General features: G+C 43.7%; 3 protein-coding genes and 1 long non-coding RNA gene across 7 annotated transcripts; 3 read left to right on the top strand and 1 right to left on the bottom strand.

Moving 5' to 3' along the window:
* Positions 1-1,697: 1,697 nt before the first annotated feature.
* KRT222 (keratin 222) lies at positions 1,698-9,509 on the top strand. 2 transcript variants are annotated; one of them, XM_076357017.1, is made up of 6 exons: positions 1,698-1,849; positions 3,965-4,093; positions 5,400-5,620; positions 6,688-6,764; positions 6,949-7,054; positions 8,422-9,509. In XM_076357017.1, exons 1-6 carry the CDS (start codon positions 1,754-1,756, stop codon positions 8,633-8,635), a joined length of 843 nt encoding a protein of 280 aa, XP_076213132.1. In that variant the 5' UTR covers positions 1,698-1,753; the 3' UTR covers positions 8,636-9,509. The 2 variants fall into 2 exon arrangements, with proteins under 2 accessions (XP_076213132.1, XP_076213133.1); XM_076357018.1 differs by having other exon boundaries at positions 1,790-1,931.
* Positions 9,510-14,504: 4,995 nt separating this feature from the next.
* On the top strand, positions 14,505-30,667 carry SMARCE1 (SWI/SNF related BAF chromatin remodeling complex subunit E1). Of its 3 annotated transcripts, XM_076357021.1 has the most exons (12): positions 14,505-14,598; positions 15,733-15,783; positions 16,297-16,340; positions 17,857-17,945; positions 19,460-19,564; positions 21,905-21,985; positions 23,107-23,238; positions 24,816-24,987; positions 27,553-27,725; positions 28,739-28,840; positions 29,398-29,608; positions 30,442-30,667. In XM_076357021.1, exons 4-12 carry the CDS (start codon positions 17,943-17,945, stop codon positions 30,651-30,653), a joined length of 1,191 nt encoding a protein of 396 aa, XP_076213136.1. In that variant the 5' UTR covers positions 14,505-14,598; positions 15,733-15,783; positions 16,297-16,340; positions 17,857-17,942; the 3' UTR covers positions 30,654-30,667. The 3 variants fall into 3 exon arrangements, with proteins under 3 accessions (XP_076213136.1, XP_076213134.1, XP_076213137.1); XM_076357019.1 differs by lacking the exon at positions 17,857-17,945; XM_076357022.1 differs by lacking the exons at positions 17,857-17,945; positions 19,460-19,564.
* A 7,068-nt stretch (positions 30,668-37,735) lies between these two features.
* On the bottom strand, positions 37,736-51,123 carry LOC143169384 (uncharacterized). Its single transcript, XR_012996888.1, has 4 exons — positions 51,054-51,123; positions 41,827-41,942; positions 41,526-41,675; positions 37,736-37,979 (listed from the first exon to the last, which is right to left on the bottom strand). It is a non-coding gene; the product is annotated as an uncharacterized LOC143169384 (long non-coding RNA).
* CCR7 (C-C motif chemokine receptor 7) lies at positions 45,800-55,171 on the top strand. The gene is made up of 3 exons (XM_076356715.1): positions 45,800-45,879; positions 52,273-52,322; positions 54,107-55,171. The coding sequence occupies exons 1-3, from the start codon at positions 45,870-45,872 to the stop codon at positions 55,169-55,171; spliced, it is 1,125 nt and encodes a 374-aa protein (XP_076212830.1). The 5' UTR covers positions 45,800-45,869.
* Positions 55,172-70,839: the final 15,668 nt, after the last annotated feature.

Genomic DNA, 70,839 nt, shown 5'->3' on the forward strand with positions numbered 1-70,839 from the left:
CAAATCCAATATCTCTGCAGACCTCTATATTGTACTTCAAACACATATTTCTGGATTAATTTCTGGATGCTAGACAGCCTTGACTTTGCCTGATGTAAACAGAAGACATTCTGGGTCCCAGAGAACTGAAAGCAAACTGTAAACAATCGGTATTGCAATGCAAAGAAAAAGGAAGATTTTAAATTACATTTCAAATTCTTATTTGCTTAAATACATAGGCTCTTCCTATTAACATTTATACTGTCCTAAGGTATAGAATCATATGTTTGTTTGATGGATTCCTAATGTTTTTATTATGTGACTGTTCTCATACCATCAGTGAAAAACATTGTCAATATTTTGGTTTTAGAACTACATAAAACCAGGATAATTAAGACACTTGTAGAAAAGATAGTGGACAACAAAACATTCTCATCTCAGTCCAGGTCAGCTGAAAAACAGCCAGCTAAGAAAAAATCAGAACACAGGAGCCTTTTACATGTGCCAGCGGACAGAGCCAAGAACAAGGAAGCCTTATGCACACAAGGAGACTTTTAAGTGGTATAATACTTTGACTTCAAAAAAGACAAGTGTCTTGTAAAAGTTTACTGCTTTTTTTCCTCATTTTACTGATTTGGAGCCTAAAAATGCATTCTATCTAGTGAATTTTTATTTTTTACTGAAATCTGTTCTTTTTATACTAAATAACTGGTATTGTGCATTACTGAAAAAACTTTGAAAAATAGGTAAGAGCCGTTCTTAGCAGACAAGATCATTGGGATCATACAGTAGCTACAGTGAGCCAGGAAATGAAGAGTTATTTGCAGAAAACACAGCACAGCAAACAACCTAAACTTTCTACCTCCCTGGTAGCTGTCAGGAAAGGTATAAGAATCTTACATAATCTGCATATTCTGTGAACTGAACACACTGACACACAGCAGAGGTACTGTAAACACCTTCAGAGACAAACCAGACACTTCTTCTGACAGCAGTTAGCTATGTTTGAAGCGTTAATTCACCAGAACTTTGCACTCTGCAGAAGAGGAGCCAAACCCCTTGCCACAAGGTGCACAAGCATTCTTTACCACTAGTAGGGCTGGTTTCTCTCCCTCTTTTTGTGTTCCTGCCCATAAAACCACTGAAATGTTGGGTGAGAGGATGTCCAGGAGCCCAGATCTTTTTCAAAATGGGACAGTCCTCAACAGTAGATCAGGTCAGCCACCTGAGGCTTCGCCTCACTGAGTCTTAAAAACCTTCAAGGATGGAAATTCTGTAACATCCCTAAATAACCTGCTCCAGTGCTGCCCAACTGCCTGGTGAAGGCACATTCCAGCAGCACTGCCACCAATACAGGTGTACTGCTGGGAAGTTGTTCCCTTCCCTTCTCCTCTGCGATTGCCCTCTCATGCTGTGCAGCTGTAATTTTGTCCTTTGCTTTGTATCTCTTAACCACACATTTTTGAGGTTATAAAAAACCACAGTTATCGTGTAAGAAAAACATAAAGACATCGTATATATTCATTTCAGCACATAATTTAGGAATCATTATTTCAAACTCTGCAAAAGTGACAGATCTTTGCTTTATTAAACTTGCTTTTAGAAACGATTGGAAGCCTTTGACCTTCCAGTGCTTCCTCAAAAATTAAGCTCTGCAGCTTTAAAATCTGCCTGTACTTTCTCTCTCCTCTCGCTGCAGGCAGTGAAGGCTCTGCAGCAGCCGGCTCATCCTATCAATAAGGTTCGGTTAGCCAAGGTGGAGGATGGGAGGAGAATGGAACTGTCCCAGCTCCTCAATGAGATCAGGGCAAAGTATGAAACGCTCATCACCAGAAATCAGATAAAGACCATCATCTCAGCAAGGACCCAGGTAATGACTTCATACAGACATACACCTTCCAGAGTAAGGAGACAATCCCTGTCTATACAATTCCTCCCTCAGCCTCTATGAGGTACAGTATTTCCTTTTCAATGCAGCGTATTATTGGGGAAGGGATTTTGATTTTACTGCAGTAAGATGTGAACTAGAAGATACGGAAACAGATTTTGTTTAGGGTATGAAATTCACACTAAACGAATACTGTGTAATTCATCTGGATGTTTTTCTGTACCTGCAACAGTGATATTGTTGTGATTTAAAAAATGATGACATATGCTGTAACATGGTAACCTCTAGCTCCATTTAGTTATCCCAGAGGAAAAGAGAATCTTGAAAATCTAAGGCAATGTAAAGAATCCATTTATATACAGAAAGCTTTACCATTTTTAGCACCTGTATTAAACAGGTGTATTAAACTGTACCTTTTCAGGAACTATTTTATACTGTTCACAGTAAAACTGTGTCATACTCTTCAGCAAATATAATTTGTTCTTTCATACAGATTGATTACAATGCTACTATTACAGATTTACATACAAAACATCTCTAAAACCCAACTGAACTTTGAAATAAAATGGCAAAACAATTTTCAGCCATCAAACGTCAAGAAACTCAGGGTGAAAATTAGGTATTATGTCACTCTGTTGTACTTCTTAGGTATTGCAGAAATTCTGGAGGTTTTTTTTAACCACAGGCCAGACTACTGCTGCAATCTGGTTGATCTACACAGTAATCCAATGACACACATCAGCTATAAACTAGACAGTTAAGCCAAGTTTATATCTGTGTTTGGCACAAAGCAGCCAATGTGTACTGATACAATCTTGTCACATAAATTCTGCAGTACCCAGGCAAAAAAGGATAACAAAGAATATTGAGTGTTTGCTTGTGGATTAGCCAAACCTAGATTTTTCACCAAAACGATGGCATGGTAAAATTACAATAGGTCAGTATGTTATGGGGGAAAAAAAGAAACTTATTTTACTTGCTTCTTAAGACCTGAATTAAAGAGTTTCTTTCCTTAGAGTTGATGGCATCATAAGAACCTACATAAAGTAGTAAAATATGCAAAAGAGTATCTATTGTTTCAAGTGCTTATGGCATCTTCACCACTTGCAGTAAAACTCAGAATCATAAAGGAAAAATAACTTTCATAAGCAAAACAATCATTCTGGGAGTTAAATGCGTTAACGTATTCTCTAAATCAAAGATGAGCCCAAATCTAAAATGACCCCACACATGCTCAGGCTTGGCTTAAAAAAATCTACTTTTAATAGGATTAAAAAAAAGCGAAAAACCACATTTTCTTGCTAACACAATACAGTGCTTGTTTGACTGTTTACTTTTTTTCTAAGAATAAGCTTCAGCCTTAAGAATGGCAAATTATCTCAAATAATATTTTGGATCAGGATTAAGCTTAGAACAGGCACTTCACTTCTGAATTGTCACATTTAACATGGGTGACAGCATATAGTCAGAGAACACGCCAATTTTTTCCTTCCTGTGACAGGTAAATCTTAAATAACCTGTCCTTAGAAGACAAGGAAAAGTTGTAGATTTGGATAAAGTTGCTATTCATATTTAAATGAATGCAGGTACTTGCTCTCAAATGAGAATCTGAAACCTGGTCAATGACTAGATCAGGCAAAAACATAATTACAGCAATTGTCAACTGTGCTATATTCATGCAACTGCTCAAAAGCGCTCCCTCTCTATAAAGCTGTTCTTAGAAATGAAAAATACATTAAAAACAAAGAACCTTATTCAAACCTGGAAGCTTGAACTGACTGCAATTCCTCTAATTTCCATGAAGTTAAGCCCATTTACTCCAGAGGTGAATAAGGTCTAAATACAACTGGTTAATTTGTATGGGAATTCCTCTACAACAAATATGTTAGGGATAAAGATGCGGCCAACTACTTCCGTCAAACACAGCAGGATAAGGGCTTCCTGTCTACACGGTACATAAAATATTAACTCATCACTGTTAGCTTTAAGAAATTTATGACTCTCAAAAAATTCCAACTAGAGATTTTTGTGTGTCTATTTTATTTTCATTATTTGACTATTTTTAAAATATTCTTATCTTTTTTACATCCCCTGTAGCTAGAGGAAGCTACAATTAAAAGAATGGACAAAGATGCAGAAGCATTAAAGGCAGCGAGAGCAGAACTCTGTGAAGCAAGACGGCAGTGGCACCATATGCAGATCGAAATTGAATCTCTCCACGCTGTGGTAAGCATCATAAAATGAAACTTGAAATCTCCTGGAAAAAATAAACCTTTCTCTTGATGTAAAATATTCCACAATTCAGTTTATGTAACAATCACATCCACTATACAGCGGAAATACAACACACACAGAAATGCATAGCTTTGCGGTGGACTTTCAGCTTGTCACACAAAGTACTAATCAACAAGCAACAACCCAGTCATTTGCTCACGTTTAAGAGTATAGTATGTTTTGATTCAGGATCTGCCATTCAATATACACGTGTTCTCATGTTTTCACACCTGCCAAACATATATTTGCATGATACTACCTCATCAGGTTCCCGGTCATTCTGCCTAATCAATTCACATCAGGTTTATAACTTTTTTGAATGTGTGGACCAAATTTATCAGGTCATTCACGATAAACTATGTCAGCAATTTACTGAATTCAGTAATATAGACAGGCCACAAGAGCACGCAGACCACTTGGTTTTCATACAGTACTGAGCTGGATATCGCTTTAACCACAGAGATAAAATCAGAGATCTGTAAAATCAATGGCAGTGGATTGCTGGTACAACAGAAGGCTACATTTTTTTATCCTATATTAAATTATTAAAGATTTTACTGGAAAATTTCTCAGCAGAAGTATTATATATAAAAAAAGTATAAAGACATATATAAAGTATATATATAAAAAAGTATAAAGATACGGACCTGTTAGAGCAGGTCCAGAAGAGGGCCACGAAAATGATCAGGGGGATGGAACACCTCTCCTATGAAGAAAGGCTGGGAGAGTTGGGGTTGTTCAGCCTAGAGAAGAGAAGGCTTCGGGGAGACCTTATTGCAGCCTGTCAGTACTTAAAGGGGGCTTAGAAAAAAGATGGCGGCAAACTTTTCAGCAGGGCCTGTTGCGACAGGACAAGGGGGAACGGCTTTAAACTAAAGGGGGGTAGATTTAGACTAGGTATAAGGAAGAAATTTTTTACGCTGAGGGTGGTGAAGCACTGGCACAGTTGCCCAGAGAGGTGGTGGATGCCCCATCCCTGGAAACATTCCAGGTCAGGTTGGACGGGGCTCGGAGCAACCTGGTCTAGTTGAAGATGTCCCTGCCCATGGCAGGGGGGTTGGACTAGATGAGCTTTAGAGGTCCCTTCCAACCCAAACTATTCTATGATTCTATGATTATCTTGAAAGCTTTACTCCTGCTCCTAAAGAATATTCTTAAAAGAACTGATGTAAAAATACACAGATTGCTAATGAAAAGTACATATAACATCTTTACACATATACTTTCCAAATCTTAAAATATGAGTTAAATTTCACAGGAAAAGGGTTTGGAACGTTCATTGCGTGACACAGAGCAGCAGTACCACATGCAACTACAAAATTTAGAAGCTGAGATTGAATGCTTAGAGAAAGAGCTACTGGAAGTGAGAAGAGGTATTGAGAAACAGCTCCAAGAGCATGAAATTCTCCTGAACACGAGGATGAAACTGGAGGAGGAGATAGCAACATATCGCAGTCTGCTTGAGCAAGAAGAGAACAGGTACTTGTCAATTAGAGAAAAAGTACTCAAATTTATCTTCCATTTCTGAACTTCTCATTGAAATAATCATCAAAATTGTAAATACATGAATGAATCATTAAAAAATTATAGTATAGAATCCTTAGAAATGGTTTCACTGTAACTTAACTTCACTGATTCCGCACTTTCTGGAGCTGAGTATCTCCACAATGCATTGCAGATAATAGCACGCTTACTGCATCCTCGCTCGAGGCACTGCATGTTGATGTAGACTTTGTATCCCATTAGCTGCATGACGTGGGCTCTGTCTCAGACCATCGATGAAGCAAGTCCACACGCGTGAAGTTCTGAGAGACGAGTTCACATCTCATCACTTGACAGATGGCCATTTGCATGTGGACTTCACACTACTCAGTATCATTCAAAGTGTGTTAAGGCACACATTTGGGAGGGTCTACGCATTAGGATGCTCTTTAAGAACATGCCTTCTAGTGACATTTTGCTTTGGTTGTAACTCTTCATGTCTGCCCTTTCCCTGCTACACAAACACCAGTATTGTGAAACGCAAACATGAGAGAGGCAGCTACACAAATGTAAACAAGGAGGAGAAGGAAAAGGCAAAACATCACATCTTGCACTCAGCACTGGTATCTTCACAAAACCAGGCCTGTGATGCTGAAATCTTTCAGTGGAACATTGCCTCCCTCAGTCCTTTCTACAGACAATGGAGAGTTTCAGTCCAGGAACCTCACACGTTTGCCTAAGAAGATTCCAGACAGGGGAGTCAGTTTCAGATTTAATGCTTTTAACTCTGTGAAAATACACACAATTCAGTATTAATAAAATTAAGTAACTCTTCCTGGCACACAACAAACTGACTAAAAACTGTCAGTGAAATTGCACAGGTATTTTCAGTAACTTTCTTCAGTTCTATACTCAGAATGAGAAATCCTAACAAATAGTTACTACAATCAAACAGAACTTCTCATGCTTCTTATATTTTTTAATTTTTCATAGCTGTTCATAAGACAAGTTTTGGATTAAAGTAATTCAGTATGATTAGATTATAATAATTTTTATTTTTGCAGGTTTCATTGCTCTATACCTGACCAGAAGGATGACAAAAAGCCTACCACTAGCAAGATTGCCTTTACACTGCCTTCAGGCAAGTTTTTCAACACTTTCCCCTTAGGGGATTATGGCTCTAAATGAGGTTCCTAACTACTGACAAATTACTGGATATTACAAAAGGATCTTCTTCCAGTGCAGCAGGAGGAAAAACACTTCTAGGTCCTGTGTCCTGACCTTACTCTTCTGCACGCCTAGTATATCTGTATTTTCTTTTACAGATGGTGTAAAGAAGCATGAAACTGAGAAAGTGGAACTGATGACAAAACAAGCAATCCTAGATGGAAATATTATGAAGGAAAGCGCTGAAGCTCATGGCACTGTACAGTAAGATAAACATGAATTTAACAAAATAACAGTTGAAAGTAAATGGTGGGCATTATGTTTCAGTAGCTTTGAGTTTTCTTTTATTTAGTATCTGTTATATCATGCCCATACAGCCAAGACACTCCAGAATAAGTGATAGTTCTTGAAGGTATATTGAATGGCATGTTTTAACAATACATTAAATTTTAAAGTTCTTTTTATCAGCATTTACTTCATAAGCTAACAATAGCATGATGATGCTTTTGATTTGTAATTTCTATTTCTGTTAAGAATGAAACTATGAATAATTCATCTAGTTAAGGTTGAAAGCAAAAGAGCCCATACCATGTTTGTGAAGTCCCTCTGGGGCATATTTATGCAGATAAATTCAGGCTTGGCTGCTCTAACTTGCTATTTGGAAACTCCTACGTTTCACCAATTACCAAACAGGGAACAGAGAGCTTGGCTCCTAAGTGGGCATGTGAAAGTCTGTTAGTATGTATTATTCACCTTAAATTACTTTAATAGTATTGGATTGCCTCATTTTTTTTTCCTGCTGCTCTTTAAGCTCTTTTGTAGACTAGCATTTAACATTACATTTAAAACAGACTGTAGTGTACAATGTCACTAACACTTAACTGTAATCAGCTGTTGAAAACATGTAGAAATTTGGATTAAAAATTAATGCCATCATGTGGTCCACCATACACACTCCATACCTGAAGCTTGTTTTCATACCTGAGCTTGGTTCATCTTACACAGTCAGTCAGATTTGCACGGGGCTACTCGGCTGGCTACAGTTTACTCTACCCGAGTAAGGCCCCCAGAGTCAGACTTTTAGATCTGGATCCTGACACATACTTAGAGGATTAAATCCATAGGATTTGGGTGCCTAAACTTTATTGCATCAGCTGGGTTTTCAATTCTCCATATTTTACTTCTGCCCTTTTTTCTTTTTTAATTTAAAGTAGATCTACATTCTGAGGTTTGGATCTGAACTAGATTTTTCTCCTCCCTATTTTGAAGGCTTTCAGATGCAGGAATTCTGTCCTGCCCGCTATAGTATGGAGGTTTCTTGCAAAGTTTTTGAGCTCGGATTCCAAACTTTCTCCTTGGAAACAAACTGCCTGATGTGTTTGGATCAGTGGTTTTGTATCCATGTCTACTTAAAAGTACAAAAACAAGAACATGATGAACCCTCACCCTTTATTTAGCTTTTCTGGAGAATGAACCTGTGAAAAAAAAGAAAAATTCTAGTGTCTCAGTACCCATCTAAAATAACTTGACACTTTATTATGCAATTTCTCTCTACATTTTAAAAGCAGTCCTGAAGACAGATAATTCATATTGCCTAAAGGATCATAAATACATTTGCTTTATTGTTTCAGGACAGAAAAAGTGGATGAAGTCATTAAAGAATGGGAAGGTTCTTTCTTTAAGGACAACCCTCGCTTAAGGAAAAAATCAGTTTCATTGCGCTTTGATCTCCACCTAGCAGCAACAGATGAAGGATGTTTACACACTAAAAAGAAAACTCTTCCTGACATTGAAGTCAGGCTGGTAATGAGGAGATCTTGCAGTATTCCTTCTATCAAACCTTAACCTACAGCAAATTAACCCAAAGTTCACCTCCAATGGGCTCTGGAAATAAGTAGATGGACTTACACGGCCTGCTATCTTGCTACAACTACAAAATCTTACTAAGTACTTTGATTAATACAATAAAAACATACAAGTCTCTTTTAAAAGAAAGGGAGACGACCAAGGGAGTTAAGATTCCAAGAAACCTAACTTCTACTAGTTTTATACTCTGGGTGCAGCCCTTTAATTTTCTCATTATTGTTGTTGTTTTGTAGAATTTCACCAAATATTACAAAAATTAAACTGTAACTTTATACTTTGACACATTCTGCCTTTGTAAAAGAGAACTCGTTTTCTCTTTCTGGAAATGAGAACTGCGTATTTCATTCTCTTAATTATTCAATATTGCATACACACAATGACTGATGAATCCTTGTAATAATTTGTATCACAACTGTCATACTTCTTGAAATATTTTAAAATAACACTTTCTAACAGCAAAAATTACATACAAAGATGCTCTTAATACACATAAACTATTAACAAAGAATTTTCTTTTAAAAGTGGCTGGTATTTTTAAATTAATTTTTTTAGGCAACAACAGAGCAAAAATGTCCTTCCCTTACATAATTATACAAATGTTTTTAGAATTGTTGTTACAAACCAGTAATATTTTAGCCATATCATTCCACTGATTTTGAAGCAGTAATTTCCACTGAAAATCAATCATTCTCTTATTTGTCCACACATATCTGTACTACAGCTTTCCTAGCCATAGCAAGTAAAATTATACCCTTTACTTGTTCAAATGTAAGGAGTCAATCAACCATTTTAATGCTGGTATTTAATTAATTTTGTGTACTATAACAATGTGAATTAAAATATTGTCAACAAATTCCTCTTCTGACAAATCTTATAAGTAAGTTATGCTCTTGATCTCGTACACATAACAAGTCACTATTATGCCAGGGTACAACTATTACAGCTTCAAATTAAATGGACAAAATAAGGGCTACATATTCAAAGTAAAATTCTACCATACCCGTTAAGTATCTCCCACTACTACTCAAAGTAGCTATGGGCAAATACAAAGTACAGTATATGATCGTGCACCAGTACACAGAAAAAACAGAAATACAAACTCAGACATACTTCTTTATAACATTATGAGACAAATTTCAAACAAAAATTCAAACAAAATTGTATTAAGATAAGACTGATTGTTTATGAGGATTTTCAAGCGGCATGGATGTCACAAACTCTCACCGAAATCACTGGGATTGCAGGGGCTCAGAATCTAGAAAAACCACATACCGTATTTGCCAGATTCACAGCAACATGTGAAAGATTAATAAGGCAAATGCTGACACTTAAATTACTTACGGCATGTGTTACAAAAACTGATACTACAAATTCTTTCAGTGTTAAGTTATGCTTCTATCTTTTGTTAATGGTAAGAACAACGCATTCATATTGCCCACAGTTCTGTATCTACTGTATGAAGCTGGCTAATTATCATTAACCTTAATACTGATCTGGTGTTATTAATACTTGAGTATTTGGCATCCTGAATGTATTAGCCTGCTCTAGTATTTTCACTATGCAGCTTTTTTTTGTGCTTATACTCTGTAAATTTTACAATACTTGAATTTAAACTAAGTTTTAATTGCTTTAAGGCACTTTAAACAGGGATATGAATTTACCAAAGTAAATGATAGTACTACAATAAAAAAAGTATTAAAATTGAGTTTGCCCATGCATATTTTGTGAGTTTTAATGTGTATACCTTAAAAGGAAAGAAGTAACAGAGAAATACAAAATAAAAGTTGTAGATAAGAAAATCTGTAGCACTGCAACCAAGTGTTTTCTAAGCTCTCCTCTACAATTAGAAAGACACAAATTCCCTAAGAATCTTTATCATAACATGTAAGGTGAGTGTCCTCCTGCTACAAAAATTACTCTTTTTCTGGTAAATCCAGTAACCCTGACTAGATCTAAAGTCCTTTGTTCTGAGTAATGCACAAGAAAGAACAGGAGACGGCATCTGGCATACATAGCTTACAATCTAAAAGATAAGCTGACAGGCAAAGATAAATAGCAAATATGTAAGAGAAACTTAGCTTAAAACATACACCTTTAAAACTGCTTAGACAGACTTCCTCATGCAGGAAAAGCTTGCACAGGCATATAAAAATTACTGTACAAATACACAGAAGGTACTGCCATCTCTACAGTAAACAATAACGGAATAATCTTACTCACAGACACATTTTTTTTTCTTTAACCAGGGGGTGTTTGGCTTATTCTCTGACCTACAGTACTTCTTGGGATATTAAATTCTCTGGTGTAACTCTAGATTTTTTTTTTCCCTAGTGATAGAAACTGCGTCCAGCATAGTACAGAACACATGCCCAACTTCGCCTTGCAATACAACCTCCATATTACTTTAGAAGAGAAAAATTACTGTCTGTCTATAGTAAACATTGTCTGGGATACTAAGTAACTAGAAAAAAATGTTGACCTTATTCATATATGTTATTTCATCCATATAATGGCCTAATCTCACGGTTTCTGAAGCCATCTCCCTGACCCCAATGACAGCACAAGTACATCCTGAGCTGTCCTGTGATGAGAAATTTATTCCACGCACAGAAGTCACCATTGTTTAACACCAGACTCAACTGCTCATGAAATACGTAGCTTCTGTTTGAAGTTTGAAACAACTGGCATAAACCCAGTTATACTGTTTTATGATCATGAAACCTGATGCTCTAAGAAAAAAAAAAAGTCTGCAGTTTAATAGCTGTTTTTATTAACACATGACATTCTGCAGGCAGCCCACTCTTACCTGTTCAAAGCTATTTTCTTCCTGTGGGACTTCCTGACACTGATTTCATTAGCTGCGTTAAGAATTGCTGCTACTCTAGACCTCGTTCAAGTGTGCATCCTGGTTTTAACTACGTTTTCTCCCCTTACAGTACATATATATCTTTTGCATTATTCACAAATTCCATCTCTTCAAATGTAAAGAGCTTACTCTTTTGTTCATAAACTACTCGAACTTCCACTAGTGTCAGTGTGAACTCCACATGGGCATAGGAAAAATAAGTATCCACAATAAAATCTCACCCTGATTTTAGGTCACTTTAAAGCTGAATTTAAAAATATAACACTGAAGCCTGATAATATGGCAAAGAATTCTTCACTTCTGTGCTGCTGAATAAATTCAGACCAGCTGAGCTACTGCCATCTAATACCTGCAAATGTCCGACGTAAAAATGAGTGTCATTGTCTCAACCTACTTTCCAATGAATATGTGTCCTCATTACAAAGCTTATGAAACTGTTGCTAATTAAAACAGTTGGATAAGAGCCAACTATTTAGAGCCCCCTGGTTAGTACGATGCAGTATAAACAATCCTATTAAATCAGTAAAACTACTTATGTCATACAGTATCTTAGAAAGTGTACACAGGAAGAGTCTTTCACTATCACAACATGGAAATTAGGCAAACAGCAAAGTAAAAAAAAACCCACATAAAACAAAGTAAATAATACACTGCCAGCTTTGAAAACACGTGTAATGATTCAGAACTATCAGCATGGAAAATGCGTATCAGTAAATGTACTTGAACACCATAATAAATATTTCAATAAGCTGCACAAATTTAAATTTATTTTAACGTTATCAACATTAAATAGGGTGGTGAAGCACTGGCACAGTTGCCCAGAGAGGTGGTGGATGCCCCATCCCTGGAAACATTCAAGGTCAGGTTGGACGGAGCTTGGAGCAACCTGATCTAGTTGAAGATGTCCCTGCCCACGGCAGGGGGGTTGGACTAGATGACCTTTAGAGGTCCCTTGCAACCCAAATTATTCTATGATTCTATGATTCTATAAATGCATTTTAACACTATCAACAAAACCGTGTTATTAATAAACTAGAGATGAACGCATAAAGCGGTCAAAACCAGGGAAAAAACAAGTTATTTTTCATCTCCTAACAAGTATTTCTCACCTTTTCTTTACAAATGTTCTGCCCAGGTGAAACTGTAGACTAAAGAGAGGCGTATTTGGCTAGCTGACTGAGGAATCTTTTCAATTCTTACATTCTTTTAATTATCAAATCGAAGTCACAGATTATTGTGCTGCATGTCAACAAATTTCCATTGTGGCCAGAGAGAGCACACTGTGGGCAGATGAGGGCAGAGTTCTTGTCTCTTTTATTTGTTCATAAAAATGTGCTTATTTAAGAACGAAAGCAAACTGGGCTAGACAAACTGTAGGCATCAAGAAGAAATGGGTCTAACTTGAAGCAACCCGGTATCATATACAGTTAGTTTTTCTTCTTTTCCCTTTCTACCATCCTTTTGGGTTAGGTAGGTATCATCTATCTTCTTCCGTTCAAAAAAATCAAAGATATTTCCACTATCTTGTCATGAACATTCACTGTTTGGCTTTCCTTCAGCTGCCACATTCACCAGATTCACGAAAATCCTCCTTTATGGATGTCTAGAAATGTATCTTATTAGCCATATGACAGCATTCCAATGCCAAACTTTACGTTTTCATTTTTAATTCAGTCACTTTAACAATTTTCACTGTATAAAAGACTCCTACGCTGAATGCCGAGGTCTGAAATTCTTCATCTTCCTCACACTCGGAGCCACATGGTTTACCATGGCTTATATTTGCAAGCTTTTTACCTCCGTGTGTGATACCTTCACAAATTTCTGCAAGAAATTGTTCTAGACAATTCCACTGCTCCCAGTGTATTCTGTAATTCATAATCCTCTGTGGTAAGAGTGTTTGAGTCGGTCAGTCTGATTTAGTTCAACATTATAATCTACACAGATTTGTAACCTAGGGTCTTTCCCGTAGCCCGTATGACCAGCCTTCCTTCACGCCACTCTGCAGGCTGACCCGCTTCCTCTAGGCCGCCTTCTCTGCATGCCCTTTCATCAACACACCGGCATCTTCCCAGCTTTCCTCGCAGCACAGTAAGCACGACCAGACTGAGGGCCACATCCTGCGCCTCTTCAACCTCTCTTCAAAGAGATGCCATTCTCAAACCATCGTTTCAGCACAGCTCTGCACACTTTACACAGACAAATGGTTCCCCAGCACTGCCAGGACTGTTCACCTGACTTTGAAGTCAGGCGATAGCCTGCCTTTATGGGATTTATTCGGGCCCAGACACTACACTGCAGCGTTTTTCCAGACGCCTCCCGAGCAGCCCCGGCACCAGAGCGCCTCAGGTCGCGCGCTCCCTCTGAGGGGAAAAAGGCGCCAAATGGCCGCGGGCGCGAGGCGCCAACGGCCTCCCGCGGCCGCCCCCCGCCTGGGTGTTCTCCGCCGCAGATTCGCCACCGGGAGCCAGCGCTGCCGCTCCTCCCGGCCTGACCGCTGCGGGCATGCTAACAGCGGCCGGGGCTGCCCAGCAAGGAGCCGACTCGGCGGAAGGGCGGGAAGCGGGTTAGCCTCTCTGTGGAAAGCGCTGACAGGAACGTAAAGGCGGGCAGTTTCCCGCCCGCACCTTCCCCTTGCTGTCGCGGGGCGAAGGGGACGAGCCCGGTGTTGGAGACTGCGAGTCTGGGGCGGAGACAACCCGGCCCGCACGATGCCTCGGGAGCGCCGGTAACACCCCGCGCCGGGCGAGGCGGCGCCTCCTTCCCGGTAATGGCGGGGCCGCACCCCGCGCGCAGCCCCGGTCGCCTTTGCCCTCTGCGTCCCGCAGATTCGCCACAATCCCTTCCGACCTCCGCCGTCCCCAGAGCGGTGCGGAGAAGGCCTCGGCCTGGCGGGGGCTCCGGGGCGAGCAGGACAGGCAAACCGCCTCCCCCTTAAAAACCAGATCACCGCCGGCAGGCTGGAGGAGGACGGGGGCGAGCGTGTCGAAAGTGCGGAGCAGAGCGCGCAGGCGCCGTCCTTGCCGCCGCCCCGGCCTGGTGGGGAACAAAGGGAGCGCGGCCGGCGCCGGAGCGGGTGAGTCGGGGCGGGGGCGTCCGTTCGGGGCGGCCCGGCCCGGCCGCTGTGGGGCGGGCGGGCGGGCGGGCAGGCAGGCCCAGGGGCACGCCGCGGCCCAGGGAGCAACACAGCTGGAGGGGTATGAGGGGGCAGGCCTCGGCCCCCGCCCCGTTAGCGGCCGCTGGGGCGGAGGGTGGCTGCGCCTTCCACAGGCGGTCACGGCGGGGCGGGGAGGTCTCCAGCAGCCGGCGCGGAGCTGCAGCGGCTGCCGGGTCGGGGTGCGCGCCCCTCCGCGCGGGCAGACCGGCGTTTCCCGGCGCCAGGAGCGCGGTGCGCTCGGCCCGCGCCGTGCAGCACGGGGAGGGCGTTCGGTGAGGCCGAGGGTCTCCCCGATCGCAGGCATCGGTTTCCTCGCGAAGGCGTGGGGGGAACGGCGATGCCGGAGCTGCCCTTGCTGCAGCTCTGCCGCTCCCGCCTACCCCCGGACCCGCCTCCGGGCGTGCTCCCGTTCAAGCTCCTCTTGAACTTCACGAGCAGTCCCATGTTGAGGAATTTGTGTGAGTCCGAAGCTAAGCACGTTATTAATGGGGAATTTCGAAAGGAGGTCCGGCTCCTGTTGAAACTGCGGTGGAGTTGTTCGAAGAGAAGGGCCGAAAAAAATGCTGCTGTGTTGCAGTGCTGCTCCCGTGCGCACCGATGGGCTTGTTGCTAAAGGGTTAAACGTGCTCACGTCCCATGGCCTGTGATAGCGCTGCTGTCGTGTTCGGTGATTATTTTTTTTGTACCGTGCAAAGGAGATGCTATTTAGTTTGGTCATTTATACATTCGTACCGGTTTTCCGAAAGAATCGGTGCAAAATAGTGGAGTATATTCTTTTTATTTCTAAAGGGAAAAAATAGGTATACTTAAAACCTTTAATATGAAGATGATGTAAACCTGAGTGTTATTTCACAGCTATTTAAGGCCAGATTCCTTGGAAAGTACATTCATTTTTCAAAGAGACAACACTTTACTTTTTAGAAACTCTTTTGTCTTTATATCAAAATTGGCAAACTTTTTGGTAACTAATGGTAACTATAATAATTGAAGTTTCAAAGATTTGGGGAAGCAAAGGCATAGTACTTAATAGCATGATATTCTTTTGTCTTTCAGAAATACAAATATAATGTCAGGTGGCTGAAAATTTGCCTATCAAAATGTCAAGTAAGTTTTCAGATTTTTCTTCCTTTAACTTGATGAATTAAAGATCTGGTTCAGCAGAACCTGTTTGTGAGATTCCTTGCATTAAAAGGAATGATACGAGGTATAGTCATTTCTGACCAAACTCTTGGCCTTAAATCTTGCTGTGGCTGATTTCTGGTATATTGTTTTCATAGAAAATCCAGATATCACAGCTTATCCTAAATCCTGTTTCACTGCATTTTTGCTTACCCTGTTTTTAATTGAGGTGCATATAAATGGATTTCACATTCTTCACTCTTATGGCTAAATAAAAGGCTACCAATATAGCAATGGCGTGATCTTAATTTTTTTCTTTCTTTTCTTTCTCTTCTGTTCTTTGCTTTACACTCTTCAGTGGCAAAATGCAAAGTCTTTGAGAGTAGGTTTCTGTCTTATTTTTGTAAATCACTTAAAAATGTTTGACACAGCAGGTGCCTTATAAAGAATTCATTCAAATCTTCAAGAAAAAAAATGCTTACATTTATATCTTAACAGAAAGGCCATCTTACGCCCCACCTCCTACCCCAGCTCCTGCAACCGTAAGTATAGTGATTTTTCTCATTAACACAGATTTGGTAATATAGCCTTTAATAACTTACCAGAGCAATAATTATGGAGTTGCATTACCTTCCTGTATTGGAAACACAGACTAGTTGCATTTCATTATTAATATGACATGTGTTGTTTAAATTAATCTCTTCTTTTTTTTTTAAAGCAGTTTGTGAAAGAGAAGCTGAATAAACTTGTTTCATCTTTGAGGCTAGATCCTGCAGATACTTAATTTTCTGTAAGCAGTCAGTTGGTCTAAAATTACATTCACAGTGAGTTGCAACAGTACACTGGAATATTTAAGAACAAACCGATCTATTCTAAAACTTCCCACTCAACTTGTGCCCAAATCATGGGCAAACAGTGCGTTTTTTCATGTTTCTGTTGTACCTAGCCGATTTTCAGTGGAATGCAGGAGTATGCAAAACACTGCTATATTGGGTCAGAATAATGAAGTGCTCGTGATGACAGTCTTATTCAAATTTCTTGAAATCACTGGTAGTTTGGCATCTATGGCATGAGAAATACTTTACTTTCTAGTAAAATGGTATGGAATGACACTTAGGAAAACATGAACAGTAGCTTTGAATCATGTCCAGTTGCATTCATGCATGTATAAAAAGGTGCTGAAATACCAGTATGCTGCCGTCAGGAAAGCATTTGAAAGCAAATGTACCTCTTCCGTAGCCTTTACATTTCTAAATAGCTTGCATTTTAGGAGTAACGTATTCACATGAGAAAATACAAATCTCTTGTACAGAAGAATGAGCAAAGATGCTATAGTGAGGTTTTTTTACCAAAAGAAAATTTGAAACTGTTACCCAGTAGGGTGTCCCTGATCTCTGCATCTGAGATGAAAACTGCAGGATGGGATTTAGATGAAATGTGATCCTCCAAATTTGTTGTGCCATACTTCACATTTAAAGAGGCTTGAAAATGATATAATGTATAAACAAGTTATGTTCTTAAAAATTTACATAAATAAAACTTTATTTGCTTAGTTTGTTCAGAGTTTTCATTTTGCACACAACTTAATAGAATTGTGCCAGTATTGGAAGGAACATGATGGCATCCACTCTTACAGCTGGATTCCTGCATCGAGAGCTGTGCATATTCATGTGTGATTCCTGTGGGATGTAGCATGGATACAGATGTTCTTAACGGTCTATATTGATGTGGTACATTCTTTAGTCAAGTTAGAAGTCTTCAGAAGGGTACATGAAACAAATTTCAAAACTGCAACTAGTGACATGTATTACCTGTCTTTCAAGCATCTTCTGTATTACTTGTATTTTATACAGTTGTCCTTGAGATGATGGTCTGTGCTCTCTTAATGCAAGTCATAAAAGAAAAGTAGACAAATAACCTTGCTTGTTCTTCCACAGCCAGTTGCTACAATCAACAAAATAACCGGTAGTTCTCATAACTACAGTATTATAGCTGAAGTAACAATTCTCCGTGTAATGCAAGGTAGTTCCCTTGTAACATTTAAATCCTGTCTTGCAGAAATAAAGAATTAAGCAGACGGAGATTACAATTGTCATCTGATTTTATTGAAGAGGTGTAGTTCAACATATTCAAAACCTGTTGTTATGGTAATACAGAAAACTTTAGTAAAATGGCGTCTTATTAAATAGTGAATGTGTATGTCATGATCACAGGCATACGGACTGAGTAAATGTCAACTGCTGTGAATGAGTTTAAAAAGTTTGGCAATAAAATGTATATTTGAAGGCTGACTGTTAAAGGATAAATTTACTCTGTATTTGTATGTTTAGAAATAAACTAACTACAGTGTGTCTACATATACTTGAAAATTTCACAAGTTAATGTAGTTTAGCTTATAGGTTATTTTCGTTCAGTGTTTGTATTTGTCATACCTTGGTTCTTGGAGTCCTGAACCTATTTGTAGAATTTTTGTAACTGTAATCTAGAATGGGTCCAGTCAGCAAATAGCTTTAAAAGACTATTGGAATAAGTGTTTCTTATTAGGGCCAAAGTGCCACTAAAGAGTGGGACACTGTGTGGATGACACTTAAATGTCTAGAAACACTACAGGCTATCATGAATCCTAATGGAATGATAGGACCACCACAGTCAGGACTTGATCACAATTACTATTAAATAGTTGATCCATTTTTTCCTAACAAATTTGATTGGGAAGTGGGGGGTAATGGGAAAAGGCTGGAGAGAGATTTATGTGAGGAGGGGAATACAGTGAACTTTCTGATACTTGATTGTATGTAGATGATGGGTGAGAAGGGATTGTAAAGAAACTAGATTCTTCTCTACATTACTGAGGTGAGAATGAATCGAATGAATTCAAGAATGAATGAAGATGTGTTGATTAACTTCTGAAATTGTCTTGGATTCAGTGATCTGTTAAGACTAGTTATAGTTTCTAACCTGTAGATTTTATTGCAGTGGTTCCTCAACTCTGTCAGTCTGCAGCCTACCTCATAACAGAAGGATATCTCTGTGAATTGTCTTCTCTCCCAGCTTTCTAATCCCAATTCCCCAAAACATTTAAATTTTGCAAACCACCAGGAAAGTCTTCAGATACTGGTAGTTGTGCACAGATGGTGCTTTGGGAGATTTTTTTTTTTCTTTTCCTATTTATTGACAGTGTAATACTTGTTGGAAAGGCAGAAGGATGGGAAGAAGAGCAGACAGGGATTTTCATTGGTACCGTAAATGTTGATGCTAGGGATTTCTGCCTGATTACTGTGTGCTGTGTTGCCTTGTAAGCTTAACCCTTTGGATATAATACTCTTTCTGAATTATTTGGTGGCTTATGTTGGAAAATTTTACTAGCCATGAGCTGGATTTATAGAAGACTTGTTTAAATGAGTTACGCACTCAATAGAAATAAAATCACCAACTTTAGACAGAAATTTGTAGTGACACATTTGCTTAAAAATCCTGTTTCATTAATAGGTTTTTACTGGAGTAAGTTTTGTGTGTTGAGAAGATACCAACTGCTACACCTCATTTGCTTGTTTAAATTCTGGTTGCTTTTGCATGCCATATGCAGTTCATTTTCATTTCTGTGTTTTCCTCGTTTGAGCTCATTTCTCATTCGTGTTTTTGTCTCATTTGTTTCCATCAGCAAATGCCCAGCACACCAGGGTTTGTGGGATACAATCCATACAGCCATCTGGCCTACAACAACTACAGGCTGGGAGGGAACCCGGGCACCAACAGCCGGGTCACGGTAGGAGAATCAACTATTACATCATCTGGCAAACAACAGGAATTGACCAGAAATGGCTTTAGAGTTAGGTTCTTCTGAATCTTGGCTGCTGCCACTTCTTTATAAAAACAAAAAAATACTTCTGATTCTTATTCCCCACCCCTACCCCTTCCCTTTCACTCTGAAACCTTTTGCAGGAAAATGGACTTCTACTCAGCAGAGGAAAAAAAAAAAATGTGGTAATCGTGTATGATGCAGAACTCCAGAAAGACAGACTTTGTGGTCTTCAGTGACCACCGCATGCTTAGGGAAAAGTTCTGTAGCATGGGTACAAATTCTTGGAGGGAGGGAACTGCTCATTTTATTGAGGTTTATTAGCACAAAAATAAGGAAGAACATTTTGCAAACTGGAGATCATTGATAGTAGTTGCATCGTACTGTTGAGCCATGCAAGAGATGCAAGCCTTTATTTTTCTTTCCAGTCTTAGTCTGGTAATAAATGCAAAGTCCCAAGTTCAGAAATTATTTTTTTCAATAAAAGTGTGATGATAATAAAACAGAATCCTTTCAGATCTTATGTACTCTGTCAGTGTGTGGAAAATGGATGTTACATTCATTTTTCATGGAGTAAACAAAGTGAGATAGAGTCAAGTGATGAGAGGGGTGAAAGCTTGTTTCAAGTACAGATAAAGTCCTGAGCATTGGATGCAGTTAGGAAACAAAAATAGACTGTGGAAGTGTAACATTTTCATAACTAACAACAGAAATAAAGTAAATCCCTGATTTTTTTTTTTTTTAAATTTCTGTAATTCTCGTAACTTTAAGGGTTTTTGTGTAAAACTTTCTATGTCAAAACATCAGATTAGTTTGGAATGTGATATAACGATTTCTCAAGGAACAAATATATGGTGCTTTTAATGAAGTGTATTCTTTTTATGCCTCTCATATAAACCTTCTTTCAAACTTCATATATGAAGTTCATCTGATTTGTTAAAACATTTACAGAAAAGACCTTCCCCGTACAAGCTGGAACTTGACTGAACGTACATATACTTTTTTCCTTATACAAGAATAAGTTAGGTTTTGTCTGAGAACTTTCATTGTTTCTGTATGTCATAAGCATACACAGCCTTCTCTGCCATGCATATATCAATATATGTATGGTGTCTTTAAATTCCTGTTAATTTAAAAGCATTAAACAATTTTCGTTAATGTTTTTCAAATCCATCTGTATGTGTATATATGTATACATTTTGGTAATGCATATACCTCATGTACATTATTTATATCTATACACAATTCTGTATGCATTGTTTCATAGAGCTCCATAAATTCAGCAAAACAAAAAATACCAAGAGGAAAAATTGGAAAGCTGAATACTGAACATGAGCCTTCTTGGCCAAATCCAAGTATTTGCTTATCTGTGGCCGTAGTCCTGAAAAATACTGAAACTGCTTTATATTTTTATGAAAACACTCCCACTTAACGTATAATGGAACTCCTAGCATGTGTAAGTGCTTGAAGAGTAGAGGTTTTCAGAACCTGCAGTTGACGGGGACTGTAACGTTACTGCATTATTTTAGGAGAAAACCCTGTCAGGTGTCTGTAGACTGAGGGGACCAGAGGGGATGCAGCAACTTTCAATCAGCAACGGTTAGTGCTCAGTGTCCTTTTGTTTAGTGCGAGCAATGTGCTTGACATTGTACAAACCTAAAGGAAGATAAGAGCACAGAAGGGTATTACAGGCTAATTTGGACAATTAAGTACAGCTTGGATACAAATAATGCACACCTTGACAGATCAGGTGCATAGGGTTGTTTTCTTCTTACAGTGAGTAGTTTAATTGGCTCCAAATTACCACTGACCTATTTTGCAGATAAATATATTGCTAAAATGATTTGAAAATGAAAATGTCTCTAACTTCATGATCTTAAACTTTCTCCTTATCTTTTTTTCACCTGTACAGTAGCCACAGTAAATTTGTCAAAACAGGTACAATAAATTGCTCATCAGAAGTGAGAAAAGCAACCTGTTGGGATTGGTGTTTCCATGTAAATTTCTGAGCTGTGTGTTTCAGTTTTAAGAATATGGAGCCCTTTTGAAGATTTATCTAGTTACTACTCTGTAAACCTACAGATAAAAGGACAAACTTAAATTGGAAAAATATTACTGTGAGGACCAGCTGTAGTTAGTACCTGTTCACAGTTTGGGTAATTTTTTTGCTGATGCCTGTTTCTCTTGGTGGGGAGGGGTGTAGTTTGTTTGTGTTAACTGCACAAGAATGAGTGTTTTCCAAAACTAGTGTATATGGAAACTGCCAGCGATCACATTAACAAATGGATTTATTCGGTTCTTTTATAGGCTTCCTCTGGTATTACCATTCCAAAGCCCCCCAAACCCCCAGACAAGCCCCTGATGCCCTACATGAGGTACAGCCGGAAGGTGGGTATACAGTGTCAAACAAGTAATAATAAAAGTTAGTGTTTGTATGTGCTAACAATTAATTGCTATTATCTTAGTTTCAGCTTCTAAACTTTTACTTCTAACAGCCTGCACATTCTTTTAAGGGAATTGTAAAGTACAGATGCATTGCCCTTCAGAATAAAGGCAGCAGTAGTCTGTTCATACAGTTGCCAATTTCTGGGGGGAAAAGTTTTCTCTAAAATGATAATTACTACCACTGTCTCTGCTGACAAGGATCCACCCTGCCACATTGAGAAGTGCCTGTGACTTACTGACAGAACTTTTTTATATAAAGGAAGTATTCCTTGCGGTATACTGAGCTTGGTACAGTGCTGTAGCTGGACTGAAGAGTAGCAATGAGTGGACTTTGCATGTTCTCCTTCACCAACCTAGCCTGTGGCAACGTTTACTTCGCTATTCTATGAACTGTTTGACAGAAAGTAGGAGAGAGACTCTTGTGGAGTCTGAAATCTGATGGGGCATGGGGAGGGCATGTCAGCCTGTCTGAAGCGGGTGAGCCAGAAGGAATTTCTTCCACTTCTGGTAAAGTATCTTTACCAGCATGTCTGTCTTAGGCAAAAAACCATCAACAAAAAAAAGTCAAGTGGCGCAGCAAGAAATAACACTGGCAGCTTTCTTTTTTTTTTTTTTTTTCCCTATAAAGTTAGAAACTTTTTTGGTGGAGTCAGAACTTGTTGGAACTCAAATTGATCAGCAAGACTGAAAAATATTTTGAAATGTTACATTCTGATCTGAAAAGCTCAGTGCTCTTTATCATAATCTACTGCTGGATGTGTTTACTCAGTAGCATTTTTTTTTTTCCCAGAGATGCAGCGATGTGCATTTAAGAAGAGAATTAAGAGGGTTAAAGGCAATATTCTCATGAAACCAAAGCCATTTCAGCAATTGCCTGTTTCAGTAGATGGCTTCCTACTGACTTCCTGCCCCAGAAAATAATCGAGATAGTTTAGCCAGACTCATTCCTAACTTAATCCTGTTTTTCATGGTGATTCCAGAAAGAACACTGAGATGACAATATAAAATGTTTAATTTGGAAGTATTTAGATATCATTAGTAAAGCTCCAGCTGTTTCTGTTAAGGTCTGGGACCAAGTGAAGGCGTCCAATCCTGATTTGAAGTTATGGGAAATTGGCAAGATTATTGGAGGAATGTGGCGAGATCTCACTGATGAAGAGAAGCAAGAGTATTTGAATGAATATGAAGCTGAAAAGGTAAATGGAAGAAATCTGGGATGTTTATTACAGCTGATTCTTCTAGGAACTGGTCTGAGAAGAAAAATTCATCTTACCCATGCAGTGGTGTATGAGGCATTCACGAGACCCCTGTATGTAACTTAAATGGAAGTATGTCCTGACACGTCTTTTAATTTTTTTTTTTTAAATAACTGTACATCAACTGTGACTGGTCAGTTTTTAGACCTAATTCAAAATGAAGTATTTATAATTGAGTGTCAATTTTAACTGTTTAATGAATGGATTTGATTGTACAACATCAGTATTGAAAAGATTGTCTCAACACCAAAATCCTCTTTCAAAACTGGTGCTCTGCAACTACTGCTATTGTCATGAACGTGTTCATAAAAGACTTCCAGTCACGTAGGGTTTGGTTTTCATGGTGTAATCTGGTGTAACTCCACGCTATGGCATAGTGTTTTGTTTCTTAATAGAAAAATGCTACCACTTTTAGGGTTTTCTCGTGGCTTGGTTTTGTTTTTATTGATCTTCATGACGAAAGATGACAGCTACCTCGTGTCTAGGGTGGTAAGTGTTGAGGACCTTTACAAGACTGTTACTGTGATCTTAAGGTACAAAGGGAAAACTGTCCAGCTGCTGTGCTGTGCTTAAACCTGGTAGGCATCTGAGGCTGTGTATAACCTGGTCAAATCTAAGCTGTTTTTATTCCAAGTCAATAGAGAAGTACTTCAAAGACGGATGCTCTTAGTTGGGGGGAAAAAAAAAAAATCAAGGCATTCTATTTTTTAACTTGGTAATGATGTTTAGATTGTAAGCTCCTTGGGGCAGGGGCCATCTTGTTTATATTTTTACAGTGCCTAGGTAGAAGGATTCCAGTCCTAATCATAAAGAAAACAAGATGTTTAGGTACTTTTAACAATACTGTAGATTATATCTCATTTTTCATTGGAAATATCTCAAATCACTGTACAAAATCTAGACTTGGCAAATTTTAAAAGGGAGATTGAAGGAAACAGTTCAAAGGGAAAAAACACTTCAAAGAAGGTGAAAATAGTGATGCAGTCCTGCTACCAGGAGGAGACAGTAGTCTGGCTGCAGCATTCCATATCATCCCATTGCAGGGATGGATCAAAGAATGGAAAAACCATAACTTATTTTGAAAACTGGTTCATGACATACTGGAATAAGGAAGGATAAGAAATCAGAATCAAAGATCTAGTCAGAACTCCAGAGAATTATTGAGAATATTTCACGTTAACTCTTTTTTATCTTACCAGCGTTCGTCTGATCATAAATGCCTTGTTCTGAGGTGTTTGATTTTTAAATCTCAGAAAACAAAGCTATCGTAAGACTTCTCAGGTATTACAACTGAAATGTACCTAAAAGCCCAGCTAGTGTTCTTAAAACGTGAATGACTACAGAAGAAGTTCTAATTTGTAAAAAGAGAGACTGAGAGAATATGGTCATTTGTGTATCAGCCAGGTGATTCGAAATAGCTTTGTCTGTATAACTACAATTTGAGTTATACAGACTACAGTTATGTCAAGTCTGAAATCGTCCAATGGTGCAATCAAACAATATTGGTCACATTTCAGATAGAGTACAATGAGTCCATGAAGGCCTACCATAACTCTCCTGCATACCTTGCCTACATCAATGCAAAAAGTCGTGCTGAGGCTGCGTTAGAAGAAGAAAGCCGGCAAAGGCAGTCACGCATGGAGAAAGGTGAACCTTACATGAGTATACAGCCAGCAGAAGATCCAGATGGTAAGCAGAAAGGAATTTGTGTGCACATCCAGTGAGACAGTCTCATTACAGGACCAACAGTATAGAGAAACGGACGCCAGATATGGAAAACTACCAGTGTACAGCTTTCACAGTGCTTAACGTGACTTCCTTTCTATTTTGGTACCTTTAATACTGATTTTCATTACCACGTTTTATTTCATACAGCTAACAGCTGACTTTGTTTCCAAAAACTAAGGTGGCAAGCCAGTGGCAAAAGTTATTCCAACCCTTAATTACGTGTGAAGTAATGCTTACAGTTCAAAACAAATAAGTCTGCTTAAAGCTCTGTAATGGCTTTAACATATGCATTATAAAAGGCTTACATGCCTGATTTAATCCAGCTTGAATGGAATTTTGTGCTTCCATCAGAAGCACATAATTCTGACAGGCAGAGTTCTGGTATGATTAAGAGCACCTGAACTTTGAATGTGTTCAACAACTGTCACTTGAGATTGTTTAGAGAATAAGTTACCCTTGCTGTTGGCAAGTTGATGAGAAAATTCTGAAAGTTTATTGGACTGCAAGGAAGTGCACCCCACCCAGTGGGAAAACTCAGACTCATGCACCTAATGTCTACTTTTAAATTCATGACCAAGTACTTGTTGAAACCTGAGGGTGAAAAATGTACTCAGTCCGTTACACCCTTTTTCTTTCTCCCCCCTTGTAAAAGCACACCCTTGAGATAAAGCTCGTGACAAACAGCACTTTCCCCAGTGTGAGGTAACTGTAGAATTTATGTAAATACATTTAGCGTTCCAGTAGCTGGCATTTTGGGACTTCAAATTCTGTTCTGTGCTACCTGGGCCAAGTGAACTCAGCCAGAACCAGCTGCGCTAGGCCCTGAGTTGCATCTGTTTACATCTGGGACAAAACAGCAGGTTGTTTTCTGTGACAGAAATGTTGCTTCTGTCTGATCCTGCGTGTCACTAGGATCAAGAACTTTTAGCATAAAAGGAATCTTGTGAAGAGGAGAAAGGCACAACTTTAAGGAGACCAGTTTGCTTAGTACTTTGTCTCTTGCAAATCTATAGTCTTCCCACTAGTTTTCTCTTTCCACTTCATTTAATCAGATACCTCAATGAGAAATTGAACATAACAGTTTGAAATAAAGCAGATAGAAACTTTCATTAAACTAGCTACCTTCTTTGGTAATATTTTCTGGCATGATATGTTGATGATATATGAATGGTTGGAGAGTAACCTCCATTAGGAAAACTTGATGTAAAATAAATTCAACTTCTGGACTTTTCTACATGACATCATTCTGGAAGATAATTTGTACTTGTTGCTTAACATTTTAATACTCAACTAAATACGAATTATACTCTCAGAAGTTTCTTCTAAGTTTGTTTCCTCACCAATACTTAATGCTATTTAATTACTGTGCTTTAAATTCTAATTAGTTTGAGTTAAATTTTTTTGAGTCTGTTTTGTAGATAGGTTCTTGATACCAAAACTGCAGACTGTGGTTTGATTTTTTTATTACGTTGAAAGGCTTTGCCTGCTTTCCTTGAAGAGAGATAGAAAGTCACAGCATAGGAAGCCTTCTGTTTTCTATGGGCTGGAAGCTTTTGAGTGCTGCTAGATATAGGGAAACACGTTATTTTGTTCTGCTTTGTAGCATTAAACTGAATTTTACTTTTAAAATTAGTACCTAGTACAATCCATAATGTTGTAGTTCATGTTAAATTCTGTAACTAGATTAAAACTGTCAAAGTCCAGTATCTTGCCATAAAGTGGAAGCTCTTTTAATTTGATAGGAGAGGAAAAAAAAAAATCCTTGACCTGAAATATTCTTAGATCTTTGTTGTTAATCCTCTAGATGCCTGTCAGACAAGACAGTTTAGTTCATGTTGGGCTTCCTTTAATTTCTTTTCTCTGCAAGAAGCTTATAAGGAGACCAGCACTTGACCTATGTGCTTGTGTACTTTTTCTCCTAAAGTGTGTTAGGTTTTTTTTTTTCAGTAACTGTTCTTTAGAGAACTGCATTTACCAAAAAAAAAAAAAAAATATTGAATACCCTTATTACATTACTATGAATTTTCAGTGATGAGTAAACGTATCACTGCTTCATACTTTCATTCCTCAATGTTTCAAAAAATAAGTCTCTTTGATCTGTGCTACAAAGCTTATTTATAGAGGAGTCACTCTCCTGTTGGTATTTTGTGCTGGATATTGTTCTGGTTACATGGTTAATCAGGAATGGGGGTTTTTATTCAGTGTATTAATAGTCCCTCTTACTCTGGAAATGTGGAAAGCAACGCAGTAAATAACTAGGTCAATCCAAATTTCAGACGTGGGAAATGCGTATAAAATCATAGCTGTTACAGCTGTGCCAGGGTAAATGGTGTTCTATCCTCACATTGTCTTTTTTTCTGATTACCTGATGTTCTATATTTGTTAGTATGAACTTCATGACATGACAGCAAGTGGTGTTAGGGGTTTTATTTTGTTTTTATTTAGTGGTAATGTGGGTACAGTGGCATTGGACTTGGTCCTCATTTTGTGGAATTAAAGCAGTTGCACTTCAAACTCTTGTTTCAGATTACGATGATGGATTTTCTATGAAGCACACAGCCACAGCTCGTTTCCAAAGAAACCATCGTCTCATCAGTGAGATACTGAGTGAAAGTGTGGTGCCCGATGTCCGCTCTGTTGTCACTACAGCTAGAATGCAAGTTCTGAAACGCCAGGTTCAGTCTTTAATGGTTCATCAGGTAAAGATAAATTATATGAAGACAGCTAAAACATAATGGTGTTGGGCTGTACTCCAAGTCTCGGATCATTTGATCATCTACATGACTATTCTTGTTGGGTGTCAATGTTCTGTACGCTTGAATAACTAATCTCTGGGTTTTCTTGGGAGCTGCAAGATGTGAGACTTCACCTTCTGTGCTGTTTTGTTACTGAGAGTCACGTTAAACTGTATTTTGTTCTTTAGGATATCTTCAGTATTAATTCCATAGCTCTTCATTATTATACATAACCCTTCTGTATGTAGTGCAGGTCTTCTGTTTAATAGGTACCGGTAGACTTGTGACTTTCAGGTAGCTTATGACTCATAATCTTGTTTGTAATGATTCTTCATGACAGTAAATCGTCCCTGTTGTAACATTTTTCATCGACAGTTAAATGCGTACAAGGAAATGTAGTGAGGTCGCACTTGCGCGTTTCACCTAGCTTTGACTGGGCATATGCCTGTATTTTCCAAACAAGCATGTAAACAAAAGAACCCTGTCAGTATAGTCAGTGTACATGTAGGTGAAGAAAACTGAGAGACCAGAATGAGAGAGAGATTTGTTGCTTTTTTAATTAACAAAGAAGATTCGGGGGGTGGAGGGGCATGGTATCCCTTCTTTCCTTCGAGTTGTGGTCTTTCTGCATTAGAGAATGTAATTGATGGGGGGGGGGGTATATACCTATGGGGTGTATAATATAAAAGAAAATGCGTAGATTTTATGCTGGAAAATTCACCTCAAGTATATACTGTTTTTCATTTATAATATGCCTAGCCAATCCTGAATTACTGCATAGACCCTTTATTGGTCATACTTTCCAATATGAACTTCTTACCTATTGGGTATTAGATCAAGGAAGACGACCATAAGGATGTTTATATGCGGGTTTATTTTAAAATACTGGTCTAAATATTTTTGTACGTAGCTGTGAACTTTGTCCAGTTCTTCAGATGACTGCATAGTAAGGTTCTTACCATTTATTTCATTTCCAGCGTAAACTAGAAGCTGAGCTTTTGCAAATCGAAGAGCGTCACCAGGAAAAGAAGAGGAAGTTTTTGGAAAGCACAGAATCCTTTAACAATGAGCTTAAAAGGGTACAACTCTTGCTTTTCTCCACTTACTCTGAGGAATCTGCTAGTTACCCATTTGTACAAGTGCTCTACCCGCTTCTGTTCAGTTCTGTATTCAGTTCTGTATAATTACACAACTGATGACTGCAGTGTCCTAGTGTGTGGGTGTTGGGAAGCACGCAGTGTTTGTGTTATTTCATGCTCCTTCAGTGACCTTTAGTGGTGACATTCAGCCGGTACAGTTTAAAAGTGCCTTCAGGCTTGACTGGTTGAGTTCACGAGAGAGCAGCTCAAGGAAGGTGGCCTAAAGCCACTGTGGAGAACATATTGCTCTGTCCTTGGCTGCATTCAAATAACAAGTTTAGGTTGTTTGTTTATCCCCCCCCCCCCCCCCCTTTGTTAATATGCTTGTATCTCCCTCCCTAGTTACTGAAGCTTTTAATATAAACTTTGTCAAATCAAAAGAATTATGCTGCATGTAGAAATACTGAGCTCATAATTGGGTTTTACTGATGTTTTGTTTTTCAAAGTAATTGGGATAGTAAAAGAGCTTTCCTTTTTTTCTTTTTTTTAATTTCTAGTTATGCAGTTTGAAGGTAGAAGTGGATATGGAAAAAATTGCAGCTGAAATTGCTCAAGCTGAGGAACAGGCTCGCAAGAGGCAGGAGGAAAGGGAAAAAGAAGCAGCTGAGCAAGCCGAACGCAGTCAGAGTAACATAGCAGCTGAGGAAGAACAGGCAGCTAACAAGATAGAGGAGAAGAAGGAAGAGGAGAGTGCTCCGATGGAGACAGGTAACTGCATTTGAAGACCAGCTTCAGAATCCTCGAAGGATCAGCATTAAAGTATCTCTGTAGAGGCTCAGCTTAGCCAGGAGGAGCGCCCTGGTTTTTTGCTGTTAGTAGGAAGAAAGGCTTCAGAAGAACAACATTCAGAATAGTTCGCTTCATCTTGGTGAACACGGGTGTTTGCTTTCTTCTCATTAAATTGCCGCTTTTAAAAAGGGGAGAGGATAAGATGCCACAAAGCCGTATGTCATGCTTTGTGTGTAATGTACCCAAGGGGGGGAAAAACGCTTTCTAAACCTAACTCACCTTTTAGACATCGGTTAGCTAGGAGCAACTGAGAGCATTTCCTTGTCCCAGTGTCAGCGTCTAGCAAGGATGATAGAACAGCACTTCTTTCCATGCTGCTCTTACAAGCTTTTTGTAAGGCTTTTTTGTATTTCGTACAGTGACATAAGAAAATATTATTGTATTTAAGAGTATCAGTGGCTAATATCTCAGTGAGTCATTGCTGTAACGGCATGAGCGTAAGGGAAAGGGGACTAAGGAGTTTGAATTCTAGTGCTTCTGATTTAAGAAGGCACGTTGCTTTCTTGTGGCTAGACTTTTGGGGTCAGTCAGCTGCATGTGACACTCAGGATGCCGTGTGGCAGGATCACGTACATCATAAGCACCGAGAGGTCTTTCAGAGCTGTGCCTGTTACTGCACATTCTAAGTGACAGAAATAACTGCTATGGAATACTCGGATTTATTACAGATTCTGTTTCTTCCTAAATTTTAATTGCACAACCTAAATAAATGTATTGGCATGTAAATGACACTGAGAAATCTCTTATTACAGAAGAGCCTCACCCAGAAGAGAGCACAGAAAACCAGCAGAATGGTGAAGAAGGAACATCTATCCCAGATGATAAGGAGAGTGGCCAAGAAGGGGTTGATAGCACTGCAGAGGAGGGAACCAGTGATAGCAACACTGGTTCAGAGAGCAATAGTGCGACAGTTGAAGAGCCTCCCGCAGACCCTATCACTGAGGATAGCGAGAAGAAAGAATAAATATTGACTCATTTCATGTGTCTCTTTTTAATGAAGTACTGTTTTGATTTCAAAATGTGCTACGCGGCTTTTGTATCTTCCTTGCCTGTATCACTTGTCTCCAAAGGATACTGGGTTTTAATAACATGTCAGGTTATCAGCATAGTGTTTTAAAGGGGCCTTTAGAGGCAAAGGCTATCTTACAACAGACAGAAAATAAAACCTCGTGTCTAAACACAGCTGTACAATATGGAGAGATGCTATTGCTTGGGATTTCTTCCCTGGAAAGATAGCATTGGGTTTGGGTTTTGTATTAGAAATCAGGCCTTCTCCCATTCGTCTAGTTCTGAAAATGCAGTCTTTCTTAAAGGCCCTTCTCGTTCGTCTGCGGCTGAAGTGCGATGCGGACGTGCACCACCCCTCTGCTGTAGCCCCCCTGAGCTGGCTTTGCTGAGGGACTGACTGCCCAACACATCTGGTTAGTGCAACGTCATCTGCAGCCAGGACAGCAGCGCTGCGGTCATGGAGGCTGATGAAGCAGCACAGTTGAGAAATGTGGTTAATAGCACTCGCTTTCTAGAGAAGTTAGAATGTTACTGAGGCATCTTAAAGTTGACGTTAGTATTGAGCAAAGACGTGATGCCTGTACTGGGTATAACCTAGAGCACTTCCTTGATAACAAAACCAAAAAACCCCACAGCAGCCTAGTGCGTGGGGCTAGCAGCCTAGCAGCTGAACCCCTGCTTCAGCTCTTGCCAGCGAGGACGTCTACTGCAGCTGCCCAGTTCTTTGCTTTTAAAGAAAGCTTTCAGTACTCATGAGTAGTGCTCCTAAATAATGCTGAAAGACTTGGTCTTGCGGGGGGGGGGTTGGTGTAATCTTTGTTGTCTTTTATAGAGTAGCTGTTCTACAGCGATGGAAACTTGCTCATGTTCTGCATGCAGCATTTCAGGAGATCCATTTCCAAAGGACTGAGTATAGTCTTGAAGTAAATGACATATCTTAGGGGTTTCTTCTGTGATGCGGGATTCTTTTCAACAGCAGCCTCTGCTTTTCTTTACCAATTAACTCCTTTATTTGCTACTAAGATACCCTGGTATGACCTCAGCCAGAGATACGGCAAAGTACAAAGCAGGAGAGCATTTAAACGCATACATGTTCTCTGAGCAGGCAGTCACTAATACGGCACAAATGGTAAAAAATAGTAGTTTTGCTTGCCATGAGCTTTCAAAAACCTCTGGGAACTCTACAAATGTACTGAAAATGCCACTTTTTGCCTATTTAAGCAGAAGCCCTACTGAGGAAAAAAATACACCTAATGGCAACAACAGATACAAGCCGTTCCATGACTTTACAACTATAAGAGGACACATGATGCCTATGCTTCAATAAACTAGTATGTTTTTACAGAATAGTGGGTATATCAGATGGTAATGGTTTTTTTAAATCCTTTTGGTCTTTTTTTAAATGGTCTAAAAATAATAAAATCCAATGTTTGTTTTTTTTAAAACTTACAGTGGTCTGGTTCTTGTCTTTTAAGGTAATGCCTGTATTTGATTTAGGGCTTTCATCAGCTGTTCTCCATCTTAAGCCCAGAGGAGAATAAAAACACGGAATTCATTACTGAAATATACTACATACAAGAAGTTATGCTGCAAAAGCACTTTCAAAACCAAAGTAAAAATTCCTGAGTTGGTCTAGGCTTTTGTTTAAATGCTGGCTGTGGGATCTCTGATGATGGCTGTTGACTTCAAAAGCCAACGAATGGGAGAATTTGTAGAGGAAATAATATTAGTGAACTTGTAATCTCTTTGCCCGTAAGCTTTTAGCCACCTCCTGCCAAATTATCAGAAATAATTTTCATGTTACTTTAAACCAAGAGGTATGAATTTACAGAAAGTATCATACTTGCAAGATACAAAGAGGAAGATGCAACTGTGGCCCAAATACTTAGTATCTGAAGCCAATTTTTTCTGCTGATCAACTGTGCGTTCTCCCTCAGTTCACAAGATTTCGTGAGCTGACTTGGGCCTTTATTTCTGCTTGGAAGCGGTCATTAAACCAGGCGCTGTCTCGTATACGTATTAAATAGCTGCTTCAGTGTCTCTGCCTCATAGTTCGCAATTCCATTTCGTACTCCAAGGTAAGTAAATCTTTTGGCAGTTGGTGCTGAGTGGAAGTTCCTTGTTCGAGTCCCTGCTGTCGATCTTGGAATGTGCTGGTTCTTCTATGAAATAGTATAATTTAGTGCAATTCTAGAGAACTAATTTAATTCCTTTCTGTAGATGTGAAGACTAACCCCCACAAACAAATGTGTGCCAGGCTCTGCGCGGCACCTTCTTTTCCCCAGTGGGCAAATCTGAACATGCCTGTTCAGGTGCTGACGGAGGACGTAGATGTGAACAGTCGAACCAACTCCTACAGACGGGGTTACAGCTTACTCAAATCTGCAAACGTGCGGCCACTTTTATCTGCCAGCGACTGCTGCTGAAAAGATTGTTGCAAACAATGGAAATGAGGAAGAAAGAGAAATCACCGATGGCAGCCTTCCTCTTACGAGCACTGTCACACAATGAGCTACGTAAGTGGGAAGGCTTGCGTTTTCCTCATCTTTTAAAGAAAAGTAGGAGCTCCGATAATAATGTGTTTGCAAAAGGGTGTTACTTTGGACACAAAAATGAACCCTCTTATGAGGAAACAGAAACCATGGCTGCTCCTTTCTTTGGGTTTTAAAAATTTGAAGCAGTGAAACCTGCCTAAAAATTAAATTCAAAATTTCAGTTTCTTGGAAGAGCGGGCAAGTTGTTCTTGCCGTTATGCTTAAGCATTTGCAGTTGTACTAGTTAAATTGCATTTTAGGAGTTTCTGTTTCCAGCAATTAAAAGGATTGCTTTTAGAAAAATACATCCTGAGGCACAAGAAGAGGGGAGCTACCTAGTGACCCATTTTGGTTTTACATTTCATAACTAACTGTGCCAAAAAGCTAGTAATTAAGAGAGGAGGGTTATTTGTTCCACTAACTCATTAGTCCGAGGAAACTCACATCACCAAAAAGAACAGACGAAGGTTGAAATACAGTGTGTGAAAATTTAGATCTGCAAGTACCTTCAGCTAGATAGTCTCTTGCTTTGGGTAAAAAAGAAACCGATTAAGCAGACATCAGATACATACTTGTTTCATGGAATAAGGCAGTTCTTTCAATAATTTAAAACTTTCAGATTTTCAAAACTGAAGGCAAAACTTAGAAAAGATTGCACAGCCTGTCCTGCACAGAAAGATCTGAGCGATCACTTGTCCTAAAACCTCTCCCCAAGCTACACAAGTACTTTACTTGGATCGCAGAATAACCAGCGTCGTGGAAGCCTGTCGAGCATGAATTCTTGTTTTCTCCTACTAGAGCACAGACTCCTAAGCCTAAAACCTCTGTGTGCTCGTTAGTTTCTAATGTGGCCTCTTCACATTCATGCAATAACCCCAGTCAAGACTGAATGGTTTTATTTTCCTTTAATTTCAGCCTGTCCAGTTGCTCAAAGATACACAACTTGTTTACAGAGGCCATGGTGTGACTTTTAACTGAGAAACCAGTAGCATTTGTGTTGAAATTGTGAGGAGTTCTTTGTTAAAATCACATTATTCTAACCACAGAAGTCCATAAAAAGACAAGGCTGTTGCCCTTATGTTTAAAGTTGAAGTTCTCTTTACCACATTGCATTTTCAGAAAGGTAATTCAGATTTAAAAGAACAAATGGGATCACTCATTCCTGTTTGTTCTATTCCCTTAATTCCATCCTGGGATCTGTTAGCGCTCCAGATCATGCAGAAACTAATGGAAGAGGTGTTCCCGTCAGCTGAGCTCCCTTTAACAAACCATTTTGATTATAGACAGAGATTGCTTTACATCTTAAGCTACACATCTGAAGATTTATTTACTGCATCTTGCTCTTCTAAAAAATCATTTTCTTGAATGATTGTTGCTGCCAGCGTAAAGCTTTGATTTCTTAAATGATACCAGCTGCTGCCTGGACTGGGGGCCTGACCACACAGGGGCTCGGGTGGAATGGGTTGGTGCAGGAGCAGGAGGAGACTCCACACCTCAGGTGCTGCAAACGCTTGTTGTGCAAGTTTTTATCTGTGCAACAGCCTTGGCTTTGAAGGCCGTTTGTGCTTTTCATCTGCTACATATTCTCAAGGTATATGTAAATAACAGTAATTATTGGCAAAGACAGCGTGTGTTGCAGCTAAGGGTGTGTACCCAAATGAGTAGGTGCCATCTTCAAAGGTACAGTAACTTCTCCAAGCACATGAAAACCTCCTGAACCGATGCCCAGTGGGTAGCATTCGAACCACTGACCAACCCCCGTGGTGTCTGGCGGAGGTGCCCACAAGGGACATGAGCATCAGGGACCAGGTGCCGGAGAGGGACCTCCTCGAGGGACCGGCCTCGTGAGAAACCCAGCTCCTTTGCTGTGCTCCTGTGACAGCCCTGCTGTCTGATCCCCCGCTGCTCCTTAGGCTGCAGCTGGGATCAGGAGCCTGGTGCCCGTTTGACACCTCCAGCTGGCTACCCACCAACCACCCCGATAGAGAGCAGCTGATCGGCGCCCCTGATGAGCCAGCACACCCACCTGGAGGTCCTCAGCAGGACCTGAAGCCCTCCCACGAGGCAGATGGAGCAGATAAAGCCCACCAGCTTGTTGTGCCTTTGCTGCTGGGCTTACTGGAGTTGGCTGGCTGCTTCCTCTGATTCTTGCGTGCTTTGGTAAGTGGGTGGAAGCTCCTGGGCCCCTGGGGCTCCTTGTTTCTCCAGCTGTGGTGAGTGTCCCCTGGCTTCTCCTGTGGGGAGGTGGGTGCAGGCTGGGGGGGGGGGGGGAACTGCTGAGGGTGCCTGTACTGCTGGAGACAGAGTCTGGGGTCCCCTCTGGGGGTGCTGAGCCCTCTCCCGTGGGGTGCCTGAGAGCTGGCGAGTCTTTCACACCCACAGGGGACTGAGAAGGAAGTGAGGAGGCAAATCCAAAACACTGCATCGTGGCAAGGGAGTTGTTTTCTTTGGTTTGTTTTTCTCTTCATGAAAAAACAGGCTGCTTTTGAGAGTCTGACTCATACTTTGTGACCTCTGACATCACCACGGCTCTGCTGTTTGGTTTGTTCTGCAGGTAAAATCAAGTGGGCAAAGGTTCTCTTCTGTATTGGGCAGTTCTCAAAAATATGCTTTTATCTCACCACAAAAATGCACTTAGTAAAAGTTATTAAGAAGCCTGGGTCAAAAAACTTGCTCTTAAAGATTTTTGGATTTTTTTTTTGCATTAATGTAACTATCAGATTTTATCACCCCAAAAAACCTTCTTGCCTACATAACTGAAATATAGTAACAGGTGTATAGCATGGAGCAGGCCCCAAAGGGTAAATATTGAAAGGTATTTAGACGTTAAAATATGAATTAGGCACCTTGTGAGACTGTTCAAAAGCAATTCAACAGATGAAGTGCTTCACTCCCAGTGAAATCCACAGGTCTTAGGCTCTTAAGAACTTTATACACTTAAATACCCTCTGAAAGCACTAATCTACATACGTGATTGTGGTTAGCTTCCTGTGAAAGGCAAAAGTCTTGTGTTTGTGCAGCAGCTAAACTTTAAAAAAAAAAAAAAAGCTTCTGGAGAAACTAAACAAGGGTTTAAAAAAAAAAAATCACCTGTGCGTCACATGGGATAGTTCTGTAACGCTAATCTGCTTGAAGCAAAATGAACTTCAACTGTGGAAGCTATGCTTACATAAAGGATTATCCCTATGATAGAAAGAAATAAAACAGATTAATAGAGCTTTAGAGGGATAAAACATCAAAGTAAAACCAAACCTTGGCAGAGATGGGAGGCCAGGGCAGCATGCTGTACGGAAGGACATACGAGCTGCCACTCAAAGCATCGTATTGCGCTGACGCGCGGCAGCTTAGAGCAGAAGTGGAGAGACCCCGTTTCCCCCTTAACCTGGGGGTGGGGTGTAGGTGGAGCAGGTCTAGAGCCCTGCGAGGGGGGGTTAACCCGGGGACACGCACACTTGTGTGGCAATAAAGCTGGGAGCGAGGGAGCTTCTGAGAGGACAGGGATGTGTTGAGGAGCAGCATGCTTTCCTGGGCGATGGGGAGCAGGGTTCAGACCCTCTCTCTGCTCAGTTCAAAGCAGGCGTTTGATGGCGTCTCTTATCTGTCCCGTGATGTTTCTCACGTCCCACCAGCTGTCAGTGCTCCACCTGCAGACCGGCTTCTGTGCCTCCCCTGTCTCAAAAGGAGTCGGTGATGGTTCACTTCTCCTTTTCTTCCTCCCAGGTTTTGTCCTAAACTCCCAGCTAGGTAGGCTTTGCTTTTTATTAAAAAAAGCTATTTCGGGGATTTTTCCCCTCAGTTTATCAAAAGCTACTTAAAGAAAACGCCTTCAGATTGGCCATCAATCAAAAACCCTGTGCTGACACAACGCCATTAAAACTGCACTGTCTTTGCTCTGCTCCTTTGCTTCTCTCTCCTCATCCTTTTAACCGACAAGTGTTCCCAGCAGTCCTGCTTGCTGGAATATTGAGACAAATACTCCTCATCGCCGATTCAGGAGGAGACTTGGTGCAGGTTATGTGCTTGCAGAGGTGCATGAGCTGGAACAAGCGCTGCCACAGGCGCCTTTCCCGACCGCCCTGCCGCCAGCCTGCCTGGAGGTGGATTACGGGGAAAAACGCTCAGTCTTACCTTGGCTGCAAGTTGCTGGTAGTTCTTACTCTTTTTTGGTACAATATCTAGTAAGGGCCAGCCAGCAGCGACAGTATTTGTTGCAGCACGCTTTTTTTTATGACTGTGATCAGGGCTTCAAACTACACAATTATCCAGGCTGTGAATTTAACTCCCCCCACCTTGTAAGGCTGCTGGTGACACCAACACATCATGTAACACATGCAAACTGACTGACTTGCGTGCCTCTGTGTATGACTGTGAGCGGCGGTTAGGGGTTTCTAGTTTTATATAGATTATGGCAAATAGAAATTAAAGGCATTAAAAAGAACTTGGAATCTATCTTCCTTTTTCCAACTTCCTAACAGGAAAGAGCTGTAATGAAAAATGCTTTGCCAGTAACAAAGGGGATCCCTTGGAAGAATCCTGTGCATAGAGGCATTGAGAAAGGTTGTTTACAGGCAAGACACCTTGTAAGGAAGCGAAGTGCTTTACTGCAGCGTAGGTGAAGCTTTAGGGTGGTGTACGCCAAGGGGAAGGCTCAGGCTTCCAGCACTGTCTTCATGAAAGCACTGCTGCTTGGTGGTTTGAGTCTCTCCACGTCTTGTACCAGAAGATGGAACCGATCTGAAGCTGCATCCCTGCACAAATGGCAGAAATTCAAATATTAGCCCTAGATTTTATTTTTAAATTGTTCTCAGATAAATGTGACCAAAGAAAAGAGTGTAAAACCACTTTTGCACTAGCGAAAGGTTTGGATGGGCTGATCACAGGAAAAGCTCTGTTAAGAATCTTGCAGCCTGGCACGTGCTTTCTGCTGTTTGGGAAGGAAAACAGCCTCTCGCTGCAGGTATGACTTGTCTTCCTGGGCAAACCAATGTAATTTCCACTTTGCTCTTGGATAACTTGACATGACCCTGCTCAGTAATCCTGCCACAGTGGATTCAATTAGTCAATAAGGGAAATTTATAGTTATGCTAATTTAACTTTCAATGTGAATTAAGATCACATAATTCTGAGTAGGATTGTCTTTGTGTGGGCTTAATGCAGTTTAACTAATCCCCTTTAGTCCGTGCATGTTAATTTATCAGTATATCCTTGTACGCTTAAGGAAAAAAAAAATTAATCCAGAGCGCAAAGTCTGTTAGTAATGGTTTCTGGGACTTTTTGAGTGCGAGTGGTAAATAACTTTCATTTTTTTTAATCAATGTTTTGTACCATAAACTGTCTCCTCTGCTGCGGAAGGGCAGGATTTTACAGCAAAGTAACACGGATGCGCTAGCGTTTTGGCTTGAGCGGTGCTGTGGAGCCAAGATGTGTGGGTGCAACAGTTAGTGCAAACAATCCAGATTTGTTGTCTTTTAACTGTACTACATTAAAAACTATGGAGCTGGGCCCTTCTAGGATTTTACTGTGAGATAGCTGCTGTCTGTGAGTGACCTGCAGCACCTCGTGAGGAGCAGATGAAGCAGCTTACTGCGGTCATTAGGCTTCGGCGTCTCCCTTTGGTAACCTACTGCACTTGGAAGTGTGAGATTGCAAACTGCTCTTCAGTCCGTTACAGATTTTGTGCTCACATGGGAACTTGCTGTGAGCTAGCATGTGTTTTTTGTTATTGTTTTGGATCTCACCTTGAGCGGAGACTATCTCCAGCCTGTTAGCATTGCCTCACGGTAGCTTCCCCACTGAACTGGGTATAATGTTCCACATCTTTAATTCAGTATTTGCATAACATATGGGGCACTACTTCTGCTAAATTGCTTCCTGTCGGGGAAGGGGACAGGTGAATGTGGTGTTCAATAAGCCCACCACTGTCTGGAACGGTTCTCCTCGCGGTTAGAGATGGAGAGCAGGGAATTCTGGATTCGAACCTTGGCCTTGCTGCCTGTTCTCAGTGACTCCTACTACCTGCCTAGGCAGAGAAACGCAGGTGTGAGTGCTGCAAGAGATGCTGGTACAACTTCAGCAGAGGCTAGAAATCAGCTTTAAGTGCTCTAGGCACCTTGGATATAATGGCAATTGCTGTACTGCAGATGTGTGGTGTTAATCACGTTAGGCAGAAGAAGGTGCTGTAATTGCACTCCGTTCTCCTGGGCAGGCACCCGGTGAGCCCCGGTTTCATCTCGGCCCGATTGCAGCCATAACTGTCTGTGCCTTGAAGGAGCCTGCAACACCTGATCAAGGTTCTGAATGCTTAATCAAGTGCTTTGATTCCTGGATTTAAGTCTCCCCTATGTATGCAGAGTATTATTGACAGTGATTCTTGCAAATCTCTCCCCAGTGGGATTTGTACTGATAACCAAGTGGAGATCAGCTACTAGACAACAAGCTTGAAAGCATGGATCCCGCTCTGGTTTAGGTCTGTGTCTCGCTGTTTTTGTTCTCAGTTCCCTTCTTTCACTTTGACACTTTTTTTTCCACGGTCTTCAAGGGTTTTTTTTTTTTGAAGTGGTTTTGCAGTTATTGGGCTGGTGTCTTATTTTGTTGTAAATGATCGCGTACAACTTCACTTGTGAGTTACAAAAGCCTATAATTTCTGTAAACAGCTAGTTTCAATTTGCCTTTTTTTCCCCACTTGATTCTATTAAAAAGGCAAGAAAAAGCCATTTTAATCCTGGCATCAATTCCAGAGTGTGTGTGGGGGAAGCCAAACCAGAAAGAGTGACAGTAACAACAGAAATCAAGTGAAAAATCGCAATATGATTTTTTTTTTTTAAGCCCAGGGATGAAGTATGTCAGATTTGTGATAGAGAAGACTGGATGAGCTCCTCTTGGAGAAACCACTGATGGGATTATTCTCTGTTTCTGTATCCAGTCTTGTTTCAAAGATCACAGGCGATTGTTGTTAAGTCTTACACCTTACAGCCATAACATAGGCTCACAGGAAGGAAGCTTGCTGTATGGTCAGCAGACACTTTAACCCCCCATTCTTTTAGGAGACACAATGCTACCTCTTTACCTCCCTAAACAATTCATCACTCGTGTTTGATATCCTGTGGGAACTTCCCAGCAGTTTGCTTGTTCGTGTGGGAGCGAAGCACAGGGAGGGCTTCAAAACCCTCTCTAGATACAACCAGTGGACATGCACCCTCCCCAGCACGGTTCCTGTAACGTCCCAGGAGTTTTTCTTCCTATTTCTTATCTTTTCCTCCTTTCCCCACCTGTCATTCTGGGGTGACCACTGTCTCTTTCATGTTAGTTCAGGCCAGAAAGGATCCGTTTGTTCATCTCGGGCCCCTCCGTATACAAATGGAGCTGGTAGTGTGGGCAAACAAAACAGAGCAGATCTTGTGGGCAGCCACCCAGCCCTGACCTGAGGACCGAGGGGACGGAGGGACAGCAGCACATGTGGTCGGTGGCCGATTACCTGGCTTGTCCTCTGCACCTCAGTGGTGGCAAGCAGAGCGTCTGTATTTCTGCCAACCTGACCTCTCACCACTTGTGTCTCTGGGTACATTTCCCTTGTCACGGATCAATTCCTGGACTGCAGGTTGAGGAAGCTCCTTTAGTGCAGAGCAGATGCCAATCTGGTAAAACTGCCCTTTTTTTTTTCTTTTCACAAAAAAGAACTGGAGAGAAAGGCCACCACCCATGACGTGACGCAAGCATGAAGAAGGTGAATTCCCAGTGATACCAAGCATGTGCCCTTCCCTCCTGTGGCTGACCAACGGGCAACATGGGCAACTGCATGTCCCTGATAGGAGCCTGCCTGCTGCGCAGATTACTTCCTCTGTTGGGAGGATAAGGATCTTTTAATAACCTCATGGTGAGATCACAATCATGAGATATTTTTTTCAGGGCATCCCCTACAACCACTCTAAGAACTCTTCTCGGTGAGGAGTCCCAGCTTGGCGCCACTCTTAATGTCAGGAATTTACTCACAATTTCACTTCTGCTATTTTGTTTGCTTGAGGAACGACTGTGTCAAGGCCCCTCCCAGAGTAAACCTACTGACTTCAAGACACGAACTTTCCCTGCGTGCCTCTCAAATGCCAGCTCAGTAGCTCAAGAGCTGAGAGGGGTGTTTGGGCAGGAGGCAAAACTGGATGTGGGAGATCCCGAGTGTCTTGGTTTGGCGTTGCTGGACGCAGCAAAACAGCAGAGGAGACGTCAGGGTCCCTCCTTGATGTAAGAGAAGGGACGTTACTGGGAAGTGGGCAGTTGAGTAAGGTTCACCCTTAACTCACCAATGCTTCTGCCTAGGTGAGTCCAGCTTCCTACAGTGAAAGGGAGAAACCCTTCCCGGTGATTTTAGGTCAGCGAAAGAGCAGAACAACAGAGCTTGAGAGCAGGGGGACGTAGCTGGTGTTTCCTTCAGTGCTCCACGCTGTCTTGTCCTGTGGCAGGGTGCAGGGAAGAGAGGGACAGGTCAGCAGATTGCAAGGGACCTATGACACCTGGATTTGAACTGTGATGCTTTTACCTGTATGCAAAACCTTCTCCAGTGTTCACCCTGAAGCTGGACTGCAGTAATGTTGGTTTGCCTACCTCAAACTGCTTGTGCTGCGCTCTCAGTGCCGTGTGAGCCGATCCCTGAAGTGGTGCGGGGGGTTCTTGTGCAGCCGTGGGCAGAGCTGGCTGCAGCTGCATGGACTCTCCACCTGCTGAAAAACTGGTATTTCAAAGTCTGTTTTCATCTCAATTCACTTAACGCCAAATTAGTGGAAAATACAGGAAGGCTTTGAATTCAAATTCTTGTGTTGTGCTTTTCTCGGAATGAATTACACCTCGCTGAAGTGCAGTAGAGCTTTACGAGTTCTGCTTTCTAAGATCATACAGCCTGCATGCGCTGGCCAGGCACCAACTCCTGTGAGGCACTGGGATCCTTTCTGTCTTGGGATGTCTGTGTGACTTAGCTGAAAGAGGAGAGACTGCAAGAAGTCCAATTTTACACACAGGACATAGATGTGAAATATAGGGACTGAATTCCCATGAGGTATTTCATTGCCGAATGAGTTGCAATTTAATGTCAGATCAATTCAAGATTACGTTTCAATTCAGCAAATTCAATGTTTCAGTTCAAGTGGAACCAACCTGAACTGAAATCTTTCTTTCTGAGCTAATTTCCTGTGGAATTTATTAGGAACTGCACTTTCTTTTCAGAAGTCATATTGATGAACAACTGCCATCTAGCTCTAGCACTGTGACCTGGGCAACAAAATTTAATCGCTGATTTCCACTCTTCTCGCAGTGGAGGTGAGCAGGGTAACCTAGGTTCTAACATGAGACTGAAAATACCTGGTAACTTGATTTCCCCCCCCCCCCCCCCCCCCCCAATTAATTGAACTTTAGGGTAACAAATGTGTTCTAGTGAGCAAACAGCACAGTGTGGCTCTCTTGGGCATAGATCAGGCCTGGCACTGTTGAGAAGTGTATGGTTTTTTTCATGCAGGATCACATTTTTGTAAAAGATAGTTCGTGGGGTGCACGTGTTAAAGGGAATATGTCAAAGAGACAGAATCACTATGGCATGAAATAGCTTTGCTTAATTTGATTGTGTATATTTGCAGTCTTTAATAAATGCTCGGGGAACTCCTTAGGTACAAAACATGACTGTACAAGAAGACTCAGTGTCATAAAGACACAGTAAATTGTTTATTTTAAAATATTCCTATTCTTTAAGGAAAACAATTTGCTTGAATTGGCTCTGACAACACAGAACTTGGCATGTACCAAAACTCTGAACTAAAGCTTGGGAATATGTGCAGAAAACAAACTGCAAACCATCTGCCTGCCTCCTTTCTCTTGCTGTTTTTGCCTTCAGCCACCATGGATCTGGGGATGGATTCACCGAGATGCTGCCTTACAGCCTCTTGCCCTCTCTCTAGTAGTGGTGTGAGTACAGAGCAAATCTAGGTGATTGTGCCTATCTCTACATACCCACCACTCCCACAGACAGCACCGTGACTATGTTTAAAAGCTTTACACCCACCATTTCTAAGTATTCTGCCTGTACCTGAGGGAAGTCTTTCATCTCTAGTCCTTCTTGGCGGAAGTGGTTAAAAGATAAAACTCTCAAAGGCAGCGTACCTGCTTGGATAATTGATGAACAAAAGGAATATAGAGCAATAAGTAGTTGCAGAGATGTGAACTGCACCTACCTACTGAGAAGTCAAAAGCGAGCGTGCTGAAAAGCCAGCAGTGTGTCCTTAGAGTGCTAAGGAAAGTGCAGGTCACCTTCTGTGAAGCCAGATAAAACCACTGATAGTCTTCAAGCCCCAGCATCCTGCATGCTAAGTACCCCAGAATGATATCAGAACCACAGTGGCACTGGCCTACTGAGAGGGAAACACTGAGAAGGTTTTTAAGTGACAGCTGGGCTGGCACAATGTCTAAGGAGGGTCTGAAACTGTGGACAGAAGCTTACATAGGATCCGAGACCATCCACAGCATCCTTGACTTCAGGTATATTTAATTTGGGCTTGGGAGAGCTAGGGAGTGAAAGGCTTGGCTTCGTGTTGAAGTAGTTGGTGTCAAAGGCAAGGCAGCAAGTGATCGGTAGTTTTAGGATCAGACTCTTACATGTACTCAAATTCTGCTGAAGTCCTGTTTTGGCTGTGGTTAGCCATTACATTATCTTAAAGAAAACAACATGACAGTGGGATGTTTCTATTTCAATTATTTTAACAACACAAAATCTTCAGATCTTCCAGTGCTAAACTATGCTAGAGGGGAAACAAATCAGCTCTGCCCAACAGTGAAAAGTATTCACTTTTCCCAAGAGCCACGGACTACTGAACGTTCACTGGTCCTAGTGTTTTAACATTTAGGAAACGCATCATTCACAAAATTATTTCTGCTTGAATGCTGGCTGAAGGCACTTGCGGTGAGCTGGATTCTGCCTCTGAAGGTTACATGAGCAGCAGGGCTGAGGTGCTGGTGTTGACGTAACTGATCAACTTGTTTAATGCAACTTATCTGCTCCTTGTAATACGTATCCCATGTAATGGTCAGATAACTGAGTAAGACACTGATCAGATTACCCTGGAAAGGACAGTGATTCATGAGAGCCAGACAGTGGCTGCCTGGCACAGATGCCTTTTATAATAGCTACTTAATTACACAGTTATTTGTCTGATGCAGTGTAAATATATTAACTCTAAATTAGCCTAAATGCAACATAGGTAGGATAGGTTTCTCTTTATTTCAATCTGCTGAAGCAGAATAGTGCCATTTCGGGTGCCTCCCAGCCACATAAACACTGCCTGAGTCGTTCTCTCTCTTCCATGAGACAGGTCTTTCTGGCTGTTTTTGGAAGTTCCCTGCTCAGTGAACTGGCTCGTTCAGGTCCATCCTGAGCTGTTTCACCCTCCTCCAGCACTCAGCGGGTTACCTGCATGCATAATGCCAGGATAAGCCCCAAAGTGCCACGTGCTTTTGAACCTGTTGGGGTTGTGAGCTCTGTCTGGGATCTATCCTGTGGTGCTTTATTTTTCCATCTGTCCTGGCTGCAGTTAACAGCATTGACGTATTGTAAGAAGATGCAGAGGGCAAGATGCCAAAGTGAATGCTTTTGAGTCGCCTTGGAAGGCAAGTGAGTTTGTGAGGAGCTGGTGATGTTTCTACTTGTTAGAGAAGTCCATTCCAAGAGTGGGAGTCCACCTTGGACAGCCACAAAACAAAAGCCATCGATTTGTATTGAAGCCAATCCATTTAGGAACAGGATCGGATGAAGTAACTCCCTGTCAAGGCAGGGACCAGAGCTGACAGTGCTGCAGGTCTTCCCAGGGCTATGTCCTGAGGTCTGAAGCTTCTGCAGTTATGTGATGGTGGGGAAGGCATGGGATCACAAAAGTGCAAAACCTCTTAAGGAAGATGGCGTGTGCTGATACTCAGCAGATAGTAACACAAAAAAACCCAAAAGCAGAAAGGGGCGGGGGGGGGAAAGTCCACTTATTTGCTTGAGCTGCTGATAATCTGGAGGATGCTGTGGGCATGTGGGAAAAGGGCAAAGGGATGCCAGCCACTGGCAGTCCTGCACACTGAGGTTTTTTGTGCGGTAGTTGAACACCTTCCCCAGAAAGGGTCTGGCGGAGGAGATGGGAATCCTCCCTGTTTCCTACAGCACTGGATTCTGGTGGATGCTCTGGCGGATGAAGTAGGATCTGCTGTGGAGAGGAGAGAGAACAAGAAAGGAGACTCTCTCCTCTTGTCTGTTCACCACAGGCAATTTCTCATGTGTCAGTGCAAAAGCAGAACCCACTTTATTTTACTGAGTCTCAGTAAAAAGTGTGTGTGTGCAGCCCTCAGCTGCATGCACTGAGGAAGCATCTGAACACCCTGAGTGTCTGAAGGTAACATGGCACACAGCACAACTTTCCTGTATTGATGAAAGCATGAGGAGGAGGAGGGTCTACTAAATGTCAGCGACACCAGGGTGTGTCATAAGCTTCTTGCAGAGGTGCAGGAAGTATAAAAGACAGAGTTTCCCAAAGAGGGTCACTGGTAGGAGCTGTGGCGTGTTGAGGCTGCGCTGGAACATATGATGCTCTTGCTAACCTTGTGACTTCATCTCTGTTTGAAACAAGACCATGGGTGGTGGTGAGTACCTGTTCTGCAGCCTCTGGCTTTGTCTTCAGCTTTATTAGTAATGCCCAAATTCATGCCCTATGACACAGGGATGAAGCACTTTTAACAGAGTATTTAAACAATTAAAAAGGCTTTCGTCTTCCTCCTATTTACTATTTAAAAAAAAAAAAAGCAAAGTTCTCTTTTACAAGCTCAAAAAACTCAAATCAATTACTTCAGGAACAAACACGTACAAAAAATAGGCTTGGGGGTGATTTCAAGGGGCTATTCTGTCCCAAAGCAAATGTACAAATTATGTGATAAGAGCTCCTTTTCTTCCATGCTTTTAATAAAATATGAGAGACGATGCCATCTCCTTGGCAATATTTTAATTTAGTGAATAAACCAAGGAATTAGGAGCAAGCATATCTGAGTTTATTGTTAGCTATGTCTCTCCAGTCTTATGCAAATTGTTTCTATTAATGAATATCTTCATGCAGCAGCAAAACTTTGCTGCAGAAGTTACGGTTTTGCGTTTGCTCAGGGCTGCAATGGCCCCGAGTCACCAGACTCGCGTGGGGCTGTATTCCCATGGATTACCCCATCACGAAGCATGCAGAGAAGAGCAAGTAAGCAAGAGAAGCATCTTCTCCTTGGCACATGACATCCCATGAGCCCAGAAGGCGCAAGACAGTTTGTTTCTGTTTCTTGTGGAAAGTTTCAAACTTTCTTTTGCCATTTGTTATTGTTCTTTCACACCCAGTGCTCTGCAGGCACCAAATTCCAAGAGCTTGAGTAGGTGGGTGGCTGTAGGAGGGGAATGGCACTGTGGGTCGGAGATGTGGCAGATAAGATGCAGGCTCTTCTTTCCTCTAAGACTGTATGATTTATTCCTTTTTTAACTTGTTTTTATTTTTTTTATTGCTCAAATATTTGCAAGCACTAATCCCAGTGTGACTGAGGGAGGTGCAGGGAAGAGGGACAAATGCAGTGGCTCAAATGGGTAGGTTAGTTTATAACCAGATTAACCAAACTGGGTTTACAATACAACCAATACCTCTCTGTGCCAGAGAGCATGGTCAGAGCTGTAATAAGGACGGTGAGAGGGATGGGACAGTAGCCACAGAATTCATCCCATAAAGCCTTGTTCCAGGTGTAATGAATTAATCTTTGTAACAGGATGAAATGGGAGGTGTCACTGCCTCTTTTCTGTGACATTTTCAAATCAAGGCTTTAAATTAACCGGGATGTGAGAGGCTTCGCTGGGCTGGGGGGTGTAGATGTCCTGTGTGAAGTGCTGCAGACAGAACTAGAGACAGTCTGTGAATACACTATAGTCTGGTACAGCTGGGAAAATAACTGCTTCTTTTTGTATCTGTCTGCTGTTTCAGCCCTCAAACTAGTCCTCACTTTCCAGGCAGGGATTTCTCCTCTTGGAAGGTCCGCAGTGATTTCTGGATTAAGCAGAGGGGGTGTTCCATGTGCAGTGTCTGAATGTGAAGCCACGTACGGTGCAGCTGGTGCTGAACCCTGTGCTGAGTTAGGGAGGGGGAGCTCAGGGTCTCCCAGCCTCTGAAGTGACACTGGGGAAAAGCAGGATGCTCCCGTGCGCGGTGCAAGCTGGAGGCACTGGGTCCCATAGGACCCACCAGGCAGAAGCAGGGAAGGGGCAGACTGAGTCTTCTCATGGATGCATCCTCGCAGCTTCTAGCAATCAATGGCTTAGGAAATCGCCGAATTTTGGAATCCCTGCGTCCAAACCAACACATCATAACCCAGCTCACCATGCATCACTCTTACCTTGTTTGAACTTTTGGCCTCCGCAACACCATGCGGATGCTTTGTAGGTTTCTTGTTTTAAGGGGTTCAATATTTGGGGGGACAGCTGTTACTCTGAATTCAGCCAATTGGTAAAAGTTAATTATGACAGGAAAAAGAAAGAATTAGTGAGAACCTGACAAGAAGAGTATGACAATTTTCCTGGTGTGGTTTTTTTGTCCTACTATTGTAATTCAGAGGAATATTCTGAAAGAAATATTTTGCAGCACTGGAAGATGCACAGCATTATTGCTTTTACTTTTTTTAAACAGTTATGTAGGAAACATGATTGGCTCACTTAATGAATTTTAACTTGCTTATCTCTGCTTATCTTGTCTTTTGATTCACAATTTCCTAAAAAGGGTGGAGGCAGATAATTATTAACATTCTTCTGTAACAGATCTATGAACACATGAAATAAAAGTATGACTTAGTTTCATTGGGTCTGTTCACTCCTGAAATGATGGTATCTTTCTTCTGCCAGTTATGAGAAGTAGAGGGGAAGGGGGGGGGGAGAACAGGCACTGAGCTGTTAACTGCCAATAGTCATATCATTTAAATATGATTAATTTTTCTCAGAAATATCCGGTTCTTTCCCCAAAAGCCTACTATACTGATGGTGAAGAGGCACCAGAAACCGTCACATGTTCAGCGAGTAACATACTGTTTATAGCTTTGCCTACATGTATGCTAAGGTGCTTGAGACTGAAACTCCTGCTTTGCAGTTCTGGCCAACAGAAAAATATTCTTTCACCACGAGGGTTTAGCCAGAGCAGGTTTGCTCAGCTTTGCCAATACTCCCTAAAGCATTCCCGACTCCTGCTTTTCATTTTGTGCATTCCTCAGCACCAGTGGAGGCAAGCAGCTGCTCCTCCATGCTGGCTCTGGTTAGAGCCTGACCTGCTTGGGCAGGAGCTGACCTAGCGCTTCATTCTGCAGGATTTTGTCCAGTTTTAACCATCCTACATGGTTGTGTTCCTGCTCTGCTTTCCACTGCTGGGTAGGCTTTCTGCTACCAAGTATTTCTTGCTGTCAGAAGCTTTTCTCAGGGGGATTCACTGCTACTATGGCTTCTTTTATCTTGCTTAAGATTGGTTGCTGATGCTGAGGGAGAGTCAGATAAATGGGATTTATTTAAATTTCTTCTGTCCAAACTTACCCACCAACCCTTCTGCCATAGCATGGAATGAACTGCGCCCCAGACACCTACCTGATGGCAGTTGAACCATGCCTTAAAAACACGTTTCTTTCCCTTTGCTATGAAGGGAGCCTAAACAACTAACTAGGTGTCAAGGGATGTCAGTTCAGTGGGATGAATCCCACCCCTTGTGCTTACTCTATGGAGGAAGATTTTCAAAAGTGATGGGCTGCTGTCCCCTCTCCCCAGCCACCAGCAGCAGAGAGCAGACCCCTTCCCTCTTTCACTCACATGGAGCAGTTCTCCTTTCCACTTTTTCCCAGGGTCTGCAGGACAGGAGCACAATTTTGAGAACTGCAGCAAATCAGTGCATCACCATCTGAGAGATGTGGGGGCTAACATGGGGCTTTATAACATGTCTGACTCATTTGCTGCAATGGGTTTTTGTTATCTTTTTATAAATGAGGTTTCTAGTTCAACTGTTTGTGGGGACTTTTGAGAGGGGGGTTTTTCTTAATATTTTGAGGAACAAAACTTAAGGAAAATACCCACAGCAGAGAACTGCCAGAGGAAAAATAAAAAAAGAAAAAGTAAAGAAAGCTACCTAAAACTGCCTATTGAACTCCAGAGCATGTCTCATTTCCTCTCTGCAACTCATTTGCTTCTGCTCCTCTCTCCCCCCCCACCCCCTGCTGCCCCAGACCCCTAAGAGCGCTGCAGGGAGAAGTGAGTTTTGTCCAGTCTGCCTGAAACTGGTGACGCAGGGACTTGCTCAACAAACTCGTGCAGGAGGACCATGAGGCTGCATTGCTGCTCTGGTTATGCCTTTGCAAATGCGTAAGCTGAGGTGAGGGAGCAGAAAGAGGGGAAGAAACAGTGCAAGTTGGGGGTTTTTTTTTTGTATTGAAAAATCATTTGACATTTAAGACACTTGAAACAGCAACCAAGAGGAGAAAAAAAGAAGGCGTGAAGATCTTCAAAGGAATGATGCTTAGCTGAACTGTTTCAGGATCATCTGTTGAGTCACTTTACCAGTCCTATTTTGTTTAGACACTTTGCAGTGTGTTAAAAAAAAAAAAACCAGAACAGCAGCTCACCAGGGCTGTGCACTTGTGACTTTTCAGATTAGGTAAGGGCTGGGCTGGTCCTGGGGCTTGAAGGGGAGATGCAAAAAAAGCAGTGGAAGGTGGTACTGCACTCAGGGGGCAAGTGCCCTGGGCTGGCCATGCTGGTGCATCAGCCTGGCACTAGGCGGCACCGTGTCCTTTGCATGAGACAACTGAAGTGCAAACCAAGCAATGCCGAGAGCCACGCACTGATGGAGTCGGATTTAGGTTGGTGCCTTTCCTCTGTGGACCGAGAGCGGTTCTTCTGCTCTGCCTCCTTTTTAGGCAGCTTCTAGGAAGTTCGTTGCCTTTGAGGCCTCAGCCCCTGCCCAACGTGGTTGAAATGGGCCAGCAGAGGTAATTATTATCCATCAACAGGCACAGGCAGATGTAAGCACCAACTCCAGGAGTCCCCCAGAAACCAGGCTATTAAGAAGGTGGAACAGAAGACTAAAGACTCCAATGGCTGGGGTTTTTTTTGCAGAGATCAGGGACCCCATGCCTGTGTCCCAGGCAGGGAGGGCAATTACAGTCTAGGCTTGCTTAATTCACCCAGCAGGTTTAAGTGGTTTGGGTTTTCAGTGTATTTCCTGTGTGTAATAAGCAAAAGTTAGATCAGCAGCTTGAAGGGAGAGATGACTACACCAAACACTTATCAAACCTCTTCCTGCAGTCTGGGACCAGTCAGAGTAAAAGCCATTGGACACACAGAAAATACAGACAGAAGCATTTAGCCAAGCCTTCCCCCCCTTACTCCTCAAGCCCAACCTTGGCATACTCCACTCCCGACTGTAAACTGCACTAACGATGCACTATTACACCTTTCAGATTCCCCCAGGAGGATTCAGAGCAGGTGAGGGGTGTATGAACATAAATAAGCACCCAGCTGCATGAGCATAAGAGATGAAAATAAGGGAGGAAGGCAAGGCACAAACTTCTGTGAGACATAGTGGGAAGCCCACATACAGGCTCTGGGGATTGGAAGTACGAGTTTTTTTTTCATATGGGGCTGAGGATCTCTCACCCACACATCACCGCTCACATATAAACAAGCAATCACAGATACCAAAGTAACTATTTCTGTCATTAACGATGCTGTTGCACATGACTTAAAGTGGGGATACTGGCACAATGGCTGCAGTTACCTGAAGTAGTGGAAGCTCATCATCCTGGTCCAGTGCAACACCTGAACAGACTGGCAGAGCAGGGAAGGGTGCAAAGGCGCTCTGCAAAGAAACAGAACAGAGCTGTGTACAGAAGACTGCTAAGCATAAGAAGGGCAAAGGAATCAGCCAAATTTATGAACAAACAGGCTTATCCACAGGGAGAAAGCCATACTCCCTAAAAGAAATAGGCAGCTGAAGCCAAAGGCATCTCCTGCCTCTGCCCCAGCCTCAGTCAGTGATCCTGGACCAGATAATCAGCGGGGAAGTGAAGGGCTGCGGCGCAGGGAACTAGCTAGTGCCTAGAGAGACATCCTAGGATGAGCAGCATGATGCTCAAAACAGCCGATGCCAACTCTCCCTCGAGGAAGGACACATCTTCTGCTCGTGCCAGAGCAGAGGCGAGGGCTTTCTCACAGTTGCCAGATCACCTTCTAGCCTGAGCAACTTTCAGTCACAACTGCCCGAGGTAGATGCTGGTATGTGCTTTAAATAGAGCAAAGAGAAAGCTTTCACTGGCCTCTATGCCTCTGCTAACCACAGCAGGAAGAACTGTTTGTCTGAGATTGCTCTCACCATTATCACATCTGGCTCTGAATTTAATTTCTCCTCCCAGCTGTCAGCATCCTGTATCTCCACATCCAAAGGCAGCAGAAACCAACTCCGACGTTTAGAGACAAGCAATAAATTTCAGCCAGCTTCAGTTATGTGTATCCTGCAGGGAGCAGAGCTTTCCTGTTCTGCAGTCCAGTCACCGCACTGTCAGGGAACAGCTGGGCCAAATTTATTGCACCTACAGCTGTATGTTTTTACATGGGTTGAGTATGCTACACCCTCACAGCTCGGAACAAGGCACAGGAGACAGGCTGCTGACTGTCTGTAGGAAAAGAAAAAAAAAAGTATAAAATAAAAATGGGTACACTGTGCACGAGTTAATTGTCCTTAGCTATCAGCCTTTACAGATGAAACTGGAGGGGCCAGACTCCTGAGACTTAATCTGTGCTCTGACAGTAACCTGTTATGCAACCCTGAGTTATCCTGTTAGCATCTTCACTGGGTTTTAGTTTACCCAGCTGTGGGAAGCTTTGCAGGGTTGAGAATGCCACAGTCAAGTAGGCTACCACTGCTTTTTCAAAGTCAGCATCATGTAGAAACCCCCACTCAACTGCTAACACTAACACAGTGTCTCCTTCTTCTACAGGCAAGCAGTTAAAGGTCGCCCTTGCTTTCAGCCTTCCTCTAATTTTTCAGGTAAGATGTTAAAAACAACATTGTTGAAATCCAGCTGCATTTGTGTTGTGGGTAAAGAGAGATCTCAAACTTTGACAGGCAAAAAGCAGCCACCCACAGCCCTGCAGAGATGTGTGGGGACCTGGCTGCTCACACTAAGGATCCAGCCCGTACGGAGGTGGGCAGTGAGACAGCAGAGCAGTGCTAGAAGCCAGAGGAAAAACAAACAAAAGGAATGAAAACAAAGTGAGAACAGAAACAATGACATACACTGCAATTTTAAGATGGCCTGGACTGTTAGAACCACATCCCCTTCTGGCACCAAAATGAGTATTTTCAGGAAAGAGAAGAGCGTCCTACACTGAGTGCTTGCGAAGAGCCAGCTCGTTGCTCTTTGCAAATACCTCGTCAAAGTGCTGGGCTTTAATTGAGGTCAGTGTTGAAGAGCTGACATGCCCAAGGAGGAAGAGTTCGGCATCTTCCTCCGCCTGTTCCTGCTCAGAGTAAATCTGAAGCAGGAAGGAGAACCCAAAGCACCGAGCTGTGCCGTGACCTGCTCCTGAACCGCGGGCCTGGCCCAGGCACTCACACTCCCACAACCACAGGAGCAGCCTCCGCCACGCCACGGCCCCCAGCTCAGGCTCTCCGAGAGGCTCAGCAGAGCAGGGGGGAGTTCTGCAGCCTGTTTCTTTTCCCTTTCACTTCTGGTGGCATGCCTCCAGATAGCAGGCAGGATGTGGTGAAAGCCAAGCCTGCCTGAGATGGAGAGCACGCTAAGATATTCAGTGATAACAGGCAGAGGTATCCAGGGGAAACCTTTCATCTCTGTGCAATGGAGAGAAGGTACTGGAGACTAATAAGTCACAAAAAAGCAGGGCACAGATACCACAAGCTCACTCTGCCCTGTAGGTTATGGCAGTGTAGGCAGATGAAACAAGAATAATCAGAACTTAAATCAGGGGCAGGGGCTTGAATGAGACACCGGCAACGTGTCCGCGCCAGCACCGTAACAGTTTCCTGCTTCACTCGCTGCGTTTCCTCCCGGTCTCATTGACACCTCTATTAACTTAGCAGAGAAAACAGCCCAGCGAGGCTCCAGCTTTGTCTTCCCACAGAGCCCTTTGCCCGCAGCACTGCTTCAGCCGCTCGGCAGGCTCACCCCTCGCTGCAGGGGACAGGCCGGCAGCAGGACCAGGAAGCCCGGGAGGACACTGGCGCTCGCCATGCCAGGTTGCTGCCGGTTACAAACACAACCGCTGCAGCCCTCTTCTAGCAGTCACAAGTGAGAAGGGTCGTGAGCAACAGGAATATCTCAGATGGGAGAAGGGAGGGAATACTGAAGTTAGAAAATGCCTAACGAGCAGAGTCAGTCAAGAGGAAATGTTATCCCTGCTGAGAGAAGGAGAACGCTGAAGGATGTATTCTTTTTCCCCATTTTATCTGACAGCTGACTATGTACATACAGCTGTATGTGGGTCCTGAAACATTCTGGAAAGCAGCCACACGTTTGAGAGTTTGCAGGTGTTACTTTGGCTGAGCATTAAACATTTCTTGTGGAATTCCCACTCTGAGCACCAAAAAAACCCCCAAACTCCACATATTATGGGAAACGTTTTCAGCCACGAGACCTTGCCAACTCTGTTCATGATGTTGTCCTGAGCCAACGCTTGGGAACTCCCTGGGACTTCTCTGCGGCTGGGTACTCCTGCCTGCTTCACAGGCCAGCACCAGGCTCCCTTCCTGACACGGCCGTGGAGGGGCACAGTACCTGTCCCAATACACTCTTCTTTTCTTCCCTGTTCTAGCTCTGCACCGGGAACAACGTCACCAATGACTATGACTCCAACACCACCATCGACTACACCATGTTCGAGTTCCTGTGCGAGAAGGAAGAAGTCCGTAGCTTCCGCGCTGCCTTCCTCCCAGCCATGTACTCCCTCATCTGCTTCACAGGGCTGCTGGGGAACGGGCTGGTGATGCTCACCTACATCTACTTCAAGAGGCTCAAGACCATGACGGACATCTATTTGCTGAACCTGGCTGTGGCAGACATCCTCTTCCTGCTGACCCTCCCCTTTTGGGCCACAAGTGCAGCCATGCACTGGCTTTTTGGGGAGTTTGCCTGCAAAGCCGTCTATTGCATCTGCAAAATGAGTTTCTTCAGTGGGATGCTGCTCCTTCTGTCCATCAGCATCGACAGGTACTTTGCCATCGTTCAGGCTGCCTCAGCCCACCGCTTCCGTCCCCGGATGATATTCATTAGCAAGGTCACATGCATCCTCATTTGGCTCCTGGCCTTCATCCTCTCAATCCCTGAGCTGGTTCACAGTGGTGTAAATAACTCGGACAACCATCCCCATTGTTCCATCATCACTAATGACTTGCAGACCTTCAACACTGGCATCAAAGTGTCCCAAATGGTTTTGGGCTTCTTATTTCCCCTACTGGTCATGTCTGTCTGCTACCTCATCATCATCAAAACATTACTCCAGGCCCGCAACTTTGAGAAGAATAAAGCCATCAAGGTCATCATCGCTGTGGTAGTTGTCTTCGTTGTCTTCCAGCTGCCCTACAACAGCGTCCTGCTGGCCAAGACCATCTCAGCCTTCAACAACACGAGCTCATGTGAGGAGAGCAAGCAGCTCGACATGGCGGATGACGTGACCTACACCCTGGCCTGCTTCCGGTGTTGCCTCAATCCTTTCCTCTACGCCTTCATCGGCGTCAAATTCCGCAACGACCTCTTCAAGCTTTTGAAGGAGCTGGGCTGCCTGAGCCAGGAGCGCCTCTGGCAGCTGTCCACCTGCCGCGAGAGCAAGAGGTTTTCCTTTGCCATGGAGACAGAGACAACCACCACCTTCTCCCCATGAGCAGAGCTCCAGGCAGGCTTTGACCAAGCTGAAGGCTGGAGTAGTTTGGTACACTTCCTCTATTCTGAATTACTGGTACAGCAAGACCTGCCACTACTGTAGGAAAGGCAGCTGTAAGAGGGAAACCCAGGAGCCCCCCCGTATTTCAGCAACAATCTCTGCTAGCCAATACTCCCACGGATGGAGAGACTTCAATAAAACTGCGACTAATAGCAAAGCAAGGGAGAGGGAGACCGGTGACTCTAGAATTTATCATGCCATTTCACCTTTATTTTAGTCTTTCCTAGTCAAAATGAGAAATGCTCAAAATAGAACATTTTCCCTAAAAATAACAAATACCAAGAGAAACAGACATTTGTGCAGCAGAATTGCTTGTTTTAGAGCTAAACTTCCAAGAGCATCGTCCTTGCTTTGAATGTTGCTTTTAACAAGACTGCCTATTGCTCTTCCATACCCACAAAAGGGATCCCTGCTGCACTGACTCAGTCTTCAAGACTAAACAGCACCAGCAGCCTCAGGCTCCAAGCTTAATCCAATATGCAATATAAGCTGTGAAGTATCCTAGGATGCAACTCTCTGCTCTGCCTTCCCCCACAAAAAGTGAGAAATTTCCATAACTAATACTAAATCCATACGTATGACATACAAAATTTCAATAACTTTGTATATTACTGTGGCAACTCACACATTTGTCAGGAAAAGTACAAATTCCACTTCATTTCTGCCTGTATCTGGCGTTTCACCTATAAAGAAGGTACATCCTAAGGAGCACAAGTCATTCCATCCCAACGTTGACTTGAATTCTTTAGAAATGCTGCTCCACTCCGGAAATAAAGTCTTCTTTAGCTTCTGAAAGGGCATCTGCCTACACAAGGGCTGATGCAGGGGTAGCTAGCACAGTTTAGATTCAAACTTTTTACACAAAGACAAATTAGTTACAAGCTCCAAATAACCGATGTCTTTCCAATCACCAAGCATACAAACTGAAACTAAGAAACAGATACTTCTGCACCAATCCAGCCAGGTGCTTAAAATGTATTTTTACCACTCAGGCATCCAGCCTGTCCCGTGTCATCCTTACTCCTGACATGCTGAGGGACTGTTTACTCACTCGCCCGATATAAAGCATGTGTTTTAGTGGACTGGTGCCAGAACTCTCAGAATTTTAAAGATTTAAGCCTAGGGCAAATCCTTATGCATTTCTTAAGGCAAGACTCTCAAATTCAGGATATAGTTGTGCCCATGGTCCAACCACTTCAGTCTGCCAGTATCTGAAGCTTGCTTGTACCTAGCTTTATCGTCTGCTGAGGACACAGTCTGCTGATTTTCACATATGCGTGGGGGTCTTCTGTGCTATTGCTTGCTGATCTCAAGAGATAAACAAGAATGTGGGTTTTCTTCCCCGTTCCCAATCAACGTGTCTTTCTAGAAGGACTCTAGCAGCTGGCTTTTAAGTCAGATACGTATTTCACTTATAAGCTATTGAAAACACGTTTTGCATTCATACTGTCAGTGCTAATAAAGATGTCATTCACTGTGGTTTGATTTAAATGCAAAGGACAGTCAAGTGTTGAAGATTACTGCCAGGGTCACCTACTTGAAAGGAACATGGCAGCTGAACAACAGATTCTTGTCACGTAGAATAAGACCTTGAAAAAGAAGCCCAGAATGTAATGCCAGTTGGTGCATTTACTAGAAGAGCGAAGATTCCTACCAGCAGGTGAATACCCTGGGAACTGCTGTCACGGCACATCTGAATGTCAGCTGGGGAGAAGTTGCTGCGATTGTTTGTGCATCTGTTACCGACTTGCGTGCTCTAATCCCCATAGCACACAGCCCTCCCCAAAGCCAGATGTCAATGGCGAAAGGTCTTGGCCAGGAACCGCCGTTGGTGCGGGGCAGGAGCAGGCTAACCCAGAGGAGGTGCAGAGCCTCACCCTCCAGAGCAGCAGTTGAACAGTTCTGCGGAAACTGTAAGGCACGTTCCAGTGGACACACAGAGCCACGCAGAGCAAAACACACTCACTAAAAAGACATTTATACTTTTTTCAATACCACACGTGAATCCATTAGGAGCGATACAGGGAACTCTCTGGATCATAGATGGAAAAACATTGCTTTAGAGACATGAGAATTAAAATCAGCCTCCCAAGGAAAGAATTCAATTAGCTGGTTTTGAAACAATGTTGCCAGTTATATAGCTGGCTGCCATCATAATTAAATAAATTTTTCTTTATAAACCATTTGGCTCCGGGGTACGGGATTTTGCCAAGAGCTGGGATTCAGGAAGAAAGCACATTCCACTCCGCATTACCTGTCTATGCTAAAGCACATTCCCATCCAACCGTTTAACCCGTTTTCTTTTATAACGCCCACATAACATGTACAGAAGTGCTCCTTCTCTGTCACATGAAATGGGGGATTACGACTGACACTGAATAGTCATTTGTTCTTGGTTTGTTCCTATAGTCCTTACTCAGGCAAGACACTCAGCTAACAAGAGCTTTGCCAGAGCAAGGAATACCCATAATACAGGGTCTTTTTAGTTTTCTTCATCAGTAATAATGTATTCTTAACATATATTCATATATGTAAAGCTGCTTTACACAGAAAGTTAAATATGTACATGAATGTACCCCGAAAATACACTGCTTTAACAAAAAACTTTTTATGCAAAATACATTCACCTAACTTATTCTAGCAAGGAAAAGAGCTTCACCAAAACATGCAATTATACTTGTCTCCTGTCTGAGAAAAGCCATTCCCCTTCTACAAACTGAGAAGTCTTCAGGTCTTTGTCGACTAGATGTATTCTAAATAGGAAAGCATGCAGCTGCTTTCCTATTTTCCAAATGAAATATTAAAAGCATCATCTGGGACAGCTACATCTGGTGCCTCCTCAACAAGACAGCGGTGACTTCAGAGTGCATGGCTTTTTTTTTTTTTTTTAAAATTTAACAGACAAAACAAATTTGCCACTTATTTAGATGAATCATGTTAACATTGGCCTAAGATCCTAACATGAGATTCACTGAAGTCTGAAAACTGACTGTATTTTGCTATTTGTGGAAAATAAACAATTTAAAAAAAAAACCCCCACACATCTTTGTTCTTCCATTGTATTTCCTCCATAGGATGTATCTTGTATGTATCGTAATAGTTTGTATCGTATCCTTCTGGTCCTGTCAAGAGCTAGCTTCCTATCAGTACTGCCCTGCAGAAAACAGAGCATGTAAAATAAACTAAGTAGAAAAAAAGTTGGTTTACTTCATCTGTCGATGAATTATGCAGTAAACAAGTCATCAACAGATTAAGTAGTAGTCTTTCTTTTAACTACTAACTTAACTGCCTTAACACTGCTCCACTACTGGGTATACCTGATGGCTACTTATCAACGTTTACGTGAAAAGCCTTTGTGTTGTAACATTTTATTGTTCATTTTTAAATTAAAAAGAGTCAGTAATGAAATACCATATTACTGTGCAAATTGCTCACAGGGAGACACAGCGACCACGGCTCTGGTGGCTAGGACACCTACATACAAGGTAAGAGCAGCAATTGCCACACTAGCTGAGCTGAGCTGCCTATCTAATCCAGCTCTGCGCTCAAACAGGCCAGTGTGGCACGATTAACGTGCACAGAACATTTCTTCCTGACCTCCCCAGTTAACTTATACCTCAAGGCACACGGGAATGATCAATATCCTTTACAAAAGAAGCGTCTTATAATTGCAACCATGGAATTAAAGAGGAAGGAACCGCAAAGAAAACCAGAAGACACGAAACTTAACATTCGAGTGCCAGAACTAAGGACTATTTCTGCTTTCACTAAACAATGGGTGTCTCACGGTTTCTCCCTAGGGAGAAAGTACTAGGCTAGTTTCAGCATCCGGCCCAGAGGTTCAAGCAGCAATAAGGAGCATCTCAAGACCACGGCACCACAATACAACTCTAGATAATAACAGTCTAAACATTAAATAAACATTAAACTCCTTAAATAAACATTAGGTCTCGTTTACCACAACTAGGTCAGAAGTCTCAACTGCCCTGAGTCCACGGAGCTCATTTGTGCAAGAGATGCAGCCTGCTGAAACAGGAGCTCTGAACTATAGCACAGAAAACATGAAACAGAACTGGGGATTTGCAGAAAGCCACCATGCTTTTAACAATTCCCTGTGCTTCTCAGAGGTGACCGTGAACCAAGCTTTTAAACAGGAAAGTTCCTGAATTTTAAGAAAACAGAGACTCCAGCTTACCAACCCTAACTGAAACCCATAAAACTCAGCCCACAAAGCAACCATCCAAGGTCACACCTTAGGCTACAAATATCCCAACCAAATGACACAGAACCTGTTACAGAAAAAAAGGTGCATTTCTAGGACAGATTTAACCCATTTTAGTACCTTTCACCAGCAAGACAAAGAAAGAAGTTTCCTCTTACAGTTCACTGGAGGCTAGGACCAATCTTAGTTTTAAATCTTCTTTAAGAAGTCAATTAAAAAAGCCTGGCCCTTGTTACAGAAAGGGGCCACTGGTCTGCGATAAGCTACATCAAAAGCAGGAAAGACATCTACCACCTGGTCACAGTCACGTGGACTCCAGGTGGTTCCTGCAACCCCTTCTCCAAGTCATTCTGGGAAACTCCTTCGCTGCTCAGAAGCCCTGGACTCCTCCGTGCTCCTAATATAGTATCGCTGCTCATCATTTCTCCTTCCCTGCCAGTTCTTTATCTATGCACGTGTGCTAGTTGTATTTTTAAGTTACAGTTTAAAAGCCCTCAGTGCCAAACGGATCTGGGCTGGGTGGGAGGTAAACTTCAATTAGGGGGCTGTAAACTGGAATGAGGCCTCACTAAACGCAGTTGCTCCCATCCACCCATCTCAGAGCAGGCACTGGTTTGTCCTCTCCCTTCTTGTGCTGTCCCAGGCACTGCTTCCCATCACTTGCTGGTGAATGAACTGATTAATGTGATGGTGAGGGGGAAGTTTCTCCAGGCACAGCTGTGGTTTCTGATGTGCCACCTGGGTAGCTGCGGGAGGGAAGTCCGTGTCACCCTAAGAAAGAATGAGCCGGAGTTAAGTGAGGCAAATAAACCCTAAAAATAATGCACGTGGGTGATGAGGAAGGGCGGTGGCACACTGCAACAATCAGAATAGCTGAGAGTGGGCTATGGTTTCCTCTCCCCACACCTTCTTTTATATGGAAAAATAACCCAAACTCCTCTTCTGGGGATGGAGGTGTCAGATCTTGGGGAAGAACTTCTCACATGGCCAACTATCTTCCTCCCCAGCTTGTCAGCAGAGCTGCCTTGCCTGGGGGCCACCTCCCCCAAAAAGGGGCCAGTGGTGGGTTTTCTCTCCACACCAGGGGATTTCTCCCCTCCTACCTGAGCCACTGTAAGGTGGATCTGGGGAAACTTAAGTCAGCTGAGACCTCAGCTGCCCCTTGTTGGTATCATCACAGGCAGCTTCGTGACCTCAGAGCAAGTAGATCAAAGGGCCTGACCAGACTGAAAAGCAGAGAGTTTTTATGGATTAGAAGCAGGCAGGACCAGCTCAGAGCCTACTGTTGGCACAAAGGATGGGACAAGAATGTGCAGTTGGAATATAAGGAAAAATAACCAGATAAACAGCATCATGCTGCATTTAGTGAAAGCAGTACAATCCACTGCTAGACCACCTTACCCTCCTTACAGCCCCCGGTGTGGTGAGAGTGTGCTTCGGGGGGCTGGAAAAGGGAAGAGAATGGACATGTAACATAATGCATAACCCTCTAGCTTCGGATGTGGCTGACCATAAAAACAGAAGACACACAGAGGGATGGGATCTTAACAGGGTTTTGCTGAGCTCTTCTTAGACACGCTCCCCACAATGGGCAGTTTATTCCTTGTGGTGACCTGTATTAATAGCCGAAGTCACAGCACAAAAAGGTAAGAATGAGAAAGATGGAAGAAGATGAAAAAAAGAAGGCAGCTGACTAGAGGGAAAAAAGATTACCTAGCAGTATTTGCTCTCTACCAGGCCTTTTCCTGCTTGAATGCCCCTTTGTGCTGGCATGAACCTCCAGACTGGCACTGAGCGATTCCGCCCAAAGGATTCATGGCCAAGGCAGCTTCGATGTTTGCATGTTTCCAGTAGTGGTACTGTAAAGGGAAAGGAAGCTCAGTCTGATCCAATGGTTAAAACTTCAGACAAGACTTAGAAAATATGGGTGGTATCCCTAGCTCTGCCCCTCAGTGACCTGAGTCAATCCTGCACTTCTTCCCCCAGCACTAAAACAGAGATAAAATGTCACTTTGCAAAAGTAGCAATAGGAGTACCTAGCTCTGTTACTAGTACCATGTACGGGAGCCTTCCTGCCCTCGCGTTGAAACAAAAAAGTGGACCTCACGTGTTTAGATTTTGCAGAAATTGCAAGTTTTCAAGTATGCACACACAGAGCTCTGGGCAGCAGGCTAACCTATCTTCAAGCCGCATTGAAAGTTATTTTTCATCTTTCGGTAAGACCCCAGTTCTTCACAGAGCTAAGACTATTGCCCAAGCAGGGAGTCAAATCTTCTCGATATTAAACAAACACCTCTCGCAGCCTGTCACGTCCCACCTACGAGAAGGGGAGAGTGACTAAGGTCCGCAAACCCCCTCGGTGCGGATTAAGGTGAGGTAACACTCAAGGTCCAAACACGAACATCAACTTTAATGGAACGAACGCTCTGTAAGCATCAACCCTCTGTGTATCAGTCTATCACGTAAGCCAAGCGGCTTTATGAGAGGGTGAGGTAGGCCTTGTGTTACTTAGCAGCACCAAGGGCAAAGAGCCGGGGGGGGGGGGGGAGAGAGAGCTGGGAAGCAAGAGAGAGATATCTCGAGAGATCACCAATCCTGGATCCAGCACTGGACCTGCCGACGGGGGGTGTCGGTGTGGAGAGCGCCCCGAGGAGGCTCGTGTGCACCCCTATTTATTGGCCCCAGTCCAAGGTTTCTAGAATCTTCTCTCACCGCGGTTTCAGGAGTGGCTGAGACATCAGTCAGCCAAGGAGAGTGACGCCGGGCCCCTCCCCGTGGCTGGCTTCTGGAGCTTTCTCTTGGGGCAGCGTCTGTGCTCGCAGCACAGTCACTTGGGCCTCGTCCCTTACACTGCCACAGCTCATTACAAAAATCTTATTCAGGTCTTAACAAGTATGGAGACTTTCAGTTCACCTTTACCACATGCATGGCAGACGCTGAGCCAATCTAGGCATGATCTCATATATTTGTCATTGCTGAACCCATGAAAATCTTCAGCTGCAGGAACCGAAACTCTAACTTCCCTTCCTGCTGCTTTGTTTTTTTAATTCAATTGTCTAAAATAAGATAGCAAGCAGATATTTACTTTCCTTTCTTTGCTGATGAGCACTGTTGCACAAACCCCTAATTCTTGAGTGATTATGTGCTTTATTGGGAAATTTCTGTGACTGAAGGTCAATTCTAATGTCTAGAATCATCCTGCAGGAGAGGAAAAGAGCAAATAATTTCCAGTGCAATAAATAGTCCCAAAGGCCTTCCAGGATTCAGAGTCAGCGCACACTGCCCTGTACCAAAATCAGAACTTCTCCCATCGACCCTAGTTCCTTCTTCGTTAATTAGGAGCATGGTCTAAAATCCACTGAAAGCAACAGGAACTTTCATGAAAAGCCTCTGCATTACCTTGGGAGTTGGTATGAATTTTTCACGTTATGCAACGTGAGAGAGGAAAGGAGGTAAAATCTCAATGGCGATACACATGCAACCAGGCGTACTTCTGAAAAAACACAGGAAAGAGAAACCACTTAGTATGTTCTCCCCTAGGTGCTGAGAGTTTTATTGCCTTTGCAACAAGAGCAGATAGATTTCATGTAGGTGTCTGTTGAAGCTTGAAGAACCTCAAAACTGCTGCAGAAGCCCCGTGCAGTGATAGGACGGTGACAAATGCAGCTACTTTTCAGTCCCCACCTGTCCGGAAGGCTACGCAGCAGCGTAAAACTCAAAAGCTGTGCTCCTCTGGGACCATGTCCTGGTTTATACTCATATAACGACCAAACTCCAAGTGGCTGAATGCTCCAGAGAAGGAAAAAGGTGCTCTTAAAATGCTCTTAACTAACCAGGTAGTAAAAAATAAAATCTTCGCAAGCAGAAGTGACTCATGAGTCAAAGTGCCTTTTCCAAAGACTCCTTCAAGCCTTCATTTCCAAGAGACACTAGAACTTTTACATTTCACACACCCAACAAAGGCAACCTATTTCCCACCCAACCGTCTGAAAATGAAGGTGCCGAGTTGGACATCCAAAAAACCTTTGCCTGACCAAAATATCACTGGTGACTTCCTCAGATCCTGATCCCACAGGCCTTCTTGTGGTCTAGAGATTTAGGCATTCTGGTTTACCAATTTTAATTACAAGAAAAGTAAAGTAAATATTCCCCCCTGCAGCAGGAGCACACTACCCCACCGCAGATGGTGACTAGTGGGTACAAAGGCCTCCGCTTACTCCGGTTTATTGGTGTAACTAGCACAGATAGTCAGCACAACCTCGCAGGTTTCTATAGTATACCCACCGCTTTGCATCTTATTATCAGGCAATCACCCATCTACACGTGAACGTTAATGTGGAAGGAGGTGTGAACGCACACGTGCGTTCACGTTTGCATACGTCTCCCAGCAGAACTGGTTTCAGACTTTTGCTATTGCAGCAAAATTCAACAACACCAGAGCAAAATCTCACCGCCAGAGCTGCACAAATAGAAGCTCATGTTTTTAGGGGAGAGCTGACTGATCCCCTTGGAGATTAAACGTTTCTTCTTCTAAGTTTTGACCACACCAAGCAGTGAGAAAGAATCTCCCCCTCCCTGTGCCAGGGCAGGGAGGGGGAGAAGGAAAAACAAGTCTCTTTCTGGATGACTAACACAGCCAGCAGCAATTGCCACCCCACAGCTCAGCCCTGCTCTTCTACAGGGAGTTGCACAAGACTCCTTTGAAGAGGTTAACACGTTCGCAGTAGGTTCTCATCTGCCTTGCCAGAGGATCACAGGTAGCTACAATGCTTCTGCTCAAACTTCACGACCCGGCTGCATGCAGAGGGCGAGAGTCACTGCGCGTCACAGAGCTGTACCCCAAACAGATGTGGCTTCCACCAGGCTTTGGGTGGGATTGCAGCGGACCTGGCAAGTAACCAGATCCTTACAAGACTCACCAAAACGTCTTTACTGCCAGCAGCTTCTGGCGGGCCTCCACACCCATCTACAAATGAGCAACCCCTCACATGCCAGTGCTGCCTGCACAACCTAACAAACAGCCGAGAGGCATGCAGCCGGAGACGTGGAGACTGTTTTGAAGCATGCTGCAGACAACAAACGACAGAAAAGGTCTCCACACCATCACAAGCAAGACCTGAAATGCTGCCAGAGCCTGCCTCCTCAGCTGGGCATCCTGTTTGGGGCATTACGAGGGCTGCAGCTGTTGGACGTGCACCCACCACGCCGGCTCGCCCTGCACCTGAGAAGATGGTGGAGCATCGTCCTGCAGCACCATGGCCGTGCCGCACAGCCCTCCTGCCACACGTGACACCTGCTCCAGCAGCAGGGCCACCGCTGCTCCTGCACAAGAGGGCATGGAGACGATGCACTAGCGAGTCACCAGTTCTGCAGAAGAGCTGCTCCTCTCTGGGGACTTAGGGCTTCTGGTACATGCCCACCCCAAAGACCTGCTCCTAAGCTACGGCGGGGAGCATGCAGGGCATCGCAACCTGGTCTGCTCCAGCTCACCCCGAGCAGACAGCTCCCTGCTCCACAGCCCGTTCACTGACACCACGGTGGCAACGTCTCCCTGGGGAGGTTTAGTCTTTCTCCCTCGGGATCACGGTCTAGCCAGCCTGCTAGGAGCAGTCAAAACCCAGCCATGTCTCAGATGCGTTGCACGTGAGTACCACCACACCTTCCCTCCAGCCACGCAAAACACATGTGGTGGGAAAGGGGCAGGAGAAGCGGAAGCAGAGGGGAGCCTGGATGTGTCCGAGACACCTCATGGCCCTAACAACTGGTCGTGCCTTACAGATTCTGTACAGCCCTCTGGGAAGGATGGAGGTACCTCCTTGCCAAGCAATAACGGTGATCTTCAGCTTGGAAATTAATTCCCTTTATAGTCAGTAATACAAAAGGAGTCTTTCCTCACAAGGCATTTCCTCCTCCAGACATGCATCAAGTTTGCCGATGATGCCACATGGCCTGAAACTCGCTATGAAATAAAGCTTCAGTGACTAGTAACCAAGATGAAAACACTTCCTTCTCCTTCCTGCAAGGGGAAGCAACCTGAAGACAAAAAATACAGATTATATGCACAGACAGGTAACAGAAGGCACGCTCACAACGCACTGGCAACCCCCCCAGGCTCCAAGTGACCCACGGCACATCCAGAACAAGTCCATGGTCACAGTCCCCTTTTGGCTGCGGTCATCGCACAGCACCAGTAACCGGCAGAGAGCGGAGACAGAAAGCTGTGATTTCTTAAGAGACCAGGGACACGATCTCCTCCGCGACCTTCCCTCCGAGCCGGTCTCCTCTCCTCTTGTCTTCCGTCACCCAGGAGATGAAAAACCACGCTCTCCTTGGGAGAAGGCTCCCAGCCAAACCTCTGATCTCTGGTCACGGCCCGGGTAAATCCACAAGCGAAGAGGACCAACCACAGCCCTCTCGTTGAGAGATGCTGACACCATGTGGGAAAGGCTGAGAAATGCTCCACCGCAGACACTCCACCCTGCGCCCACTGAGCCGGGACTCCGGGAAAAACTCAGGAAAACTTTCCCCTGAAATAAAGGTCTGGGTTCAAATAGTATTAGTTCAATCATATTAAAGTCCTCTCTGGGCAATCAGGCTTAAAAGTAGAGTCATTTTAGTTTGGTTTAATTTAAATATACTGGAAGCAATTTTAAAATGGCTTTGATTCACTTTATTTTTACCTCTGAATCAGACCGCCCATGCCTTTTCCATGTGATTTCAATAATCCCTTTTAAATGCTAAACTTCATGTTTCTCACATCTTCCCATAAAAATGACATCTTCCATGTATCACCTTCCACTAACTTTGCACCCAAATTTCCTGGACAACTTCGAAAAACATAAATGGCCTTTTCCAGTCACCTCCTACCACTTACGACCCTGCGGAAAACTGCGCTGCAGCTGCTGAAGAGTTCAGCTGCGTGAGCAGCAGTGTGAGCGGAGGGCGGCCCCTTCCCGGGCGCGGGAGCTCTGATTTTTCAGGCAGCTGAAGAAAGAAGCTTTTTTAAAGTGAACTTTACAAACGTGCATTTTTCCCCACGAGGCCTCATTCTGATTTTTAATCACTCCCCAATCTAACCCATGGAGAGCTCGATTTCTGCTGTCGCATGCAGCGCCAGAACCTGCACTTTGGCAGCAGCCTTGTGAAAACCGGTTGCTTGCGCATAACCGCAACTTCTACAAAACCCCACAACGAGCCAAATTCCCCAAGCCCCGCACCGCTCCCCAGTCACTACAAAATAGTGGACAGCCTTAGCTTCCAAGCTCTTGTAGATGAACCAAGAAAAAGCTCAGTCATTTCAGCCAAGGCCTCGCTCGATGACTCAAACACTTAGTCACTGTTATGCAGGTGAGAACAAACTTAGCAGAGGTGTAAATTTTGTACCTTAAGAAAGCCACAGCTGGCAGAAGTTAGAACAGAAATTTCCACAGCAGACAGTACCTTGCTAACTGCTAGAGTTTCTAGTTCCCTAAAACCCCACCATAGTAACAAATTGTTGGCGTTATGTTACGGAGCAATTCCTGTATTTGTCAGCAAAAATGCACATGAAAACTTACAGAATTAGACTATTTCTCACATAGTGGAGAAACATGCTTATTTCGGCCACTTATTTCAGGGGGGGTGGCCAAACCCCTTAGACGCTCTTCCCGTGAAGCCTACACTTCTATGCTCCTCCAATATGCGTGAGGCATAATTTAACTTTGCATGCTTTTTTTTTTTAATGGAGGCTAACACTGGGGCAATTGCTGCTTTCATCACATACTTCAAAACTCCTCCACCTGACACGTTTCCAGCGCTCACTCCCAGAAGAGGCCCTGTGATATGCCATCCTCCTCATCTGTGGAGGGGCTCCACCAGCCAAACAATCAGGAGGGTGCATCGCAGGGCTCTGAAACGTAACTGGCAGCAGAAGTCGCTACCTCCATTTCACCTTCAAACACGCTTATTGCAAACTGAAACCTCCCTGGCTCCATGTGGGTTGGCTCCGGTAATGCCTCTTTCCCCTGTTTGCATAGAAAAGAAGTCCTTGCTTTGTGGCTTTCTGCAGAAGTTAAATGAACAAAAACAACAAAGATTGCTCCACCTATGCAGATGGCTTTTACCTGAAAAGGATACAGCCCACAGCCCACACTCCACCCACTCAAACCTTAAAGAAATAAACATACAGTGACATAAAATCTGTTATCAAGGAAAGTTTCCACACACACCTTTACAAAAAACACTTCAATATTTTGTTCTCCGAGATGCCGCCAACTTGCTTCTCCCCCGCAAACCAGAATGCACGCAACAGATAAGGAATCAGACACCCCTTTTTGGCCTTAAAGATATTTCACTAGACATTTTCCAAAGACCATTAAAAACTAGGATATGTGCAAGAGGCAAGGAATTCCTGCTATTTTCTTAAAAATGTCCAAGCAGACCCCCAAAAAAATTAGTGATACAATGATAAATAGAAAGACAGCTTGTTTGCGCACCAGTCTCTGCTATGGTAGGACAGACCAGCACCGTCCTTTGGGGGTTACGCTAGGTCTGCCCGCAGAGCAGCCAAGGTCACATTTTGAGCATGAGTCCTACCGCCGCTCAGAAAATGTGGATTTTTATCACTGACGCCAGTCAAGCACCCAGGTGCAGGTACAGGCACTGCAAGATAAGCTGTTGAAACAACAGGACTTCAGTGGGTTGGCAGCAGGGAGTGGCATGACCCTGTTTGTCTCTGCTCTGCTCTTCTTCCAGCTGCAGAAAGACTCTAACCTGCTCCCACAGCTTTCATTTCAGTAAAGGTAATCCTTACGCCGACGCTGCCAGCAAACACAGAGATGCTGAAGGACTTGAGCAGAAGGTCATCCCATCTCTTACCTGTCACACTCCCATTTTCTGGAGTCTCCTCTCCCAGGTGAAGCACTCGCCGCTGCTGTGGTGCTTCTGGACAATGTGCATCCACCAGCTTTACCTGCAAAGTAAACATTTGAAAGCATCGGTTCCAGGTTTGACAGGCTCTGGATAGCAGCGCAAAGCCAAGCTGTACCAGGGCTTCTGCCAACCACCCCTGACCTGGCACCAGCTTTCCAGGCACTTTGGTGCTTTCCTACTCCATGCTCTGCCTCCGTCCTCGGGGCTCACTTTCCCGAACAGAGCGCTTGGCATGGCGTGGCTTTGTGAACCAATTCCTCCCCATTTCAATGAGTCCTGATCACTTCTTCATCACAGGCTCTGAAGAAACAGCAGCCTGAATGCCTCAGCACAGAGAAGCTTGGGATCTGGTTCCCTTCCCAGCTTGCCTACACATTCCCCGCGTGATCCTAGACCAAACACTGAGGAACAGCAGGTCTCAATTCCCAAGCTATAAAACGGGGCATTAGCACTTAATTTCTCTCATCCATTGTCTGCCTAGATTGTAAACTCAGTAGGAAAGACTATGTGTTTGTACAGACTCTAGCATGAAAGAGCCTCCAGACATAAATGAAATGTAAAATAATCAAAATAACTTATCCCCAGTAGGCAGTTGTAGAAGTAGCGGGATAGAAGAGAAACACATGCGTGCCTTTTAATGACAAAAGTAAACACCCTCCAGGCAGTTAGGAGACTGCTGAGCTCTGTGGTGCAAGGTTTCTCTGCTTTTCTGGGAAGGGCTTGCAAACCCGCAGCTGGGGACGCCACACCAAATACCGCCAGGCAGGTGGAGATCCCATGAACACCTGACCAGCACCGTCCTCTCATTGCATCCTCTCCGCAGCATCTCAAGCGATGAGCTCACGAAGCTTACCAGGCTCGGTGCAGCCCGTCCAAGTGACACACGGCACTGCCGGCACCGCAAGGACAGCGCGTCACCCCCCTTCCCACAAAAGGTGGAGCGGGGGGAAGCCCAGCCCGGCAAGCCCACACCGTGCCTGCCGTGAGAAGCAGCTGATGGATTTCACCCCATTTAAGCCACAAAAACATGCCTAACCGTTCCCATTTAGAAGTCTGCAAATTCCGCAGGAGGTGGCTTTGCCGCAGCAAGGCGAGCCGGGAACGCTCTCCGTGCCGAGAGCCCGACAGCGAGGGACGAGCACGCGTGCACGGGGGCGAGCGCGCCGGTGGGGCAACACGCGTTTCGGGGGCAAAGAGAGACACTAACCAGCGACGCAGCCGCTTTGATAAACACCTCCACGGATTGCTGAACTGACGCACCAGGAAGGCAGCACCCACCCCAGCCCCCCCCCCCCCACCGGCCTCTGCCCAGCCAGCGCTGGTTAAGCGCTACGGGGATAAGCTGTGTTTCGGGGAGGACCGTGGCGTGCTGCTGCTGCTGCTGCTGCTGCTGCTGCTGGCGCCCCAGCCGTGCTGGGTGTCACGGTCCCCACGCGCCCCGTGCGACGGCGGGTCGCGAAGGCCGGGGCAGCCGAAACAGGCGGTGGGGAGGGGAAGGGGGGACACACACACCTACCCCCCCCCCCCGCTCCCCACACCCCCAAACACGGCCCTCACACACCGCAGGCACGCCGCGCGCGCGCGCCCGCGCGCAGCGCCCCCTCACGCGGTCACACGCTTGCACGCACCTTCCCGCGCGCACCGCAGGAGCCAGGCGCGGTCCTGCAGGCACGCTCCCTGCACACGCGCAGGCAGGTGCAATCGCATGCGCGCGCGTGCGATCAGGCACGGGCACGTGCAACCACGTGCCCCCCGCGTGCCCGCACTTCTGCACTCCCACCTGCCCCCGTCTAACGCACCAACGCGCGCGCGCGCGCCGAGCCCCGCGCGCAGGCGCCGTGGCTCCCCCCGCACCTGCCGTCGCCGGGCGGCGCCCCCTGGCGGGAGGCGGCGGCCGCAGCGCGCAGCCCCGCTCGCCCCTCCGGCAGCGCGCGGCTCCGCCGGGCCACGTGACCGGGCCGGGCCGCTCCCGTCCCGCGGCCCGGGGGGGGTACACGGACGGGCGGGAGCGCCGCGCCGCCCGCCCGTCACCGGAGCGGGGCGAGGGGCCCCGCCACCCCCGCGGCTCGGGGCAGCCCGGGGGAGGGGGGCTGCCGGGCCGCGGGGGCTTTAACGGGTGGGTCCGGCCTCGCTGCGAGGAAATGGCGGGAGCGGGGCTGAGGGCAGTGGTAGCGTGGAGCCCGGCCCGCCTTGCTCTGGAGTGCAGGCCTGCTGCGCCCAGCGCTGCGTGGGGGGCCCGGCCAGCACCCGCCGCGGCGGCCTGGGCTTCTCATGGGGCCTGGGTGCAGCGGAGGGGCCGCACAGGCAGCCGGAGTGCCGGGGCCTGTGGGGGTACGGGAGGTTTCTGACCGCTCCGTTGCTGCTGGCCCGTCTGCGCCTGTGGAGGCTCCCCCTCCCCGCTGAGGGTGCCGGGCGTCCGGTGGGCCCTGGGATGGGCCCGCGCGGGGGGACAAACGGTTACGAAGGGGACTGCCCT

Source organism: Aptenodytes patagonicus, chromosome 20, assembly GCF_965638725.1.
Source record: "Aptenodytes patagonicus chromosome 20, bAptPat1.pri.cur, whole genome shotgun sequence".
NCBI lineage: Eukaryota > Metazoa > Chordata > Aves > Sphenisciformes > Spheniscidae > Aptenodytes > Aptenodytes patagonicus.

Excerpts from the sequence above, each read along its gene's own strand:
- SMARCE1 (XM_076357019.1), top strand. Across the intron at positions 24,988-27,552 it reads GCCAGCAGAAGATCCAGATG|ATTACGATGATGGATTTTCT; the intron begins GTAAGCAGAAAG and ends CTCTTGTTTCAG. Across the intron at positions 29,609-30,441 it reads GAGTGCTCCGATGGAGACAG|AAGAGCCTCACCCAGAAGAG; the intron begins GTAACTGCATTT and ends CTCTTATTACAG.
- CCR7 (XM_076356715.1), top strand. Across the intron at positions 52,323-54,106 it reads GCCTTCCTCTAATTTTTCAG|CTCTGCACCGGGAACAACGT; the intron begins GTAAGATGTTAA and ends TCCCTGTTCTAG.
- KRT222 (XM_076357017.1), top strand. The coding sequence starts at position 1,754 with ATGGAACTGTCCCAGCTCCTCAATGAGATCAGGGCAAAGTATGAAACG. Across the intron at positions 1,850-3,964 it reads TCATCTCAGCAAGGACCCAG|CTAGAGGAAGCTACAATTAA; the intron begins GTAATGACTTCA and ends CATCCCCTGTAG. Across the intron at positions 6,765-6,948 it reads TGCCTTTACACTGCCTTCAG|ATGGTGTAAAGAAGCATGAA; the intron begins GCAAGTTTTTCA and ends TTTCTTTTACAG.